The 70525-nt window shown below is 39.6% G+C and overlaps 14 protein-coding genes across 14 annotated transcripts; 4 read left to right on the top strand and 10 right to left on the bottom strand.

Moving 5' to 3' along the window:
* Nucleotides 1–1758: 1758 nt before the first annotated feature.
* On the top strand, nucleotides 1759–2850 carry MELLADRAFT_91810 (uncharacterized protein; the record flags this gene model as incomplete). Its single annotated transcript, XM_007414728.1, has 6 exons — nucleotides 1759–1803; nucleotides 1867–1897; nucleotides 1962–2159; nucleotides 2221–2327; nucleotides 2485–2627; nucleotides 2736–2850. The coding sequence occupies 6 exons, from the start codon at nucleotides 1759–1761 to the stop codon at nucleotides 2848–2850; spliced, it is 639 nt and encodes a 212-aa protein (XP_007414790.1).
* Nucleotides 2851–3276: 426 nt separating this feature from the next.
* MELLADRAFT_110617 (uncharacterized protein) lies at nucleotides 3277–4359 on the bottom strand (the record flags this gene model as incomplete). Its single annotated transcript, XM_007414721.1, has 4 exons — nucleotides 3277–3645; nucleotides 3726–3905; nucleotides 4001–4026; nucleotides 4311–4359. 4 exons carry the CDS (start codon nucleotides 4357–4359, stop codon nucleotides 3277–3279), a joined length of 624 nt encoding a protein of 207 aa, XP_007414783.1.
* A 775-nt stretch (nucleotides 4360–5134) lies between these two features.
* Nucleotides 5135–5935, top strand: MELLADRAFT_110616 (uncharacterized protein; the record flags this gene model as incomplete). Its single annotated transcript, XM_007414729.1, has 5 exons — nucleotides 5135–5149; nucleotides 5225–5390; nucleotides 5466–5603; nucleotides 5707–5799; nucleotides 5883–5935. 5 exons carry the CDS (start codon nucleotides 5135–5137, stop codon nucleotides 5933–5935), a joined length of 465 nt encoding a protein of 154 aa, XP_007414791.1.
* A 750-nt stretch (nucleotides 5936–6685) lies between these two features.
* Nucleotides 6686–9625, bottom strand: MELLADRAFT_78910 (uncharacterized protein; the record flags this gene model as incomplete). Its single annotated transcript, XM_007414720.1, has 8 exons — nucleotides 6686–7044; nucleotides 7142–7737; nucleotides 7814–8350; nucleotides 8449–8769; nucleotides 9013–9092; nucleotides 9161–9248; nucleotides 9333–9440; nucleotides 9529–9625. The coding sequence occupies 8 exons, from the start codon at nucleotides 9616–9618 to the stop codon at nucleotides 6786–6788; spliced, it is 2079 nt and encodes a 692-aa protein (XP_007414782.1).
* A 198-nt stretch (nucleotides 9626–9823) lies between these two features.
* Nucleotides 9824–10649, top strand: MELLADRAFT_110614 (uncharacterized protein; the record flags this gene model as incomplete). Its single annotated transcript, XM_007414730.1, has 4 exons — nucleotides 9824–10070; nucleotides 10153–10330; nucleotides 10428–10487; nucleotides 10583–10649. 4 exons carry the CDS (start codon nucleotides 9824–9826, stop codon nucleotides 10647–10649), a joined length of 552 nt encoding a protein of 183 aa, XP_007414792.1.
* Nucleotides 10650–11595: 946 nt separating this feature from the next.
* On the bottom strand, nucleotides 11596–14493 carry MELLADRAFT_45004 (aspartic peptidase A1; the record flags this gene model as incomplete). The annotated part of the gene is made up of 4 exons (XM_007414719.1): nucleotides 11596–12532; nucleotides 12603–12992; nucleotides 13068–13481; nucleotides 13762–14493. 4 exons carry the CDS (start codon nucleotides 14018–14020, stop codon nucleotides 12084–12086), a joined length of 1512 nt encoding a protein of 503 aa, XP_007414781.1.
* A 9419-nt stretch (nucleotides 14494–23912) lies between these two features.
* On the bottom strand, nucleotides 23913–24227 carry MELLADRAFT_38822 (uncharacterized protein; the record flags this gene model as incomplete). The annotated part of the gene is made up of 1 exon (XM_007414718.1): nucleotides 23913–24227. A coding segment is annotated over one exon (315 nt), but the record flags the coding sequence as incomplete, so codon positions are not given.
* An 18-nt stretch (nucleotides 24228–24245) lies between these two features.
* MELLADRAFT_110612 (uncharacterized protein) lies at nucleotides 24246–25003 on the bottom strand (the record flags this gene model as incomplete). The annotated part of the gene is made up of 3 exons (XM_007414717.1): nucleotides 24246–24380; nucleotides 24685–24876; nucleotides 24956–25003. 3 exons carry the CDS (start codon nucleotides 25001–25003, stop codon nucleotides 24246–24248), a joined length of 375 nt encoding a protein of 124 aa, XP_007414779.1.
* Nucleotides 25004–38980: 13977 nt separating this feature from the next.
* MELLADRAFT_123380 (aspartic peptidase A1) lies at nucleotides 38981–40804 on the bottom strand (the record flags this gene model as incomplete). Its single annotated transcript, XM_007414716.1, has 5 exons — nucleotides 38981–39423; nucleotides 39502–39891; nucleotides 39963–40373; nucleotides 40467–40475; nucleotides 40549–40804. The coding sequence occupies 5 exons, from the start codon at nucleotides 40802–40804 to the stop codon at nucleotides 38981–38983; spliced, it is 1509 nt and encodes a 502-aa protein (XP_007414778.1).
* A 1371-nt stretch (nucleotides 40805–42175) lies between these two features.
* On the bottom strand, nucleotides 42176–45235 carry MELLADRAFT_123605 (carboxypeptidase S1; the record flags this gene model as incomplete). The annotated part of the gene is made up of 15 exons (XM_007414715.1): nucleotides 42176–42596; nucleotides 42681–42735; nucleotides 42809–42927; nucleotides 42996–43018; nucleotides 43079–43181; nucleotides 43291–43367; nucleotides 43465–43502; nucleotides 43618–43846; nucleotides 43902–43931; nucleotides 44011–44088; nucleotides 44149–44165; nucleotides 44249–44414; nucleotides 44486–44506; nucleotides 44694–44807; nucleotides 44930–45235. 15 exons carry the CDS (start codon nucleotides 45233–45235, stop codon nucleotides 42530–42532), a joined length of 1443 nt encoding a protein of 480 aa, XP_007414777.1.
* Nucleotides 45236–47208: 1973 nt separating this feature from the next.
* On the bottom strand, nucleotides 47209–48566 carry MELLADRAFT_38825 (uncharacterized protein; the record flags this gene model as incomplete). The annotated part of the gene is made up of 8 exons (XM_007414714.1): nucleotides 47209–47368; nucleotides 47444–47617; nucleotides 47681–47772; nucleotides 47858–47903; nucleotides 47969–48045; nucleotides 48104–48256; nucleotides 48335–48377; nucleotides 48463–48566. Coding segments are annotated over 8 exons (849 nt in total), but the record flags the coding sequence as incomplete, so codon positions are not given.
* A 287-nt stretch (nucleotides 48567–48853) lies between these two features.
* Nucleotides 48854–49833, top strand: MELLADRAFT_78907 (uncharacterized protein; the record flags this gene model as incomplete). The annotated part of the gene is made up of 3 exons (XM_007414731.1): nucleotides 48854–49547; nucleotides 49576–49709; nucleotides 49781–49833. Coding segments are annotated over 3 exons (881 nt in total), but the record flags the coding sequence as incomplete, so codon positions are not given.
* A 924-nt stretch (nucleotides 49834–50757) lies between these two features.
* On the bottom strand, nucleotides 50758–51593 carry MELLADRAFT_91801 (uncharacterized protein; the record flags this gene model as incomplete). Its single annotated transcript, XM_007414713.1, has 4 exons — nucleotides 50758–51075; nucleotides 51143–51278; nucleotides 51343–51429; nucleotides 51493–51593. The coding sequence occupies 4 exons, from the start codon at nucleotides 51591–51593 to the stop codon at nucleotides 50758–50760; spliced, it is 642 nt and encodes a 213-aa protein (XP_007414775.1).
* Nucleotides 51594–63056: 11463 nt separating this feature from the next.
* MELLADRAFT_91800 (uncharacterized protein) lies at nucleotides 63057–64940 on the bottom strand (the record flags this gene model as incomplete). Its single annotated transcript, XM_007414712.1, has 7 exons — nucleotides 63057–63587; nucleotides 63686–63757; nucleotides 63938–64310; nucleotides 64372–64386; nucleotides 64456–64687; nucleotides 64747–64801; nucleotides 64872–64940. 7 exons carry the CDS (start codon nucleotides 64938–64940, stop codon nucleotides 63057–63059), a joined length of 1347 nt encoding a protein of 448 aa, XP_007414774.1.
* Nucleotides 64941–70525: the final 5585 nt, after the last annotated feature.

Genomic DNA, 70525 nt, shown 5'->3' with positions numbered 1-70525 from the left:
ATCAAGATCACCTACAGTTCAAGACCAGATTGAGGTTGGTTCAGAAAGATTTGTGGGTTACAGAGAGTGTTGCAATTTGGAATTGAGGGCAAACTTCACAAAGTTCACTCATTCTTGAGCTGTACTGGTCACTTCCAATCAGGGACTTACTTATAAAGTCCCTAATTGGGTGCGAGATTGTTTTGAGTGATTCTTCAAATCTAAGATCCTCTCTCTGTCTGCATCTCATCAATCATCTCAACTTGAGCTGATAATGAAAAATATATCTCAGATAATGTATTTGAGGCCAAGCCTGGGGCAAAAGCCCAGCAGACAACTGTGGCATCAAAATCTGGCAATTTAGGGGCAAAAACCAGTATTCATAGACAGTACTACCAATCCGCACAAGGCAAACTTTGCAAACAAAGATTATGGTATCACCACCATCCAAGTCCTTGATTTTAAGCACTGCCTTGCAAAACTGTGACATAGCATTATGCAGTCATGGAAGGAGTCTGTAAGGGTCAGCGGTAGTGCAGATGGATGGGTTTAGAATTATTACACGAATTACACATTATGGGTTATTACAAGTATAGTAGATTAGTTAGAGTGATTTCACTTGCCCCTATATACTCCTTTTCTTTCCTCATGGTTCCTACTTCTTATCAGTTCTTTGATTTTTTTCTCTTGGTATTGGTTTTCTGATCCTCAAGTACTGGACTTAGGCAATTGAACAAGGGGTTGAGATAAAACCCAGCTCCTTGTTATGATCTTGTCTTAAATCATTCTATGAGGCTATGCTTATAGTTGTTAGAACTGTTCTCATATACTTGTTCTACGTTGTCATGATTGTACTCTTTCTCTCCATGGTACAATTAAATCATACTTCATCATAAAGATACAAGTAGCTCAAGTTCCCATCACATCACTCATTGATACAAACAGACTAGTCTCTGTATGTAAGCCATCTGCTCATATCACTCCTTGAGAGCACAAGCAGAGACCTCAATATTCAGTGAAGGTGGAGAGTACACTCCACTTGACAGATACAAAACACAAATGGGGAATCCTTGCTAGCTCGGCTTGTGGTAAGAGAATTGATGATTCTAATTGTGACTATTGAAAGATTAACATGGGTATGTGATGACATGAAAAAGGTGCAAGTGGAGCACTTTCATTGCATGCCCAAGCTGCTAGTATGACCCACATGATTCACCCCCAAAATGAAGTCAAACCCAAGTACAAAAGATCAGTGAGATGACTTCTGGCTAGAGCACCCTCTGGCGGATGACCTAGGATCAAGTCGACTGTTGACACGGACAAAAAATGTCTCTCTGTCGGGGACTCGAACCCCGGTTGCCCGCGTGACAAGCGGGAGTACTGACCACTATACTAACAAAGATACTGAAGACTGTGGGATTCGAACCCACGCCCGAAGACCGCCGGATTACCCGAAGTATCCTTAAGACGGCGCCTTAGACCACTCGGCCAAATCTCCATACAGCTCTTTCTGTATTGCAATACTCGAGCTACCCGGTTCCCTACACTACCTCACAACATCCTCCGCATACATTCACATCAACTCGCCACTTCCTTTCCTTGCCCTCACTTCACCAACAAGGAACTCAGCATTCTCATCCTTCCTATTCGACACCTTCATCGTTCTTTCCTGACATTCTCATCAGTCCGACTCCCAGGAGTGCAACTTTCATCAAGAATATTCAGTAACACTACATACAACTGCTCGACTTCCGTGCTCGATCAACTTTGCAACTCTCGATGAACCTCATGTCTTTCCAGCTCGCTCTCCTAGCCACAATCTTGGTGCGCGCCCTTCGATCGAGCCCAAAAAACCTAGATCTCATATACTAAAACTGGTTCCATCAGCTCATCTCTCCCATCATCGCAGACATCTCTTGTATGTATCCTCTCAATAACCATCTCCCTCGCTGCTCTTATACATCCTGACTACCCTCATCAAGTTTGTAAATGCATGTGTTTCTCAAACTACACCATCGTCCCACTTTATCGCCCAAAGGATATAGCAAAACCTTGCTTGACTTGTACAAAACAATTCTGTCTCGATCAGAAACTCGCCATCTGTCAGAATGCTCAACTCGGTAACACAAATCCTGATACAGGAACTGGGGATGAGGGCGATGTCAGAACAAAGTGCTTTCGTTAGTGGTCTCTCTCTTGACTTTCATTTCATCCTTTGCTGAATCTTCCTTCATCCTCCAGAAAGGGATTCTGCAAAAGACGCCACCATCGTCATTGGATTTATCATCATCACCACCGCTCTTCTCTTGGGCGCCTTTCTAAAAGAGTACGCCGCCGGGGCTTACGAGGTCAGCATTTCTCATCACTATTCATCACTCTCCTCTATTAATAATACTCTCTTTCCAACAGCTTTTGCGCAAACTGCAAAGGACAAACACCAATCCTTATCTCGGCCTCTGACTCACTCCCTTCTCTCTCTCCGTCAAGCCTAATGTACCTCTATAGAAATTCTCCTTCAGGGCCTCTCTCACCCTTAGGCTGCAGCCATTTGCCATTTTCAACCCTAGCACACCGCGACCCATGTGTTTTCCTTGTGTGCCTATGTGGGCACATCAACCAAGATTAGATTTCTCACTGGCAATGCCAGAGTGAGTCGTAGTTCGACAGGTGCTTTGCTAGTTCGCCGCACTTCATGTCCCATGCGCGCATCCCTCCTCACAGCTGTATTTATGCCACCATACGCTGTTCCCCATCAGATACTCTGCTAAAACACGCGATAGCTGGGATTCATTTCAATTAACTCGTCTCGATCCTGCTCAAACGCACAAGATCTGTGATTGCAGATGGCAATTAAATTACTCTCACGACTAAATTGTATGAAACTCTATTCAACTTCAGGTCTATCAGTCCTCCAATTTGATATACCTTTCAGGGATATCGGCTACTCGCACAGGAAGCATATTTTCGATATCCCTCCAGGCAAGTTAGACACACCATGACTGAAATCAAAAATAACGGTCAGCTGATCTAGGAGCAAGAAGGAACACCAAATTCGTGCCAGACTATACACAGCAATTTGGATCAGATAACTCAGTAAACCAATATCAGACATCCACATCTAGGATGAAAGGAAACTGAAGACATTGTGGTATCTTTAACCTTCAGATTACATAACATAGACGTAAACCCAGGTACGTCGGTAAGAAGCAATGTGACATGATGGGTTTCTAATCAACTAAAATATTCATATATAGCCATTACACTCAATCCAAAACTCGACCAGTTTTCAATATCATCTCAATCTTGCAAAAGTCTAGACTCAAATGAAACATGTTTCTTGATATTTGAAGAAAGAAGTGATTTGCGTAAAGGAACTTCAGAATGAGCCAGATGACTATGACGTTTGTGTGCTAATCTTTCTGAATAACGTCGGGATTGAGCGTGAGGCTGAGCAGATCTACGACGTTTAGCGTCCGTGATAGGTTCGGTCAGAAGGATTGTGGGTGATTCAATTGAATCTCGTCGTTTTCTTCCTCCCTGTTGAGTGCGGAAATCATAAGTTGCGATCATTTTCTTAGGTGTGTTACATCCCAACATCTGATCCTGGACAGGTCCGATTGGCGTGCTGAGTGGGCCGATAGAACCAGGCGAAGGTAAAGTTGTCGTCTGCGTAGATTAGTCAAAATCAAAGCTTAGTTGACTCTTTCCATGGATTCAACTTTGATCAGATCTTTTTGTCAACTCACCTGAGAGTTTTTATGCGCTCTTCTAGTTAAAATCACTCTTCGAAGTTGAAGGTTCTGAGCATCCCGCGTGGTATTTTCTCGCGAAGAGGTATTGATGATATTTATTCCGAGTGTTTTGAGCTCATTGTATAGCTTTCCACGACCTGGAGTTGTGCTACAATGAAAGCGTCGACTCATCTTCTAAAATTTTTGAAAGAGAAATCAAGTCAGATGGGGTAGATGACAATCAAAAGTAGCAGTATAAACAATAGAAGCTCCTACAATAATCAGATAACTTGCGGGTTGATGCGCCGGGCAAATACTGCAAAATCGATGAGGTAAAGTTGGTATGAATAGAAGCGAGTATGTTGTTATTGGGGATGGGAAGAGCGCACTGGATCATCAACTTAAAGGCTCGAGGGGAGGTGAATAGAGACTCAAAGGCTCAGACGACCTGAAAGGCACCCATCTCCCTTTGAGGTCACTGAAGTCTTCCTCATCAACAACGGACCTCAGTTAGCGCTCAACGAGAATTCCATTGTCGATGCAAATCCCCCCACGACTCTGCTCTGTAATCGGCGTCCTGAAAACCCTTCATTCACTTACCTAGCTGAGTCGGATAAGGCTTCTCAGCTTGGACTGGGTGTACCAGCATAAGGTGAGCGGGGCTTTCACTCTTTTAACATACATCCTCGCTTTTGATACCTAATGGATTCCACCAGTTCGTCTATACACAATTTGGCACGTGGAATTTTGAAGACTTGTGTTCAACTTCAGATGTAAGCCTAACTAAGCCACTCTTCCTTTCAGCTGAGTTCAGATGAGACATTCATAGAATATTCAACTAGATCTCTTTTATGAATGATGATCTAATTTAGTTATCCAAAACAACCTTTGAAGTTTTATGGTGGCAATCAAGACAAAGAAATTGACAGATCTGGTGATTTCCTCTCCCTGTGTCCATTGCCTTTGTGTTGGATCACACCCTTAGCAATTCTCATGCACGGAAGGCCATGGGGGTTTTTATATAGCTGAATTAGCTCTGAGCTGACATTTTGAAGAGCTGAGCCAAGTAGGCAGTCAGAACTGAAGATTCTATCTGAATTTTAGTTGTACTTTTCAGAATACTAAAACCTAGTCAAAACTCAAGTGTGTGTCTAAATACTTTGAGATCTTTCCTTTTTTGATTGATGCAATTGACAAGGTCTGGTTTGGTGTTGGCTCTTGAGGGTTTGCAGGAACTTCACTTTTTGGAACTTGCGACTCCGACTTTCCGAGTGAAACGGACAACTGTAAAGCAAAAAGAGGTGTGCACTGTGACATCTGTACTGAGACTGTGACACTCCATGAACAGATGTTGGTGACATTCTTGAATTGAATTTATCCAAGAGAACCCTTAGAGTTTCCAATAAGATGAGAGTCAATCCAAGATGGTGAGATTCAAAGTAAGTAACAAATCAATAAAGAAAGAAAGAAAGACGATACCATGAAACTAATGAATGGTTCTTTTTTGAATATAGAATCGATATGTTTTAATCAATTTAATGTTCAATCCTAATCTGATTAATCTTCAAACCGATGAACTTATCAATTTAAATTCAAAAGAAATCTTAGAATCTATTAGACATTCAATTCTTCAACACTTTGGTGAGCTTAACTTGGGTCAATCTACTGCTTCTTTAAATAGTATGTCATCCAAACTCACATCTGCTTATCAATCTGAACTTTGTATACTAATGCTTCGGGTTTTTTCTGCAATAGTCAAATATTATTCTCCTATCACTTCTTTACTTATCTTACGTTGTTCAAGAGATTCGATTTCGATTGTTAGAGTAGCTTTAATGTTAATTCGTCAAATCAAAGGTCATGATGTGATTTTTCAATCTATCAATGTATCAGGTATGTCAAATCCATCACTCCGATCTTCAAACGTTTCTTATCAATGAATTTTACTTGATCGGAATTGAATTAATCCCATGTAATCTTCATAAAACAAAAAAAGGTACGATGCGGAAAACTCAAGAAGCTGCTATTCGATTTGATAGAGAATTAGTTCTTCAACATTCAACTAATATTTCTTCATCAACTTTAACTGGTAAATGTTTATTTAACATTTTATTAAAACTTATATAAAAGAACTGATTTTTACCATTTTTTTCTTGAATTATTTTAAATTAGATCCAAAAGAAATTCAAACTCGTCATGAAACAATCCTGAACATTGAAATTTGAACTTTTTCAAAAAATAAAATCAATCAATCAAAACTTGAATGAAAAACTTTGATTCTAATTCAAACCAATTCAAAAATATCTACTTCAACACGTCTTGATACCTTCATACTAGATCAAGTTTTGATATACCAAAAAATTGTACTCAAAAACCGGATCAGTGCATCTCTTCATTTTGTAAATTCAAGATTCTCATTGTAATCATAATGCATCAACACAAAGAAAGCAATCTTTTGCGGATAGAATCTTTTCACAGTCTTCAAAATCAAACCTGCAATCATTTCATTTTGAGAATGTGGTGGATACATTTGAAGTGATGTGATCTTTAGCTCATTTATAGCTCAAAAGGTTTTACTTTGACCTGCACATGAACAAACATCATGGTCCATATGTATCCTATCATCATATCATATCACCTTTTTCATTGGATTGGTTTTGAGCAAGAGATGTCGTTGTTTGAAGTTGGGTCTGGATCCTGATTGCAATCATATAGAAGAAACCTGAAGCGAATCATTTTTTGTACATATCTCATGGTGGACAGATGATCTTCTGATTAATTTGTGATCGATCAGTAAAGAATCCATTCAGGATTTTAAAACTTTGACTTGTCAAATAAACCCGAACCGTGTGACTGACTGACTGTCTAGGATACTGTTCATATTCAAAAATAATTTACTCGATGCCCACTTGACTTGTTCAAGCCGGAATAGATTCACAAAACAACCCATCTCACTTTTTTATCCAACCTTTCAAAAAAACCCAATCAAAACCTCAAAACTTCATACAAACTTCATACAAACATTAAAAGGAAGAATTCAATCGGATGTACAACTTTAAAAAACCAATCAATTCATCAAATCCCACCCACTACACCTTTCCTAACCCTACCAATCAAATTCATCACTCCATCCACCGCTGCATCACCAATCTCTTCTAATGCATTAGTACTGATCGGTAATGAATTCGATGGATTTCCTACTCCTGCTCCTACTCCTGATAATAAACTTGAATTTCCTGTGATTGGATGATTTGAATTTAAATTGATTAATTGATGATTAGGTTCATTAAAGTTAGGATATCGATTTGATAAATCTCTTAAAAGATTTAAAAATCTAAACCCATGAATAAACAAATGCGACGGGAAAAAAAACACCACCTTAGATTTCCTCTATCCAAACAAGTTTTTTGAAAAAGAAAAGATAAACATACGATTTTGAATTATGAACAAACGTTCCACCCAAGATGACTCTAGCTCCTAATTGAGGTTGTAGACCAGGTCCAGTGAAACCTTGACCACTCGTCAACCTTTCATTCAAAAGTGCAATACTTCTAGCTTCTTCATAAGTCGTTCCACCAATCACAAAGACAATCACTTCAGTAGGTCTCATCAATTGAACCGATCCGTTCCCCGCGGTTTGAATTGAAGATTGTTGTCCTTCCAAGAAAGGATATCCATTCTCTTTCAAGCGTCCTTTAAGTAATTGTTCAATCGTTTCTACTAATGGTGGTGTATGTTGTGTATAAACATTTTCGACTCCTTTGAGTCCTTTTAGTGCTGATTTCCCTCTACTAAAGAAATTCGAATTCGCAAACAAATCGTCTTGTCTTTCATCCGATCCTGCAAAATGTAAGATCACATAAACTAATCTAGCATCTTTTTCAGGTATTCCGTTTTGTTGTAATAAATCTACGATTCCTACAATCGCATTCCCACTAAACTTTTGATACCGTAAGGCATAAAGCACTGCTAAACGGATCTTCGCCTCTGCTTCAATCTCTGGTGAAGAAATCATTTCTCTAACATTCTATATCATGAGAGTCTCGTGGTTAGTTTAAGATCTCATCCCTCATCTTGACTTGAGGTAAACAAAACTGACTTACTTTTAAATCTGAACCATGACTTTCATTAGCCGCCAAACTTTGTTCAAGTTCACTAACTTCCAAAAGTTTTCGTTCACCCACCAATCTACTCAATTCACCTACCAAACTCACATGTTTAGTGACATTCCCACTCAACTTTCGATGTTCAGGATACTCTTCTAAGAACCTTTTCATATCTTGAACCGTATCAATCTTACCAGCCACTAATTTAGAACTAACTGTCTTGGTTTGATATTCTGAAACATATGATTTAACAGATGCACCTAAATCTCCAAAATTCGCATAAATGTTTTTGGAAAAGAATGGATCTTGTTCTGAACTTAAAACGATTTCTTTTAATTCCGGTCGGATCTCGGGTGTGGATGAAAGATCTACTCTTCCGTTCTTGATACCTAAAACTTCGTGCACCATGGCTTGATAGGTCCATTGAGTTAGTAAAGGGGTTATTGGATCGTTCTTTCGATCTAGGATTAACAGGACTGGTGATGGGTACGTTAATCTGAAGTCAAACAGTTGATTTTCGGTTTGGATTTGATACTGTTTTTGTTTTGGTACACGAAAGAGTGATCCGATCAAGTAAGTTTTCATCTGTCACTTGAACCAAAAGGCAAATGATCTACATCAAATAATCTTACCATCAATTCTTGTCCCAACTTTTTAGCCATCTGACTCGTACGTGGGTATCGAATCAAAGGTTTTTTCTTAAGACTCAGTAAGAGTGCACTAAGACATTCCACATGACGTTCTAAAGCTCTCGTCGACGAATTCCACATAGAAGTCGTCTCACCATAAATCGGTAACGATCTCGTACTCGTCTTCTTAGATGTAGATGAAACAAGAGCTGATAATGAGGTGACGGTTGGGATTGATGATGATGAGGATGTGTTCAAGTCGAAAGGTTGGACGTTTAATGAAAAATGAGATGTTGTAATTGGAGCGTAATCAGCGAAGAATTCCTAGAAGAACGGTGTTAATCACGAATCACTCTCTCATAATTTAGTCAGAGAGGAAAATCGTCCAAGTTGAGTATAGATCTTCATGAGATACATATACCAAAAAAGATTTAGAGGTGATAGAGTGAGATGAGTTTGTTTTGATGGTTATATATTAATGATCATATACCCAACTCTGAAGACTTTGGTGTACGTAGAGAAATTGAAAATCACGAGAAATGATAATACATAGAATGCGAAACTGACCTGAATTTCCCTAACTACCTCATGTTCATCTGCCTCCGCCAACATTTCGATATCCGATTTCTTCAAAATATTGCTAAAATCTAAACAACAAAACACATAATGATAAGTACACGAATATATTGATGATAAAACATTCAATCAGATTCACACAACCAATATTCTTTATATCGAGGATTCCTTAATTCTTCTTCCATTGCTGCAAGACTTTCTGGCGTAGGACGTAAGAAACAAATACACTATAGAATTTTATCAAAGGTTTCGTTAGTTAGTTTCCCAAAATCTTAGAAGAGGATTTAGATTTAGATTTAAAGGAACTCAACTTTTAAATGAGACATTCGATCTCGAGTTGGATTGGTAATCGAATCAGTTAAATAAATTTCATGTTCTAATAAATTAGATTGAGTAGCAGCAAGTGAGATGATAGCTGTCTAAGTAAATAAAGAAAGATTTCAAGTGATTAGTTTTTTTTCTGTTTTGGATTTCAGATTATTAGTTTAGAATTGATGAAGCCATTACTGTATCTGGATCTAGTAAGAGAACTTTGATACCAGTTGATTCGGTGATCATCTTGTTGATGTAGTTTTGAATGGCTTTGAGGAGATCCATGTTGTGCTGTTGTGGTTTGGATTGATGAAGTTGATATTGTGGTGGATTGGCTGAGACTTGAATGTGATGGCATCGATCGTCACTGGAAATACCCGAGTCTGATCGGATCAAAGACACCTCAGTACCGGCTCTATCCGACTGTCGAGTTTTATCCAAGTGTTCTTTCTGCCATAAGCTTCATCAAACTGCAACCAATCAAAACAAGATGATCAATCAAATCAAAAAACTAAATCCATTCATCAAATCAATCTCTCATTCATCAAACCAATTCAAAAATCAATTTCATAGTTCTATTCCTTCATCTCAACTTACTTCAACTTCAACTTCAATTCCAAATCAAATCTCCATCAAGAATCATATATCAAACCAACCACAATCACAATCACAAAGTTTAATTAAATTTAAACCATTCATCAATAAACCAGCACCAGAAAGGATCCCAAACCCACATCGTTTGTTTTAAAAGTTTTTCAAAACCCATCATCAAAACCCGATTCTAATTGATTTTTTGATCTTTTTTTGTTTCGGTGATAGATTCAATTGAAACGGTTGAAAAGTTTTTATCTTCTTTAAAACGTCCGAACCTTTTAGATCTTAAAAGTAAATTTGATTCATGGAATCAGTTCTTTGAATCTAATGGAACTTTATTGAAATCAAAATCAATCAATCCAAAAGAAAGAAGATATTTACTTTGGGCTATGGAATTATTCAGGTGAATTTTATTACTTGATTTAATTTTATTTCAAATTTCAAAGTTGATCTTGTTTTGATGTTTTGGATGTTTTGGATGACCGTTGGGTATTTTTTAGACATGGTAAAGATCCAAAGGAATTTGCAGTGAAACTTAAGAAAAAGAAAGTTATTAGAGGGTAAATTGGTTTAAATTTGCTTAAATCCAGTACGATTTGTTCGTCCAACATACTGATTGATTACTTTTTTTTGGGGTGGTTTGGGGGTGGTTTAGTTGGGGTCCTAGGGTACAGAATGGAAAAAGACTTCGTGGTAAACCAGGTGGTAGGATTACACTTTAAGTTTGATTTATAAGAAGAAAAAAAATATCACTTGTTGAAATCATACAGTATAATCGTTTTTGAAGTTATGTTTGATTCAATAGGATATAGAATGATTTGTGTGTAATTCTTGTCATTTTATTTTTTTGGAATTTATCAAATTCATACCCTTCTATCAATGAATCAAACCTAAAGAAATTTCAATCATGATCATTTTTATCGATAAAGAAAAATTATCAACAAGTTAAAAGATCCAAACAAATTGCAATTCAAAAAGATTGAGTCTCTTTGATCATACCTTCCATCTAAAAAAACAGAAAATAGTGTTCAATCACCACCACAAGAAATAAGTACTTTTACAGTAGTATATCAAAGCTTACAGTTTTTCACAAAGAGTCATAAGCAGGCATATTTTACCTTTTGAAGAAATCATCGTGAATGCTTTCCGTTTTTCCTCAATTTCTTTATCTTCATACTTAGCCTCTTGATCAAGTGTTTCTAGTATCTTGTCAAATATCTCAATAGGTAAATCTATAAGACCTAAAGGAGATGTTTGAGGTCGTGATTCGGTTGTGAGAATAGAGGATGTCATCTTGAAATGTATATCTTCAAGAGACTCGACGAAGAAGACAGCTGATCGGATTCCGAGCACCAGATGAGGTGTAAATCCTTAACAGGCTGGGACTTTGTTACGCTTGGTGAATTGCCACACAAAGATAGATCCTGATCGGAAGTTTGATACGAGGTGGAACTGTGGTGAGCTTGATTGGGCAGTTCCAACAACCATTTCTTATCATGATTCATATATGCATGTGTACATAGTGTGATTAAGATCTTCACAATCATGACCGAGTACGATTGAGATGACTGATGACACCTATTTGGTTTGATGACAATCAAAAACATTCACTAGAATGAAGCAACACCTTGAATGAACAAATCGAGTCTGACGGTAAATTGTTAGGTAAAAGTATCACTTTTCAATGATCAACTCATGAAATCCATTCAATAAATTCATAATCTTTCTCAAAATCAAAACCGTTTTCTTGCTTATAAAATAAAAAAATCTAACTAATATCATACACCAATTAATAAAGAAGAAAAAAATAAAAATAAGCTACAAACAAAAAAATCTTTTATGATCTTCAATCACCCTTTCCTTGAGATAAAAAAAATACAAAAAAATGATGAAGGAAAAAGATAAATGTCAATTTCTTGTTTTTTTGTGTTTGATAGTAAAAAAAAATAATGTAATAAGAATCAAGATTTTCTTTCAATTGAAAGCACAATATACATGTAACATGATCATAAAGAAGAAGAAGAAAAAAGAAGAACGATATTAAAATGTAATCATCAAAAATAAAAATTCATTGAAATAAGAAAAAAAAGTTTCTCGAAAAATAAAACCACAAATGATCATGAAATTCCAATTGTCCTTGATCCTCTTCAACTTCTTCACACCAAGTTAATGAATAAGATCACCAACATCAATCCACCTAAACCTAACCAACTAGATTGACCAGCTCTAAGGATATGACCACTAGATTTAGCATTAGTCACAGTTCCAGATCCACTTCCAAGATTCGCACCACTAGCTTCACCCGAACTTCTAAGTAAAGATTGATAGCCAGCTGCAGGTGTAGCAAATCCAACGGCTGCAGGTTCAGGTGATGCTCTAAAGACTGTATACACATTCTTTAAGAAACTATCACCAATGATCCAAGCTGGTGTATTGGTAGTAGATCCGGTTGTAGCTGGTTCGACTGCAAAGATCGCTCCTAAACACATCTTACCATTCTCATCAACTGTGCCTACGTTGAAATCATCGGGTGCAATGGGATATGCGATACCACCAAAGGTTAATGATAAGGAAGGAGCTGCCGAGCATGGAAATTGATAGTAACCTATCATGAAGTGAAAAGCAGCAAAGTTAGCGAAACGGTAAGATCCACAAACGAAGAAAAGCCAACTCACCCTGGTATGATCCAGTAGCCGGCGTTGAACCCGAGATATTAGCGTAAATACTCTGTACAACAGCTGTAGGAGCACCAATAAGAGAGGTACCGGTATCAATCGCCACTGCATTAGATTGAGAATTCGAAACGGTGATGCCATTGATAGCAACCGAATCCAGAGCGATTAACCAATAAGTTTGAGCTTTGAGTGGTACATAATTGATCGATCCAGTAAAAAGTGTAGTGTTGGGACCACCGAGAGTCATGATTCCACCTGGTTCGGTATCTTCTGTAGACGAGATGTTCACAAATCTAGAAAGTCCAAATCCGAATGAAGGAATATTGGCTGATTTCCAAAACGGAGCTTGACCAGTAGATGCCAGAGGTGTGAAACCCATTCCCATGATACCTATCAAACGTAGATGCCACCATGAGTGTTTTGTTCTTTATCTGAGGGGAAGAAAAAAAAGATGAAATGACTGACCAGAAACGTCACCCGATAAAAGTCCAGAAGAAGCTTTGCTAACGATGGCAAAGGCTTGATTTGTGACTGTATAAGATCCTTGAGAAATGGTTTCAGTAGCGACTGAACCAGCAGCAGAACCAGAACCATATGTGATTTGAAAGGATTGTGAGGTTGTTTTGAATGTATTAGAGGCAGATGAAGTGTAAGTTGCACCGCTCGTAGTTGACGTCATTCCAGGAGTTCCAATACCACCCATGTTACGAGCAGATGAAGATGATGAAGATGATGATGAAGATGAGGAAGAAGATGAAGCTGAGCCAGTGATCCATAGATCGGATGAACCGGTATCGAGGATGACATTGAATTTTTGAGGTGGATTACCGATTTGAACCACACCGTAATATTCAGAATCAGCGTATCCGTTGGTGAGAACTAAATTCAGAATGATAGTGTTGATTTGATTTTGATTTTGATTGTGATTTTGATTTTGATTCGGATTGAGATTGTGTACATAAATGAGAAGGTGAGAGAAGAAAGTGAGATGAAAGAAGAAGTGTGGAGTGAAGATCAGTTTTGGTTATTGATAAGTTTGAATTGAGTTTATTTTTGGGATCCAATTAGAGTTTTGAATTGAAATCCCAAAGAAAAAAGACAAAACTGATCTACACAGAAGAAATCCAATCGAGAACCAAAAATAAATAAATGTACGTACCGATTGCTGAATCACGTTTGCGATTTGAAGCAGTAGGATGAGTTTCACCAGGACTCATATGATATTTATTACACAAAACATCAGCTTGACGGATTGCATAAAGTTCAACAGCTTGATGATCTCTTTTTGAATATTGATGTGAACGTTTTCTGACGACTTGAATTGAAGAATGAGGTTCAAGATTGGTGGATGGTTGATTTGGAAATGCATCAGATGAAGAGAAAGAGATTAAAGTGAAGAAGATTAAGAATGAGTTCATCTTCAATGGAAATACAAATGAAGATGAAGATGATTAGATAGATAGGATTAAAGGTTGATTGTGTTTGTAATTGTGTTTCAAAGTGATTTGAATGATAAATATAACGAAATTACAAACTGAATTGGTTAATAGCAAAAGTGTAAAAACCTTAAATAGTATCTTGATGATGTTTTTTTTTTGATTTCAATGTTTTTAATTTTTTTCAAACTTGATTAGCTGAACATCCAATTTGAATCTGATCTGTGTAAAGAAAATCAAGCCCTTTGATGGATTGGTTTAATATTTTAGTTTGAGTTAACAATCAGATCGATTATCTTTAGACTAACTTTCCTTCTTGAATTTTTATGGATGGAAAGATGGTGAATTTCTAATCACAAACTACAATCTAAGCTAACAATCGGTTTTGATGAATATCTTGATCTTTAAGCTGAGCTGAACTAGACTAAACTGGATTTCAAGAGAATCGGTCGATTCATAAATGGAAACAGAAACAGAAATAGAAATAGAAAAACCAAAAAAAAAAAACAAGATGAATGGTCTAAGAGAACCATTACCAATCAAACCCAATCAAATCGGTAAACTATCAAGAAGAGCGTTCTGTTTACCATTTTAAGATCTTTCTTCACTTCCTTAATCATCAACTTCATCAAGATGACTCATTCGATTCTCTTCTTTGGCTTAGCTTATTGATCTTCTTTGGATTTCATTCAACTTATGCAGCTCAGTGCTGTGTGCTTCCTTAACCATCCTTGTCTTTAAGAAATCAAATCCTTGGCTGAAGTCTGACCAAATCACTTCACGCAGCTAAGATTGCCGAGTGATTTGGGATGTGTTATCAATTCAATTGGATTCTTTGGAAAAGTTGAACTGTAGCTTACCAAAGATCCAAGCTCGTCATCATCATAACCGAAAGATTGCACAGCTTTCCAAACCTACTTTCGAGCTCAGCCGACATGCTTTTTGATTTGACTGATTTACTTATTTTCTATCAACATCTCAAACCAAGAAACCGTCACTACTCACACAAATAACAAAACATAAAATGTACAGCCCTCTTCATGATTGATGAACATTTGAAAGAAAAACTTTTGGAATAATCACAGCAAATTGTGATCACAGGAACAGCAAAGATCATTATCACCACAGTTTTTTGCTGGGATTATTCAAATAGTTTTGTCGAAACATTTGAAAAGTTTTTTCATGTGTTCATCAATCAATCATGAATACGGCTGTAGCCTTTTCATAAAGTGAATGACTTTTGCCACGTGACTGAACAATCAAGACCAATGTGAATTACAGTCGACTCTCAAACAGGGCTATGATCCGGCCCTGCGGGGCAGTAGCCGGCCCTGGGAGGCTGTGTTGCCATTTAGAAATTGAGGAGGGCCGAGCAAGGCACACCTTTTCTGATCTAAAGACAAGTATTATTTGTTGTAGCTGATTAGATGACCGTTTCTTAAGTAGACTAGTCCAATCCTATCAACTGTTCAGATAGTTTAAAATGCAATAAAGCAAAAATGCACTTTAAAAAAATAAAAATAAAAAAGGCACACCCTGACTCAAGAGGGTCAGGGAGGCTCAGTTTTGGGCACAGAATGAGGCAAAGAAATTGGAGTGGCATATATTTCAGATTCACCTGTATCTACTTATCAAGTATAAAGTTGTAATGTAACTTGTACCTCAAAAATAATGAGAAAAGCCTACAACTTTTGAGAACATGTGTCTTAATCTACTACTTGATCAAGCATTGAGTCATAATTTTAATTACTTTAACTTGAGAAGGACAAGAAAAAGCATATATATCTTCTGGTATTCATATAAGTATATAAAGTCTTGATATATCTAATTGAAAAGAAAAAGTTAAAAATTAAGAGAAATGTTTGGTACAACTTTTGACACACACTTGAGCCTTAAGATTTTCCAAAGTCAAAGACACACAATAGTTGCTCATGTTTCTTAAAGCGGCAGAGAAACATCTTTCAGATGAACCACTAGTGGCAGGCACAGCAAGCATGGCTAATTTTCCCATATGTGCTAGATTGGGACAGTGATGGTGATTCAAACTCCAGTAATGAAGGATATTGCTTTGCTCAGCTTCTTGAGAAGCAGTGAGATACCTTTTGGCCTTGTGCTTGATGGGAATCATTTTGCCGCACTTGATGAAGTGTTGAGGTTGATCAAGGTTGAGAGTTTCTTTTTGAGGTTGACAATTTCAACATCAGGAACACAAGCAGGCATGAACTTTCTGGCTTGGTTTGTGAAATAATTGACTATATCTTTGTGCCTTCAACTGAGAGACTTCATGGTAGAACCTTTGACTGCATAGGTGTTGAGGCAAGGATCAAGTATAGTAGCACATATATACACTGCTTTCTTCTGAGCAGTTTCTTGATACTGTACAATTTTCTTCATCATGGGCATGATACAAACTTTCAACTCCTTATAGCTGGAGTTGTGCCAAGCCTATGATTCAAGCCATCACATATATGTAAGTTGATGATGAAAACTAGAAAGAAGTTATGAAAGACAAAAAAGACTCATTGGTAGTCAGGCATCACAGCCAAGAAAGTTGGATACTTGTGAGCATTGATCTCTTTTATGACATGAGCAAGAGGAGCTAAAAATTGCACAAGTATGTCAACAAGGAGCCACTTGTCATCATTGAGTACAAAAGATTCAAGAGTGGGATCTCCCTTGCAGACGTAATGGGTCACTGGCTGAAGTTTGACATATTGTTTGAGGCAAGCATAAGTTGAAGACCAACAAGTGGACACCTCATGGACCAAACTAACTTGGTGTTTGAGCTTAGTGTAACCCTGGATGGTGTTTTCAAGGGAGGATTTGAGCTGGGCATGGTTCTTGACTTACTTGTGGAAAGAGTGGATATGATTTAGGATGCTACTGATTCTATGATGGGGAATGACTTGATGAAAAGAGGAACATGAGGTTGATTAGGAATCTGGGGATCAATGGTGTTGACTACAGGAGGATCAGTCTTGCAATCAAAGACTGCCATGCCAGATGTTTCTGCAAGATTAATGATGTGAACAACACATTCATGGAGATTCTTGGAGGCATCAGAACTGGGAATGATGTTCCGCAGGTTTTGACCCATAGTTGTGTTGTTTGAGGTGTTATCAGCAGTGTAGTGTTATTCCAGTCTGATAACTCAGAGCAATAGGTGCAATATCCTTTTGATATTACTCCCAAAAACTCTATAAGTCACAAAGCTTCAATAATAACATAAGTTTCTCTTTATAGCTATAATGAAGTGCATATTTTAGTGACCAGGTACTATTAAAATGAGTTTATAATGATGAACAAAATGACAATGATGTAAATCATAAAGAAACAGGGTAGCAACAACCAAAATCCGCCTTCTGGTACTATATAGCATCTATTACCATATTTGAATAAAGGTCAATAGCCTCAAAAACCAACAAAAACCGTCAAAAATACCTCAAAATCCCTGTGATTCCATCCTATGATGTGACTATTACTAATGAATGAGGGTGATTTTGGCTGTGTGATTGATCAATTTATGTTTATAAATGATGGACAGATCTTCTTATGATTCGATGTTGGTAACTTGTTATTAACAAAGTGGAATGGGAGAAAGTTGGATACATGTAATTATAACTAACGGGTCGGACTTTTGTCTAATCTCATCTTGCTCTACACAGATATGACATCATATCTGTTGACCATTATATTCAACTTTCCTCCAATTCCATTCTTATCGATCTCATCACCAACTCGAGTCTTTTTTCCTAGTTATCTTTCAAAGTATTACAAAATCGAACCCACCCTCCCAAGTCCCAGATGTTTAGGTAAGAACTTATTATTACAAAGTTTATTAGTCTCAAAGGTATTATTATTCGTATATTTTATTTCTTTATTTATCTCGTTATTTTTAGTTGTGTTCTAGTTTCACTTATCATTACAGTTTTTTATTACTGGTTATCCTGTTGTGTTGGTTCTCTTGTGCGAGTTTATCCAAGTTTCTCTCTACAAAGTTTCTTTTGTTTAAAAAAAAAAAAAAATTGTCTAGTTATTTTTGGTCTAGTTATTATTAGTTGTTAGGTCCGCTAGCCACCCCGTAGGGCGTGCTTACATTATGTCATCAATTTTATTCCCTTGGCTTAGGCCTTGGGCTTTGCACCAAATTCCATAGTCTCCTTGGTATTATCATACCAAAAAGATAGTGAGTTTAACTAGTCCCATTTCGGATACAGGTGATTTGTTTCTTAATACTCATAGCTGAAGATCAATTTTATTTTGTAAAGTTCTTCAATCTTTGATTACTGAAGCTCATCTTTTGTATCTCATGATACTGATCATCAATTGGCCTAATATGACCCTCTTCTGATGTGTAACACATGAGTTATTGAGCTGTGAAGATTGATAAAATAAGCTTCTTGTTATGTAAATGTTGCTGCATGTGTGTATGTAAGGGCAAAAGTCAAAATTCACACCATTCTCTTTGATTCCTCATGAATTTTTCACAAATTGTCTGTTGGAAGTGGCTTGAATGCTGTACATCATGTAATGCAAAATTCTGTGTTGATTGAGCTATTGCCCATCCTGATCTGACAAGTTTTGACATATGTAATTAGCTGAAGCCTTCATTTACAACAATTTTCACCTCTTTTCACCTCTTTTCACCTCTTATTTTCATATCTTCTTCATCATAAGATCATTTTCAATCAATCCATCCTTCAGAATAACTATAAAAATCATTCTAAAACTCTTGGCAACCATTAAATTCCTCAATCCAATCATTACATCCGGCTCTCACTTGTGGGATAGCTCTAATTCAGGTCTTTGGCTCAGGTTTCATGTTGTCAAGCAACTGTTTACTCAAGGCACACGATTTGGTCAATCACATTTCAGCGAAGATTTCAGGACATCTTTTTCAACTGTAAACAGGCACACTGATTCAACAAAACCACAATCCTGTGGATTTACACATATCACATCCGCAAATTTCATTGCATCCCCTAATTTCATTGCATCCCCTAATTTAATTGCATCCCCTAATTTCATTGCATCCCCTAATTTCATCACATTTGCCGAATCCAAATCCCATTCCACCATTCCATATTTTTCAAGTTTCCATAATCATTGCATTGGTCAGTTTGTGTTCCACTTGTCACTAACTGGACTAGACTGGTTTACCAATCTGCCTGGTTCTTCCCTTTTGTTTCTTTCTTTCCAGTTGTTCCTGAGCATGATGCTACATTGCTTGCATGATGTTGGCCTCTAAATACCCAATCCTTGCCTGCAACTTGATGTTGCCTTCTGTCATCCAGGGAATAAATACAGATGTACCTATCTCCTGGCTAACATAACTGTAAGATAACTACACAAATAGGTACCTTCCTATACAATATAAACATTCCTATTACTTTAATAATATATCATCTTTTAGCAGTCTGTTTCAAATTACTATCTTTCTTTCTTCTTTTCTAATTCATTTATAATTTCAAAGTTAGTTGCTTTTCTCATTAAACATTACCAAAGTACCAACCACAATGTAAAAGTTTACACTTGAGTTAGTAATGTTATGATCTCAAGAAGTGAAGAGAAATCCCAGTTTAGACAGAAGGTTGGAGTGATGACCCAACACTATGTTGATGAACTCAAAACCATAACGGAATTGGCGCTTGGGAAACACTCATCCAAAGGTCTGAGACTATCTAAACCAAATGAAGGATTAATAGAACTACATTTGTTGTAAAACTTGTGTGCACAGAATAATATCTCAAAGGGATTGGAAATTAGTTACTTGATAGTAGAGCAGAATGCTCGGAATTCCGCTCTACTATCAAGTAAGATTTGAATATTTCTGTAATGATTGCTTATGCGCTCTTCTGTTAGATTCAGGGTATAAAAACCCTCTTGTTTTCTATTTTGTTTTATCTTTTCCTTCATCATATCATCAATAAAATTCTTTGTTATTCAACTCAGATTTTAAATCCTACTGTGTCCCAATCAACCAACTTTTGCTCTTTAAATCTGTCTTTAAATCCCTTAGGTTAGTATTGCTAAACTTTGATTCAGAAACTCACTTGATATCATAGCCTTGTTATTTGTTTATTAAGAACTATTAGTGTCAGTTAGCAGTTCAATAAGCAAGCTTATTGTCACCTTTGGACCTGGTTATTTGGCTGGGTTGTGTACAATGTGTAGCTTGTGGAAGGCTTCACATAATCCAAGGGGTATCCCCTGTTTGCACCTCTTTGTTTTTTCTTCTGCTTCTAGCTACCCCACTTCTCCCCTTCCCCTACTGAATCATCTGATTAGGTCTCCTTATATTTTGCTGTGCTTGTAGATTTTTTTTCCTGTCATGTTATGAAATCAAAGCCAAATTTTGGTTGTCCAGGTGCACAAGGGTTGCCTTTGTACTTAAGGTTGTGTGCTGTTTGAGCATCCCACTTGGCATTGTTTTCTGCTTCTTCCAGGATGCAGTGCGGTAAGATTACAACATCTGTTCTCTTCTTCCTTTCATTTACGCCTTTCAATTTCTTGTGAGGACTGACTGTCCTGATTCACAACATCACTGCTCTAACTCAAAGGGGGTTTGTAGAGCTACCATCTAACACTTGTGTTTCATTGCTAGCTTACCGACCAATTATTTATGTTTCTCTACATATTTTGCATAGTCAACATATTTGTACCTTTCCATGGCATACCTATATTCCAGGTTGCATGCCATTATGAATTCACCATATGTCATTTGCCTTTCTAACTCCTCTCTTGTTTGAAGTTGACTGTCCCCACTTGTTTTTCCAGCTTTTGTTTCACATGTTCACTGGTATAAATCAATGTATGAGGTTTAGAATACTGTCCAAGCACATGTCATTTTACTACTCACTGGCAGGCCAGTGAGTACAACCACCTCAATCCAATCTCAAATCAATGTCATTTCAATCTCAATCTAATATCAATGTTTGGCCTAGAGTAGCAGACAAACAACCTTCCAGAATTAACTGAAATAAAGTTTGGTTGCATGCTCACACATGAAGATGTCAGAATGCCAGGAAGGTTTGAGTGATTATGCAATATTTGCCACTCAAACAGAATTGGAAGTCAAACTGATATTGAACTGACATTGGATTGACATTGGATTGAGGTGAATGGAACCCACTGGCCTGCCAGTGACTAGTAAAATGACACTGTGAAGGGACACAGTATTTCATTTGATAGAAGTTTTTCTCCCACTGGATGGGGAGGTCTGGTAAATTAAAACAGACACAGATATGACAAAGAAGTTCAATGTGGAGAAAATTGAAATTAAATTGCATGAAATAGTAGATCACCCATCCCAAAAGTAGAATTCCAAAAGGGAAGAGATTTTGACCAAACAATCAAACTCAAACTCCTTGACAGACAGATTGGTGGAGGCAGTCAAATCAGGAGACACTGACCATGTTAGAATTATAAGGCAATAAATCCACTATCATGAGAAGGAGTCAGTGAAGTTTAAAAAGACAAAGTAAGGAAAAGAAAAAGGAATGCAGAGGAAAGGAGTGCAGGAAAGAAGAGGAAAACAAAAGAAAGGAAGAAATCAAAAAGCCAAACAAGGAGAAGAAACACTCAACTTCTTCATGAGGCAAAAACAACTTATCCTCCTCATCCTCATCTAATAACTCAAAACCACACAAGAGTTCATCACACACCTCCCCCAGCTCTTATAACCCACCATCCAATAAATCAGAGACAGAAACATCTTCATCAGACAAAGGCAACAAGTATCATTACAAACCCATCAATTTTGCTTTCAAATCTGGAATGAGATTATTTGTCAGTTGATTTATCGAGGAATTTCCTAGATAGGAAAAAATAACAAAAGCTTGAAAAAGGACTGGTTTAAGAGAGAAAGCTGTTAATAGGTTGGTCCTTGGTTGTTTTTGTTTTCTTTTTAAAAGCTGAGGTCTGTAATTAGAGATTATGAGATCTTCACAGTTGCCACTGCATCCACCACCTCCCTTCTTGACGTCGAGAAGGGTAGAATGTCTTCATTTGATTTGACTTTGTTTCAACTTTATTTCGAGTCAGTTCCACTACTGAGTATCCCACTCAGCCTAGACTGAGAGATCCATGAGTGATTGATCAGAAGCCATTGAGCCTCAGGATATTCCTCAGACCTTGGATTCTCTGCCTCAGGATATTCCTCAGACCTTAGATTCACTGCCTCAGAATAATGTCAGACCTTCAGACTTGCTTTGTTTTACATCTATATGATTCCTTCATTTTGTTTCACTATAATCCAACCCTTTTGATCGACGCACGAACTCAAGTTCAAGTCCATCAACTCTATTTCATCACACTAAAATGCAACTACATACATATGGACTTTAGAAGATATCTGTAATTCTCTTGTTTAAAGGAAGTTCATGATGAGAACAGACCCAGTTGACCCAGTTGAATTTTTGGCGGTAATCGAGCGTAAGTGGGTCTACTGGGTCAGGGGTTCAGGTTTTAGACCCAAATACCCACCTTGGTTGACCCAACTACGCACATCACTGTCTACCCATCTTCAAATGCCAACCTGCACCCGCTGTCGCGACGCGCTGGCCTACTCGAAGGCTTTTTTCGCACTTCAGGTTGACTCACTGGCAAACCACAACCATCAATCACGCACAACTCATGGTGACCTCGCGGCAATATCAATCAATCCTCGGTCTCACAAAGCACTCCTAACCCCAGAATCAATTCAAAACTCCCCATTAGTTTGAATCCCAATCTCACTGCTGGTGTCAAACTCGGTCAACTTCAATCAAGTCAGAGGCTCAGAGTCGATTTCACTTCCTTTGTTTTCCTTCTCATTTTTACCTTCACCAACACTTTTGAGTGAGTGCTCTAAATTTAATATAATCAGGCATTGAAGAAGTTGATAGACTGATATAATGATGTCTTACCAGTAAGCTGTTTCATACAATCAATTCTTGTTTCCCTAGTCTCAGTACTCCTGTATTTGTACTAGGTCTGTGCATATGTTCCGAAGTACTTGTGACAACTTTGTCCTAGCAGTCAGCTGATGAATCGATCTTTTCTGCTCTAATAGAATGGTTGATCTTACTCTTACTCTTTGGTAACACCCTTGAAGCCTATTATAAACTCAAGACACGAGTGCTTATCACCCATGTGGAGATCCCATCAACCCCTCAACAAAGTCATGATAACATTTCTACTCCGCAATCCCTTAGGAATTCCTTCCCAAATGTGAGTGACAGTCAAATTTCAAATATATTGATATCTTGTTGTGATGTCTTACTTTTATCCTATGCTCTAGGTCACCAGTTGCGCCTCCAATCAAGCATCATAGCTCTCCAGTGTTCTAACATCAAGAGCATAACAAAAAGAACCTTACTATTACTACCAGAACCATCCTCTTACAAAAAAAATGGTCCACATTCATTCTGACCCAGGACCCTCTAGCCAATCCGTTATCTGAAACTACTGGTTGAGTCTACAAACAACATAATCTCGAACCCAATAGCAATAACCTACCTTCATTACCCAACGCAAGTCAAAACCTTCATTCCTCTTCTCATTCGCCGAATGTTCGTCAACCACACAAGCTTCAACTAAGTCAGTCCGTTCGCAAGGTTTTTAACCCAAACACACTTCATTGTTTGCTCGAAGAGACCCTTGGATAAAAGTTCATATCGTTCATTACTAGACTCTAACTTACCGTACTCTATCTCTTGTCTTCAAGTGGTGTTGATATAATTGACGTGCACTTTACTGTTTATTCAGATTTGTAGATTTTAGCTACCAGATCAAAAACTCAAATGTCAGCATGGATTCATGGAAAATGAAAGAAACAGATGTGACAAACCTTTTCAAGTTTATTGTTCACCAATCTGTGTAATGCAATCACTGCTCAAATTAAACTGGAAAGATACAACACCAAGAGTTGGTCCTTAGTGACAATTGTCAAGGGTCTTGAGCGATCGAGAACTAGGCTTGTCAGATCCTTGGCTCCTGCTGCAATATATGTTAGACTGCTCATCGAGTCGTCACCATTGAGAGATTTCTCGACAGGATCAGATTGTAAGGTGGTGATTGGGCTTAGATCAGTAATTGGGAGTAGGTCGAAGATATCTTGAAGGTTGTAAATGATCTGATGGTCTACAGGCAACTCATTGTTGATCACGCCTTGCAGATAATCACTGATCTCAGATAGTCTAGCTTGGAGTCCTCAAAGCGAGTTGAGTCAATCGGTGACTCGAATAGAGAGCGTGCCGGTAGAAATATCTCTGATATTCCTTAAAAGATGTTCCACACCGATTGAAGGGACATGCAGTAGGAACTCGCGTATGACTGACGCCCCAGCTAGCTCTGCCAGTCTCTATCAGAGACCGTAAATATGGTGCAGGGGTCATTAGATGAGGTTGGGAGCGTTCATGAGTTGGAATAAGTTTGGTTCTGGCAAATCGGGAACTGGTAAAACTGGGTCAAAAGGCGGATTGGGAAATAAAGAAAACAGTTTGTCGGCCCATAATCCATCACCTGTTTGCCGCAGAGAAAAGTCGGTGTGAAAAAACATGACGAGCTTGTTAGTTCCTGTTGTCTTGTATGTCCTTTGGAAAAGTAGCTGAGAACGAAGACTCTGTAAGGATATCATTACTAACCAACAATTAAAACCACTCGACTGGCAAGAGGCAGCACATCATCTCGGGAAGCGGCAGGTTCTCCTTCGATCGGGTCCAATATACATTGGCAATGTTGAGGGATGTCACAAGGTCTTGGCCTGATAGTACACCTACCACTCGCTTTCTTCCGCCTTTGGCTACACGAGCTGCATGGTCTTTTACAGAGAGGAGGACAAGAGGATGGATGATGACCTAAGTTTGTTGTTTGAACAAAGAATTAATGAGTTTGATTGATCAAATGATGAATAGTTTCAAAATGACATTGACTTACTTGAGTGGTACTCAAAGCTACCATTTCTTCACTTGTAGCAGCTACCATTTTGAAGTATGAAGTGATTGATTGAAAGTGTGAGGTGAACTGATAAGATGATGAAGTTGTTTAAGTGGTGATGAGATTGTTGATCGATCGACTGGATGAGTCTATTTGATTTGGTGACCACTGTATGTTTGATTTGAAAGAGATTGGCTCAGTTGCTGATCAAGTTCATGTCGCAATTTCATACTGGAAACCGAACCACGTAAAGATCGATCTGGGAAGCAGGAAGCAGACTGATTATGATTTGATGGAGATTGAGAATGTTTTAGGAGATAAATAGAATCCCATCTGATCAGGTGAGATGGTGACTGGTGTGAATGCTGTTATGAAGTGAAGGTTGAGATATGAATCAGTTTTAAAAACAGGAGAAAGGGGAGATTTGAAAAAAGAGACTAAACTTGGATGATTGATTGGAATGGATACGGGTAAAGAGAAAGTGATCATGAAAGTGATGATTGAGGAGTACTGTTATAAGATTGAATGACTTTAGGAGTTGGACTAGAACAAGGAGTTGAATGATGATGACTCGTAGTAGTAGTAGGTGTTTGTTCAGCTTCAGGAGATGCTAATGAGATGATGTTCACATCATAATTGTTACTATCAATGAAAGTTAAGGCAGGTGAAGTACTTATAGGATTGTTCTTCTAATTATTGGTTGAACTGAGATTACTAGGATGGTTATTGATTGATGTTAGATTTGGTAAATTCGTTGGATTCGGTCTGTAAGAAATCATGGAATTTCATGGTGAGCTTTATTAATCAATCACTATGACTGATTGAGTACCAGTTCATGTACTACGTGTTTATCATTTTGTCAAGATGGAGAAATTCAAATCAATCTCACTGTGATAGTTAGACAGGGTTCCCATTCTAATCTCTTTCACTTGATTGTAAAATTGATCCTGATTCTGAAAGTTATTGATATTCTATTAACTCAATTTGTGATTGATTGATTTCATAAAATTCATGTCTGAGTTGTTGCATAGCTAATGCTCTTGCTGCACTGATAGAGGTAGTCTCAAATAGTTGATTGTTTGAACTGAGTAAAAGCCAGATACGTCGTAAGTAAGTTCATCTCGTTTGGAATGCACCCTTTGGAGGAATATTCGGTTGAAGGAGGTCCAAGGGGGGAATCGTTCAGTTGAATAAAATCAGACGGCACGTTGATGCGCAGGTCTGAGCTGTCCAGGTTTTCAAATACTTAGGCTGCTTAGGGCTGCTTAGGGTTGCTGAGGTTTGGATTAGTGGAAGAAACGATTTTTTTGAAAAGACCTTTCTCGCACCAAACCCCAACCATTCTACCCTTCTCGACGTCGAGAAGGGAGGTGGTGGACGCAGTGTGCAGCTAAATCTTAAGATGAAGTGGTGGAATCTACATAGGGGGGAGGAAACTCTGTTCTTCTCTTCCTTCCACCCTTTATACAGTACTCTTGTGATATGTTAGTGTTATATGTCACAACCTTGAAGTACTGTGCTTTCCCGCACCCAGGGCTTTTCTTGCTTTTGGGTAATGGACTTTTGAGTACCACCACAAGCTTTGGGAACACTATCAATTTCTGTTTTTGAAAAGAATTATTTCATCTTCCAACATTTTTGTACTCAAAGGGTGCGCCCCCCGCCCCCGCTGGTTGGGAGCGCCTCAGATGACAGCAGCCTGAGCCCCGGACCCAACACCAGGGTGACCGGTCCCCACTTCTGCCAAGCGCGGGTTCAGTCAGCTTTTTTTGGCTCAAAAAAGTTGGGGACCCCAACAAGTAGGGGCGTGGGGGCATATGTAACAAGCCACCCAAGCCGCAGGTTGCCCATGAGGTCTAGATACCAACAGATTTACATCAAAAATTTTTAAGGGACTGACAAAGTTTGAGATTTCAGAGTAAAAAGAAATCAGAAATATCACAAGTTAAAGAGTGAGAAAAACACCTTCTTCAATCTTTTTCTTCCTCATCAATCTGTATAACGTAGCTGCCTTGTTTATGTTTGTTACCCTCAACTACAACTGATGATTCATTGTCACTTGTGTTGATCTGGGAAAAAGGGGGTGGAGTTGAAGCTGGAGCGGATATAATTGAATCCATGCAATTGACATTTGATGATGAAACAATTTGAATTAATGGAAGTTTGAAACAATGATTTAGTTGGTATTACAGCCGTTGAAGGGTTAAACGGCAGAAAATACAAATTTGTGTCGCGCCCAGATTTAATACAAAGGTCCAAAACCTGTTAAATCCGATTGAAAGTGACAGGTCTCCCGCGGAACATTGTTGAATTGTGTCCAAAACCAGGTTTAATCTAGTTTTGAGCGCTCAGATTTTACTTTGGGTGCATCACACAGAAAAAAATTTCTGCTGTTTAACCCTTTAATGGCTGTAGGTAACATTCAATAATGATCAATGATTTATTGATTTGATGATAGTTGTTGATACTAGGAATTTTTATTTTTATTGTTATTTATATTTATTTCTTGATTGGGGGGACACGTAAGCATTTTGAGCGGGCCCGTGGGGAGCCCCGTATATTTTGGTTTATCCTTGGTCAATTGGGCTTGGGGGCGGGGGGCTTCAGGAACCTCGGGATTGATTGGGTTAGGGTTGGTTTTGGGCGCGGGTCGGGTCTTGAGCCATTGGTTTGGGGTGTGGTTAGGCCACTACCCGTGTTTTTCGGGTCGGGGCTCAGCCTGAGACGACAGTTTTTGGGCCTGGGCCCTGGGCGCGCCCGTCCTTCTAGAAACCGCGCCCACCACCTGAGCGCTAAATAGTGGCATCCTTTGTTTAAATCTTCAAAGCTTTTCTTTTTATCTTTTGAGATTGAGTTGGGTTGGGGTGAGAGTTGATCAAATTCAGATTGCATTATTTGATGAGCTTCTATTATTGAACATCTTCTATAATTATATACAGAGTTCTAATCGAGTAAAATCCTTTAAAAAGTCTTCAAGTCGACATTCAGGCTGAATGTAGAGCAATAAGGTTGTTACATGAATCAGATTACGGATTCACAAGCGTAAGTAAAAGTTGATAAAGGATTTTTACAAGGTACACACTGAGGACGCCATTGCCACGATTTCAGATAGCGACCGGAAGCGATCGGAATCAAACTTACCGCAGGGATCCCGTGTCAGAGACGCAGCTCAACCGGTCTTTGACAGCCGCAAGGTCCCTAGGACAGGTCGAGATGAGGTTCGAAACGCTGCGAGAATGGCACGTGGAAGGCTCAGAGCGGCTCCAGTCACCGTTCACATAAAAAACGGGACTGAGACCGTTCCGACCAAGTTCTTGATATTCTCTCATCTGGGAACGTCCCCGGCACCATTTGGTGTAGATGTAGTATTTTATTCTTTCAGGAGATTCTTGTTCTCTTTTTCCCCATCTGAAAATTTCTACTATTTCCATCTCGGTCCTCGATACTAGGTACATATTCAGCATTTTTGGCATCTTCAAAATTGATTAATGCTGTATCTTTTTAGAATCGTGGGGTAAAGTCAATCGGTCCTATACCCACCTTGTGATACACAGAAGATGTGCGGATCATTCATAAGTCGCAATAACGCGGGATTGCCCCCTACATTTTAATTTGATCACTCAGATTTATGCCTCTTGTCTGTTGAATCCTTGGTACTTTTCTCTTTGCTATGTCTCGGGCTCAAGCCATAGAGAAACAGGTCTTGAATTTTGTTCTTCACCTACCTTCGAACGTTGACCCGTATCATGTGACAGCCGAGTACATTGCGGCTCTCTTTAAGTTTCGGGTACGCTGCCAGCTCTCAAAGTTATTGTTCATTCCTTGGTTATCTTTTTAACATTTATACAAGATAATCAATCCTAATCCACTTCTTATTTCTGATTGTCGGTGGATTGTCAAGCCACGTTCTCTTCCGACATGGCCGGTCTATATTCAGCATTTGTTCGGAGTAGGCTTTGTGATGTGAGAATAATGAATTCCCTCAAAGTATACATTTGAAGTTCTAAGATAGGCTTATCTTATGGGTGATTTTAATCAAATCATTCTGAAGAATGTTATTTCAATCCTGCTATGTTATATATCTTCGATCCCAAACCAAGAAGTTCTATCAAATTGGTCTCAATAACTGTAAGTTTTGATAACCTGTTGATAAGCCTGGTATACATGAACACTATAGCTGATCCTCTTCCTTAGTGGGTTTGATACACCTCGATCGTGCTAACCACTGTGGCTTGTGTTACTTATTCTATAGTCTCAGTGAGTCTCCATAATATTTGGTCTGCTCCGATTAAAATGACTGACGTGTTGTCTTCTTGCCCCCACAAGCTGCAATTGCTGATGTAATTTGTGATGATCTAGTAGGAATCGGTGACCTAGACCAAGCTTGGCCAAACTTCTTGATCCCTATCAGGTGTACGATAAACGTCGTTTGTGCTAGGTGTGCATATATCAAAAATTCTCTTTCTTCATATAAAAAATTAACACGTTATGCATCTTTTGAAGTGGTGGGTACTTTGGTGCCATATAACCCTTTCCTTCGTCGACAGCTGAATCGATCCCCTTTATGTACTGACCCACACTGGATCAGTCATTTTATGGCTATGTATAAGTCACATTGCACTCACCAAATACTCGGACATCACACCAGGTGAGGCCGGGAACACCATACCAAATGCTGTGATCCGATTAATGAATGGGTTCTTAGTGGTGATGCTTACCGTACCAACTGGTCAGCCTATATGTCTCGCACTGTGGCAAATTCATAGAAACTCACAGAGACTCCAATTTCAGTACCCATCTGTATCTCCTTCTATCAGCTTACCATGGAATACATCCAAATCAGAAACACCGTAAAACCGATCCTCCACATCCTCCGGAATGCTTCCTGCTCCCGAGAAACGTGCAGCGTGACCAAAATGTTACTTGTCATCCTGCCACTTTGGGAATCGCTAGGCCACGTTGTTTGTTATTCCTTGATAATAAGTAAAATGATTTAAAACATAAACTTAAAGTTACATTCTCTTCACTTCAAACTTTACCTTATCATCTTAGGATCTAGTAGTGCATCACTTTCAGAGGGGACTCACGTACTACCTAGCGTTTAGCTGCTTCATCTTACTGGTAAGCTCTCAATTTCATATAAAATATTTATGTCTAAAGACTTATCATATTCGTGTTGATTAGCTGTATCCTCCATTTCTATTCTTAATATATCAAGGCTTGGCAAGAGGTATTACCTTGAGTGACTCACTAAGAAGAAAGAAGAAAGCAGTCTTGATGAACACTTTTCTAGAATTCACCATGATGTCCTTCCTTGTGATCATCACGAGTCATGAGGTAAGTGTTGGAATGTAAATTATATGTGTATATCTATGGTTTTGAACTGATTCTCAAGAATTTTCTTTCATATTGTTATGTATATCTCAGTTGAGTGTTAGTGGACATGAGACTTTCTTGTATAATCACAAATATTGGCTAGTCATTCGATTCGTAAGTCATCACTTTTTCAAAATCAGATTCCTAAGTGGTTTTAATTCTCATTTATCAATTCTTGTAAAATAATAGGGTTTGAATAGTGTACTTGCAATTTTGGGAAACCTGTGCGTAGATTCTTCATTCTGCTTCATTCATATCAGATAGAAGGCTGATCAGAACTATGACCAAAGTGCCATATTTTGTATTTTACATGGTCTTCTTTCAAATCAAAACAAATCAAAACATTCCCAAATTCCCCTCTTACTCTGTAATTCTAAAATAAATATAAACAAATGATACCATCCAAACACCTGTCCATCTTGTTTTACTGAGCAGCATCGTCAATACCAATGTTTTCTGAGTTCTATACCAATCCATGTCTGGACCTGGGTGTGTCAATGAAGTTTAAATGAACCCAGTCCTTCCATCAACTATGGGTTGATTGGTTTGATCTGTATGTTCCACTGTTGTTCATCATGTCTGGGCCCCTCTCATTTTCTTGTACAGTGAAATACCTACTTTTTTCTCATGAAAGAAAACTCCAGCAATGATATTCATCAGTATGTATCACACTATATCAAAAACACACCACAGGGAGAGTTGATTTGTCTTATTTGAGCCCACAGACAGGGCATGCTTTTGTGTGTGGACTACCTGTCTTCCATTGGCCTGTGAGTGAAACTGGCTGCATACCATGTCTTACTGGATCATGACGCCTGTTGGTAGGTCAAGAGCATTTCCGGGTTTGAAAAAGTTTGATGTGGATCAAGTATCAACACAAATCAGAGTAAAGGTAAGTACCTGGACAGACAGGTGAATATGTGAGCTCTAATGGAATTTCACAGTACAAGGCCGGCAGAGATGACTTACCTGAAGAAGTGCAGGAGGAAAAAGATGTCAGCCCTGAGTACATATGTATGTACCCAAAGACTGACTTGTAATATATAACCAGCACTTACAAAACCTAATTACATGTACATACAGCTTGAAAAACATATGTAACATGTCATAAAACATATAAAACACCTAATTACATATACACATGCACTCAATACAACATTTTTTATTATTTTATTATTTTATTTTGAGTGCTTTTGATTTCACATATTTCACCAACTAACTATGTATGTGTACTATAAAAATGAAAATATTACAACTATTTCTGGGTCTACTACTATATTGGACTACTAAGCCTCTACAATAGAACAATGTGACTAGCAGGCCAAAAACACTCTCAAAAAAACACATATAAATTTAATAGCATAGAAGTAGAAAACAAGAGAAGAGGAAAAGAGGAATAATAAATTGATCTTGGTTGTCTAGACGTCCAAGTATGATTTCAAATGTAAAAACCTGCCTGTTGACTGGATTTATTGCGCTATGTATGGATAAGCCTTAGGCGTATCTAGTATTGTGGCGGCTGAGTTGATGTTGATTTTTATTTTCTCTGTGTTCAATTTTTTTCTGAAAGCTTTTTTTTGGTGTATTTCTTGCAATATATCAGAAAATGAGCTGGTGTCTCCGTTGCAGAACATCCATCACATTTGTTGTCCCCTTTGGCACCCATCCAATATAGGACTTTTTTCAGTGGGAAATGGCTGCATCAGAGTTAAAATATTGCTGCTGCTTTGCCTTTTTACAATAAGTCCAGTGCATCAGCTACCCATCTTCCTTTTGTTTTTTACAGTTTAATAGGACTCAGGAACAGCTCCCCTCTGGTGAAATAATTTTCTTGTATGCCGTAGAAGTCCCCCTAGGCTCATGGGAAGAAGCATGGGTGCAGACTCTCCTTCTGCCGCTGGTTTTGCTGCCTGATCTGCTTGCTCATTCAATTCAATGCCTTTGTGGCCAGGCTTCTAATAGCTTTGAATTGGGGTATTTGGTGGTATGGCCTTGTAGGACCTGAGTAAAAATTGTGTTAGGTATTGCAGTGACTTGGGTTGTAGTGGTTTTGCAAATAATTCAAGTGCTGCCTGACTATCACACTAAGGACAGAAAATTATTTGGTGTTGTATCAGTTATCTGTTTGAATTGGACCAATGCTATTGTTAATGCCATAGTCTTCATTTTGCATTTGAAGATCCCCTCAAACGGTCCATACGCATGACTGGCTGTCCTCCCTTCTGTTTCAATTGCTGATCCGCCTCCTACATCTGGTATGAATGAACCATCTTTGAACATCACACAAGCACATTGATCTTTTTCTTCCTTGATTTGTGTTGGGACATGCTCTTCAACTTTGTCTTGTTTGCATCTGATTCCTACATTCTCCACTGTCCAACTCAAAACCACATGTAATATGTAATAAAACATCAATTACACCTCATAACTTAGTGTCAAGATTTAAGATGCTCATACTACATTACATAAAATGTTAGTGATATTCATAACAATCATTAATATTAAATCCTGAACCAAAGTAGTGATACAAACACATATCACTACAGTTAGGTTTAAAGAGAAGATTACATAAACTCCTTTTCTCTCAGCCTTCAGAGATTCCCCCCCAAGCATTTTATTACACACCCCTTTTAAAGAACCCTTTAAAGTTCTATTGAAGTATATAATAAAAATTTCTTATAATTATAAGACCAGTGATTCACTTCATATCTTTAAAGTAGCTTCCTGACTGAAAGAGAAAGTAATCTTATTCTTCATCCTTTGGATCCTCTACTTTCCCTAAGTGTAATTCTTTTCAGATTAGTCACCTTCAGAACAACTACGGCTTGGTGACCTATATCAACTTCAGGTGAGTAACCTTCAGAACAACTACATATTAGTAACCTATATCAACTCCAGGTGAGTGAACTCTTGAACAAGTGCAAGTTGGTGAATTCATGCCAACTAGATTGGTGAAATTCAAATCACTCTTCAATCAGTCAACTTGAAGATTGAAGGAAAGCCTTGGATCCAGCTTTCAATAATTGTAATCTTTCATAATTATATAACTCAAACCTCCTCTTCAGGAGTCATTTAACTGTAGCCTGTCTGAATTTGTCCAAACAGACCAGTTCCTTCCTCTGTCTTTTCTTCTTTATAATTTTATTTGTGATTACAGTCAATTTCCTAAAGGTCAAAATTGCACCGTTTTGAAAATCAAGAGGTGGACTGTGCGCCACCTGTGACAGTTATCAAACATGCATATAGAAATGATAATATCAACAGCACAGTCACAAAGGACTCAAAAAGACTTCTGGAGCAGTTGGATGAACACCCTCTATATGGGTGCAAACATGCTGCAAAAGGTGTACATTTTTGGGTTCAAGCCTCAGTGGCTTTCTTTCAAATCATCACACTTTGTGACAAATTTTTCCTTTTTGATTTGCTCGTTGTCATAATCTAAATGCAGGGAGAAACCACACTGTTTTTGTTTGCTTGCATTTACTTCCATTGTTGATTCTAGACAAAAACAATGGGAAAAAAAGCGCAACTGCGAGTCAAACACAATAATCAACAACAACAACCAATCACGGCTTCTGACCGCCATGCACCACCAGAGAATGAAAAGCCTGGGGTTGTTGAAGGCTTTGATACTGTATGTTGTTCAATCTGGCAGGTAATTTTGACAGCTGTCACAGGTGGCGCACGGTCCACCTCTTGATTTTTACAACACCTTGATTTCAACCTTTATGAAATTGACTGTACATTATATTTGAAATATATATATAGGATCCCAGTATATCTACCCTAACTTTTCTAACCCCAACTTTCCTAACCCTAACTTACCTATATAACCTCACTTCCTACCCTCACTTCCTCTCACATCATTCTTACTCACATCATTTTCATTTTCTATCCCCCCTTTACCCAATCCTAACTGCCCCTCACATCTCAATTTACATCCCTAACCCATTATTTGTTTTCCAAATTCAAGTTCCACATCAACTTCTACAACCCATAACCCTACACACATCCACTTTTTTCCACCCTTATACATTTCTCCTTATCTCCACCTTTCCTCAACCTCCCACACACACTTTCATAGCAATCATATATATATATTTAAAATTATAAAACTCAACTAGCCATTGTTAGTGAGCATTGAGTACTCCTTCAAGTACCCAACCCTCAGAAAAGAAGTGTACTACATGTATGAGTGAGCTAGGTCCAGGATCACAAAGGAGATGAGGATGAATGAGATATACTCTGAGCTTTCACATTCCCAATGGTTGGGAAAAAACCCAGAGCTTGAGAGGGGACAATTATATAAGAAAAAACACTGAAAAGATAAAACAGTGAAAAATTCTGACAGCAATTCTAACTAGACAAAATAGACAAGTGAACAGGTAACAGGAAACAGAACTTCAATCAATCCCAACAGAGAAATTTATGAACATAAGCCTTTCCCTTATCAGTCTTGATTCCATTCCTTCTGTCTGTCATGATTCACAGAAATCAGCAAACTATGGTTTAATTGTTCCTGCGTTGTTATGTGTTACTTGATGCTGTGCTATCCTGAATTTGTGTGATGCTGACCATGTTACGTTATGATGTCATAGATAAGTTTCAATTTTATAGTCAACTGAACAAAAATATAATAAATCATCTTACAATCTTTTTATTGTGTTCACTTATTGTTCTCTTTTTCTAACTCGTTCAAGTTTTCTGTGATAACTTATTGATTTGGTCTACATAAAGCTCAATACTACACGACAACCTTCTTCAACTATAAAGCTGAATCTCAATCAAACTCAAGTCTTTATCTAAAAGGAAGGAGGGAAAAAAGGCAATTTCTAACTTTGATCCTTCTGTTATAAATTGTTATCACTTGGGATTCCTATCTAATTCTAAATCATTTATTTCAATGTAGACTCCTTTTTGATTGCATTGTTTGATTTAAAATTTGTGATACAAAGTTGAATCCTATTAGTGTAGTTGTTGTTAAGGTATTACTTTTTCTCTTTATTATTTCTCAATCTCTTTGTTAAGTGATGACTTACATTAGAATGTTGTTATTGTTAAGGCCCCGTTTGGGAGTGGTTATTTTACCGTGGTATTTTTGTAATCACATCAATACCACAGTGGTATCATTTTACCACGTTTGGTACCTTATTTTGCTGCAGTATTGTACCACAGTATTTAGACAATAATCTCTCAATACTGTGGTATTGCAATAATCGACAAAAAGCTGTTTATTCAAAATAAATCCGCACAGTGAAAGGGGACTTCGTCAAATTTTCACCTGCTTTTTCCATCCGATCAATTTCAAAACTCACCTGCCATTTTGATCAACCCATCTTCAACACATTCACATCTCAAATTGACAACAACCACAGATTTATTAGTTCGTTGATTGACCTCACCACACTGCAGCTTCATTGTTATTTGCTCCAATCAACTGGTTCCTCACTCAACCTTGTTGGTTCTCAAATTTTGTCACTCGCTTTGATAACCTTGTTTCTCCTTCAATCAATCTCATGGATAAGCTTCATTGTTATTTCCTCCAATCAACTGGTTCCTCACTCAACCTTGTTGCTTCTCAAATTTTGTCACTTGCTTTGATAACCTTGTTTCTCCTTCAAGCAATCTCATGGATATCAAGGGTTTTGGATTTTTTTAAACTCGCCAACAATATGAAAAGGATGAATAAGACGATTCCTTGGAGAGAGAAAAGTTCAACTTGATTGTTAATGAGAATCACAAATTATGATGAGTTACAAGAACTGAGCAATATTGGTAAGTTTGCTTGAGCATGGATCAAGGACAAATGATGGTGAGGTTTTGTGAGCATATACCACAGTCTGGAGGAAGTCAGGGCAAGTGGTTTTTTTTTGGTGTTGAAATGCCAAATGATTATGATCAAAAACAGAGATTATAACTGTATTGCACATCAAGTGCCAGTTTTCCATCTCTACTGCATCATTTGGGCCAAAAATGCAGTACACTTTGTCACTGCTCCCAAACGGGGCCTAAGAAATCAAAAATATAAATTTGTTCAAAATAAAGAGAGGTCCTACCTGTTCCCTACACTGTCTGGTCCTGGATACAGAACAACTATTATACCAATCAAAATAAAACTAAATAAATTTCTCCAACACCTAATTGAAACTGTTACCTTCCATTGCAAAACTTGAGACTGAGGTATGACAACATGAATTTGTGGTGGAATTGAGAATCAATACCTTTTTACCATAACGGGTTTTTCTGGTTCTGATTATCTTGCTGCTGATCTAAGGGTCATACATAGCTCCCAGTAACTACCAATGGAGATTATCTACAGTGATGATATAGCCTTAGGTAGGGAGCATCAGAACATGATCATGTTAACAGAAAGAAGCTTTGCTGAACTTCATTCAAATGTGTGAACAATTCACCACACATCAGATTTGCAACCATTGGGGTTGACCAGTACCAAAACATTCTACCACATTGCTTTCCATGTTCATTTTCAACTATAGATAAATCACTTCAACTGCTTTCCTCTTAGTTCCAATTTGTCCAATCAGAAAATAATCAGGAATATCTGCATGAAGTGTTTTGATTTACTGAAAGATATGAATTGATTCATCCTAAAGATTCAAAATGGTCAATCAAAGGCAAAAGCAGTTTTGTCTTGGTACCACTCAAGCAATCTTTTGATTACATAAACCACTTGGAGGGGACTGTACATTACTAGGCAATGAGATAAAGACAGGCAAGTATGTACAAATCCATGAGTAATTTTTGGTGTATGTACACTGTAATAATAAGAGATGTGGTGTGCTTCAAGGCCTTAGGAAGACCTGTGAGTTGGCATGTAAAATAAACTTTCTCTGACTCCACATGTGTTCTACTTTGACACCATCTAGATTCTAGAGGAATTTGATGAGGGTGATAAGTAGGGGTATTACTCCAGTGGTTGTTGACAAAGCTCTTAATTAACTGGCCCCCATTGGTCCCACTGATAGAGGTACCTGTGGAGTACAAAGTTTGACCTGACTTAACACAAGTACCTTTCAGGGGCTTTTTTACCTTTTTGAGCTTGGTGCCCTGGAGAGGGACTTGCAAATTATCCACTGTTTTTGGTGTGTCTACAAGGATCCAAAATGCTCTGCTCTTCTACAGTCTTGCATCTTTTGTAGCTGGTGCAATACACAATTTCTGAGGAGAACAAAGCCTACAGGTCATCAAGATGAACAACTTTGGTTTTTGAACAAAGTTCACCAATTAACTATTGATCCTCCTGGAAGAGAAAGAATGCATTACTCAGATCCTTTGTAAATTTTGTTTCAAAGATACAGTCACCAAATTTCAAATTCCAATTTTTTTCTTTCTTTCTTGAGAGAGCTCAGAGTGAGATACAAGAATTATGAATAGACAGATCTGAAGGCAGTGGTCACAAGTATGTCAGTCCTTCAAAATCAAAGCCAAAAGGTTCTTCACAAGAAATATTCATTACATAAATTATAACATCTTTTTTGTGTCTAGTTTAGCGCACTATCCTAGCAATATTGCAGCCAAAAAACCACTGAAATATCTAGTGAGTTTTTTTTGAGAAATAGCGCACCCAAAGCGCTCCAGCTCATAACGCAGGCTCCAATACATCATGGAAATTGGTCAGATGACATTGCATAGCACAGTTAATTGTGTGTTACCATTCCTGCAAACACACCAAACCCAAAGTTGTACAACTCACAATGGTGGTGTCAAAATTGGACATGACCATGCACAGCCACCAATCACAAGTCACTGGCAGGCCAGTGTGCCCTGTCAACATGAGAATGTTCTGAATATGATTTGATTTGGATATCACATGAATATCACCGATATATTGAGAGGTTACTGTTCTACACAGCTTGATTTATGAAATTAGATTCCTTAAAAAGAGTTCTAATCCAGTTCAAAAAGGTCTGACTATGTTTCACAGAAAGTACAAATGGTGGACAAAGACTACTGAGGTTATTCTTTCTGTTCAAGTGTTGTGATTTCTTGTAGCATATATTGAAATCAATCAATCTCTTATTTGAAAGTAAGCCTTTATAGATCATCTTTAAGGCTTCCTTCCACAGCTAGTCAAAACCTCATTCACTAGTGGCAGTAGGGGTGAGAGTGATGATGGCCAGGCTAGTTACCAATATTTTCACAAGCAATACCAGAAGGCACTTTTTTTGGGCAACACCGACACATGCACCTATATACATACTTTCTGGACCAAATGGCTTACACTGCCCTCACTTCCTCAAGCAGCTCATTTTGCCTTTAGGAAAGTTACCTTCAACACACTTTGACTCTCTTTCGCATCTTGATTGAGTATCAATTTTGGATATGAAATATTTGGAAAACAAGACCCAGTGTTATTGATGATATTCAAATGCAATAATTATTGAGTTTATGTGAAGAATTGTCAAGACAGAAATTATTAGATATAAAAAGCATTTGTTAAAATTATTAGTGTACAACCTCACACGAGATAAAAAAGATTATTAGATGAGAAAGACTGAAAAAAAAATCGAATTTATCTATTTGAAAGAAATCTGGGTTTCTGGTACGAAGAATATGTTTGAAAAGAACGAAGATTATGAATTGATACAAATCTCTTCCAAGTCCGTTTTAAGTATCTTCCCATCAAATCTACCACACTATCAAAATGAAACCAAACAAGCTACTAAAAGTTATCAAAAGAAGACCAAGAACTTGAACATTAACCCGATTTCCATTTGATTTTGCTCTACCGTTTACATTAATCCCAGGATTAGCACCCACAGCTTTTCCAACACTATTCAATAAGTTTTGATAGTCATTCACGGGTAAAGCAAAACCAATAAAACCAGGTAGAGGTTCGATTTGAAAAACTGAATAAACGTTTTTCAAAAAACTATCACCAATGATCCAAGAAGGAGCAATAAGATTGGACTGAATTGTAGGCGAATTTACTGCAAAAATAGCTCCCAAACAATTTTCACCTGATTGATCTATTTTACCTATATTAAAATCATCTGGTGAGATTGAATACGATATACCACCGAAGGTTAAACTTAAGGTGGGTAAAGAAGAACATGGAAATTGATAGTAACCTGTTTGAGTTGAATGCAAATTTCTCATTGGTCAGATTTAATTCAAGAACAAGAGATCATACGAATATATAAGCTTACCACGATAAATTCCCTTAGCAGGTTGAGATCCAGGAATATGACTATAAATGGCCTCAACAGCAGAAGTAGGAGCACCGATTAAAGAAGTACCAGTATCGATTGCAACCGATTTGGAACCCAAATTTGGAATCACTCCTCCATTAATTGAGACTTCATCCATTGCAATTTGCCAATAAGATTGACTTTCTAATGGGATATAGTTTATTTTTCCAGTATAAAGTGATTGATTTACACCACCTAAAGTTAAAATCCCACCAGGTTCTGATTCTTTACTACTTGTGATATTAATAAATCTCGTGATACCCAATGCAAAAGTTGAGATCTTGGCTGATTGCCAAAAAGGTGTCACACCAGTTGATGCTTGTAACTTGAATCCCATTCCCATGATACCTATTCAATTATCAAGCATGATTAGAAAACTAGATATAGTCCTTATGAATATAATTAGAAAAGAGGTTCACCTGATACATCACCCGACAAAAGTCCACCAGTAGCCTGATTAGCTACACCAAAAAGTTTATCTGCAACAGTATAACCAGCAAAACTAATAATCTCAGTTCCAATAGATCCAATCACTTTTCCCGACCCATAAGTCACTTGAAATTGATTTAGAGTAGATTTAAAAGTTTTAGATTTTTCTGGTGAATATGATGCACCAGTTATAGAATTAGATGCGAATTCTGGATTTAAAAAGTTGCTTGAAACTCCTTTGTTATTGGCTGATGTAGTTGGGGTTCTAGGTCGTGGAAAGGTACTGCCTATTACCCAGAAATCTGATGATCCTGTATCGATGATTACGTTGAATCTTTGTGGTGGTTTTCCTATTTCTACTACACCGTAGTAATCTGAATCTACACAACCATTTGTGAGGGCTATTCAAATATTCAAATGGAGAGGATAAAAACAATGAGGTTAGTAAAATATGAGACAATCACATCTTGATAGTCGAGATTGATAAGCTATACGATGATGTTCTTTTATTTCAATTCCAATGAACAGAAAGTCTCTTTGTGGGGTTCATGGAAGGAATCAAGTTACAATACCCACGAATACTTGATCCACGTCGTTGAAGGGATGGATCATCATCTTGTGAACCTGGTTGACCTCTCGAAAGACGATATTTGTTAAGCAGTAACTCCGCCTGCCAAATTGCTCTTTGATTAACCGCCTGATCTGAATCATCCCTTTTTTCAAAAGTGGGCTTTCTTCGAATGATAGGGATTGAAGTTAAAGGTTCACAATGTGTATCAATCGATTGGATCAAGATCAACAATTGAAGAAAAAAGAATTTAAATCGATTCATCTCGAGAAGAATGGGATCATCATCTTCTTAATCCCGCATTGCTTTATCATTTCAAAGGTTTCCCTTCAACCACAAGTTTAAAGAGTTCTTCACGACCGAGCATCTCATGCTCATGGTAGCTTAGTAACTTTTGCAATATTTTTTTGATTTTCTTCAATGGTTGTATTTTTCCGTTGGTAGATAGGGATCAACATCGAGGCGTAGAGAAATCTGATTCGAAATTGAACAGCCGGATCCCGGTTTCAGTATTCACGAAAAATAACGTGATAAATACGTCAAATAAAACTGATCGCTTTCCTTGATTGCCGTCATCTCTTCAACATTTTGGGATGTAGGTGATCTGAGGTGGGCTTGAGTATTGAGACTTGCATCCAACAAATCGCAAGAACGAGCGAACGAGATTTTGCATAGCGGTCCTCAAAGTTCGATCGATCAGTGTACGAATAATACGTACCCGTGCTGCGATCGCTCACTTGTGCTTAACATGGTTCTCGTTGCTATTGGCCTTATTGGCCACACGATGTGTGCCTCCCTAGACCATGAGAGCACCTGTGAAACCTCCATGATGAATTTTTTCACATAGGTTCACTCGTTCGCCCATTGTTGGGAACAGTTTCTTGCCAGTAGTGTGAACCAGTATTTTTTTCGGTAGCTTCGTCGTTGGCGATTACTGCAAGGGTACTTAGGTATCGTATGATTTGTGCGCGTTCAGAGGTTCGAGGCATGATTTGAAAATTTTCGAGGTGATGGAAGTATCAATGAGATTACAGTAGGTAAAGTAGCTAGGACCCCGGAGAGCTCTTATCGAGGTCCATGCTGTAAAACATTTTCCAACACTACACACACTTCACCACACTTCACATTCATAAAAACTTGACCAAATCCCTTGCTCCTCCCTTACCAGGAGCAAAGGACTTTGTCAACTGTGAAATCCATACATACACATCAAACTTTAACCAAGTCCCTCGCTGGCTCTGTGCGACCGCTTAAGACGCAATCCTTGCGTGAGAAGTGAGCTGTATTTGCTCAAAAATCTCTACATCTGTTTATTTTTTGGCCACTGGTGACACACAAACGGAGCGGAAGACTGCAGACATTTAAAAGAAGGTTGATGATTTATATGCATCAAAACACTTACCAACACCTTGACAGAGGACAGTAAAATCTGATATTTTTACAAAATAAAAGAAAATAAAAACTTAACTTTGGAACACTGTTTACCCAGCGATAGCTTTAGGTATGTGCATCGTGCAATCAATTAACCAAACAGTTGAATTTTCTTTGGTTCAGTACAAGATTTGTATGGTATTGGTTCTGATGAGATTGTGTTCAACAGATTTCAGAGGTTATGCGATAACATGATCTCATTGAGAGTGGGGGCCACCCCTGGAACATTTAGTTGCTTTTAAGTACTAAAATCACTTATCAAATTCCTCTGCAGACTAGAATCATATCAAGGAAAACTCGTCTTCTACAATCATGACTTCATAGGGTATATCGTTACAAAAAATAGTTGATCTACAAATCATCACGAATTAAGGGATAAAAGCTTAGAATAAAACCTGATGGTAAGACTCGGAAAACTCTAAAAAATAAGTTTAATGTAAACGCCAGAGGAAAAGCAAAAAGTGAAATTTATAATATGATCAGCATAACATCTTTGTTGACGAAAAGCTTCTTTCTGTCCGTATTGCTTGATAGGATATCATCGATGAGCCAATTTACTCAAGGTATATCATGAATCGACTCTTGACGCATTGTTTGTCTGAACAACTCGAGAGAAACCAAAGGCCTTCAAAGAGCAAAAAGAGTTGACAAGGTTGCAATTGTGTAAGATTGAAGTCTTCAATCAAAGGTGGATGAAAGATTATCTTACTTGTATGAGGCAACCTCATGTCCCGCTCCAAATACTCGAACGAAAGTAAGCGGGCCTGATGATTTACAAAACAAGGAAGTAAGAAACCCCTTTTTTCCTATTATCAAGGAGTAAGAAAAGACACAGACCTGCAGTTTTATAGATTCCTACTACACTTCCTTGTATTTCAAGGTTTTTCCACTGAGCATCTCGAAATTCTTTTTTGAACTTCCATGACATAGCTTCAATCGAGTTGTAAACTCCAATCCTGAGAGGAAGAAGCATGTTCAGCTCCTCTATTTGATCTAGTCAATCTGTTTCTAGCAAAAAGCTCACCAATTACAAATGAAGTCGAGGTCCTGGTCAAATCAAGAGAGTTAGCGATGCGATGAACCAGTATTTCATGATCAAAGACTTACCCCTGCCCAAATCAAAGTCCTCAATCCCTGATTCAAAAGTTTGGCTAATGCAGGTATAGTTGTACGCGTACCATCACCTGTAGATCTAAATTTATCAAAAGCTCTATTGAATTGTACCAATATATCATATTTAGATCTCAGTGTGAGTGACCTTGACACAAGATAGAAAGATGTGTCATTTGAAAGGTTATTGTCAAGATGATTAGACTTACGCATCAGGACAAACATCGTATCTTGAGACCGCGCCAATTGCATTCTTCACTTCACGGCGAGCAAGATATTCCATGAACTGAACGTCCACAATTAATACATTACAGAGATCTATTTATCAGCTCATTCACTCTATGGGTGGAACTGCTAGAACTCTTTGCTACGGTTGTACTTACAGATATGGATGGGAAAGTATCTGATGCATTGTTAGGGACTGAATAGGTTGTTGAGACAAAGCAATTAGCATGATCGTCAAAACCACTCGATAAGAAACCTAGTGAGAAGAATGAATAATTTGAAAAGGTGATAAAAAAGGAAAGGAACTCAACAGAAATACTGATTTCGATTTCCTATTGATGGATTCGTGATTTGAGTTTCACAAAATTGATCAGCAGCACGACAATCTTCAACTTTCCCAGTTTTATAACAATTCTTGACAAGATCTAAACAACCATTCTCTTTGGTTAATGCAGTCTTCATCTCTTTTAATGTTTTTTGATCCACTAGATCAAATAATCCATTGTATTTAGCTTGCGAGAAATCGTAGTAGGATTGGTACTGTTGGAATATCTATCAGTCGTAGTTTCGGTTAGATCTGAAGGTGTTCACTTACTTGAATAAGAGGATCGAACCAGCCATTGTTCTGAGGCGAGAAAAAGAAAAGAAAGTATATTGAGATCCGGTGATTTCAATGATTTCAATTCAGGTGAAAGAGGACTTACAATTCCGAGGGCCTTTAGACGTATAAGATGACCCTGGAGCTTTCCTGATTTGATCAGTTTGTTTTTGGCGACAAAGTACTGTGATAAAAATCATAAGTTGATATGTCCATGGAGAGGCTGTAGAATGCAAAGCCTTACTTCAGAAAAGACCGGACCTAAACAAAGAGAAAATACCAAAAGTGTATATTGAGGCTCGCGTGATCCAACAACACATATAGAAAGATGAATGGGTGATTACCATAATGACCTCCATAACTTTCAGTGAAAAGTCCAAAATCAGCCTTTTTGTATTTAGAAAAGGTTGGATTTTCGAACAAAAGTTGTAAAAATTTCCAAATCTTTGGGGCGGCTTGTGCGGTTGAATGAACATCATTTTTCCCATAAGAGAATCCGGATGAGATGGGCTGAATTGAAAAAGAGGTGGAGAAGATTTCAGTATAGGAATATTTAACAAACTGACTCATCAATCACTCACTTGGTCAACATAGATCATATGCTACAGGTATCGCCAGACATAAATGGTGAAGTTGATCGTGAAGTCCATGGATTCGAAGGTGGTAGGAAGAAAAGAAACAGAGGGCATCAGTGCTTTATTCACACGAGAGTTCTGCTCCTCATCAGAAATGTGTCGTCAAAAGACGTAAGACAATAGACGCATCAGCGATAGTAATTGATATGCTCACCGAGTATTCGTTCCACGAATAAGGGTTCAGAGTCGAGGATGAACCATCAGGCGAGATTGTACATGGTCCATTTTCCTGGAACAGTCCAATCATGCTGCTACAGCCGGGACCACCCTACAAACAAGGTCGTTGAAAACAAGTCAATTCGTCATATTCCACGTCACTCTTTTCCATCGACTGCCATGAGACCAAAAGAACGCTCAAGGAAGATAACGGTATGAGATGGAGAGACTTACACTTAGCCATAGAGTAAGAGGCGCTGTTTTAGGATTATTCCTAGCCTCGAAGAACCAAAAGAACATGTTTTGATTTCTACCAACTTCAATGTAACCAGAGTAAGTCTTCACTCCAGGAGTCGTCTCGCAAATTCCACTATCTTTCAGAACACGATAAGCGCCAGTTCCATTTTTTGATGTTGTAGAGTTATTGATGATTGAAGGCGTCACATCTTGAAGGATGGAGGCCGAAGAGACAGATTTAAATATATTAGATAGGCATAAGATCGTCCAAGTCAGCCAGTGGGAATAAGATTTGCTAATCATGTTGCTCTAAAGTTCGATGCGTCAAGAGGTCAGAAGTAATGATAAGCTACGAGGATAAATATGTAGGTGAGACGCGACTGAGTTCTGTGATCTCGAAAGTCAGAAAGAGGTTCAGCTTGAGAATATACTGTGCTTGTGGTCGATATTTACGCGGAAAGAAAATGCCAAGACTGAGATCGACTTTTCTTAAGCAACGAGAACTTGATCAATGATTTCAAGAAGACGAGAGCACCCCTGGAGGAGTAGCTGTACAAAGAGGAATGCAGGTTTGAAGAATTCCCCTAAACAGCAGTATCCTCGAACCACCACCAGGTCGCTGGACATTGTTCATCAGAATCTACACTGGAATCGAACATCCTTTCACTGGGATGGATGGTTGTGAGAGGTTCGGTGCCGGTGGGACCAAGATGGCTGAATGAAGATCGCACATAGTTGGATGACCGCTTGAATGTGGCATCTGGACACAGAGCAAACTGCATCATGCGACGTCGATTCCGTTGGAAGTTGGAAAGGCAGTATATAGGCCTCAACTCTGATAGTTAAGCGATTGAAGATAGATTTCGTTTTTATCAAGATCAATGGGAGTCGAACAGCTTTTGAAAACCGCACTGTCGACCGGCCGATGGCAAATGGCCAGGAAGTTCATACTTCATACCAACTTGTGCAACCCGACTTTGATCCTCCAAAACCACGAGGGCACAGGTGGCACCGGTGCGAGGTGGTCCAATCTCAACTTAAAGCAAATCAAAAAAAACCAACGCTGAAGTCAAGGCCAGCAAGAAGACGCTCAAAGTAAACCGACCCGAACCTTGCCGTCACTGGATCTTCTAGAGCCACGCTTACCAAGCTTTTTCTCGAGTTGTTGGACGCTTGTAGATTCTCTTCCAGTAAGTGCCGATGATGCACAAAAGATAGAGCATGATAAATTCCACATCATAATTCCTTTGTCTAACAATCATTCGCTCAATGACTCAATCTCAGGATTTTGAAGTATGTAAGGGGTGGGTTGGAAGTCCAATCCGAAAGATACTGATCGAACGACTGGGTCTAGTAGACGCTGGCGTGTGCACCACGCACCACGCATCCCTTCACTTTTATCCTGTGTGCAGGAAAGAGAGCCTATCAACTTCTACATGTGATATGAATACATACTCGCGTAGTTTGTACGGTGTTTTCATCCGTCATCATGGTCCCACTTCAACTTGTATGATCCCATGCCCTCATCCTAAATCACAACTTGGTTTGAATCACAAAGCAACGAACAAACTTTTCGCCAATTTATAAATCTTGTTTTGTTCGCGTGAAAATGTGTGAAGATGTTTCAACCGCTTCGAATTTCATGGTCACTCAAAGGATATTCTGGAACAGCCATCGGCATGTTCGAGGTTTGTTTGGAAACTGTTTTGTGATGTCTGTCATGATCTATACCAAATCAAAAGTTGGCGGCAGAAAGACACATTGTAATCGAAAGGGAAGTTTGGACGGCCTCACAACCATCCCTTCTAGCTCTTTATGTGGGCGAGGATGACGGCTGAAGCAGACAGTGGGAAACTGATGCCTTGTCACGCAGGGCATTTATCAGAGAAGCCATCATCCAAAGTGAAACAAGCCCACGCATTCCATGAAATACCATAGGGAATAGAAATGCCTGGGCCTCAGGTAGATCTAGGGAATGAACAGTAGTCCTATTGAGGGCAGATCCAGTGAAATGGACACTCATTTCAAAGGAGGAATTGTGTGCAAAGTGCCATTGATTCGGCATTGCACACAGTTTTTCTGATGTGAGACAACTAAATACATACAAGTGACAGTAAAAAATATTGAGAACGCATACACCTTATTTTTGTAGGAAGTTTGATTCATGTTTGTTTTAACCCGAATTGATTCAGAGGAAGAAATCTCTTGGTCCGATTTTTTGGAAGGAGATCGTTGATGTATAGGAATATGAAAGACCTTCTATCACTTGGTTAGAATCACCAAAGTCGGGGCCAAAAGACAGGCACCTTGGCCTTGTAGGCCTGATAAGCCGGATCGTCACCCCACGACTTGTCCGCCTTGGACTCTAGGGGAGGAAGTCCAGAGAGTTTGGTGATCAAGAGGTACTCCATGATCGGACTCAAACTTGCCACCACTCTCATCCAAGCTGTCCCAGTTGCCCGATCAAGGATGGGTCAGCTGCTCTGATTGCGATGAAAAAATTCAAAAAACGACAAACGGGTTAAAGTGCGCCAGGCCAAAAGAAACTGCGCAGTCCACATCATCACTTCTCCCACGTAGTTAGGATGACGGCTGATAGACCATAAGCCTCGAGTGATGAACTTCTCATCATGGACCTTTTGTGCTCTCTCTTCTCTCCAGGCAGACTTTTGTCGATCAGCAACTCTATGGTTGATAGAATGTGAAGTCAGCACACTGATGCGGTATAAAGTAGCCGGATTCACTCACACCTCAAAGAGGAAAGAACTGGCCCACAAGCTGGCACCAAAGACTCCACTCGCACCGAGAGGTGCATTACGAGACGATGGAATTGAATTGACCTACAGAATACCAGATCGCAAATCCGGTCAGCGCACATTTCTGTTCACTACCGAGAAAAGGAAATAGTGATGCCTTCAACTCAACTGCATAGACTGGAAAAGCCGTGAGCGCGATCCACGTAGCCTGGGCCCTGGATCAATTTGAAAGTTAGCTCGATGTGAAAACGGACATGAAGCAAGAGATAATTGGACTAACATCCAAGCACCAAAGAACTTAACAGGGTCGCGCTTGATTTCATCGAATCTTGAATCTGACCCGCTGCGGCGGATACGCTACAGACGCCAATACTTTATCAACGTGTTGCTAGAACATATGAAGAGCTTAGCTGACCTGGAACAGAAATGTGCCAAGCCGGGTGGCCCATAGGCATGTGAATCCACTCATGAGCAATTGTCGCGTATGAAAACTCGAGATCCGAGGAAGAGGCTTGGATGATTTATAGATATATCGATCTTTCAGGGATGGGTAGTAAAGCGAAAGCGCCTGATCAAAATCAAACAAATAATATTCATCAGCCATTGAAGTGATCTGCGAAGTATCTAATGACAAAATCTGCCTTACAGTGCATGATATGAATGTCAAAGAACCTGACAGATCATAGAATCTAGGTGAGATCCAAGTCCGAATCAACTCTCAGTTATCATAAAATGTACCAAAATCGAGAGATGAGCTCAAAAGAACTATACTACGTTTCAGTCTGAAGTGGGATTGCCACTGAAGCACAGGCAACTTGGATAGCATAAGCTGCGCCGGTAGTTACCAACAAATTTCGAACCGTATGACTTGACATGGCGAACAGAAATATGGAAAATCGATCAGATTGGATGATGGGTTGTGCTGTTGACCGCCACCCGGAGCTGTGATTCGATCAACAGACTCTATATGCATGCACAATCTCTGACGTCATACGCTTTAGGGTTGTGCACTCAGCAAGGTTGAGCACGTGCAGAGAGTCGAGACCTACATACAGGCTACATACATGCAGGAAGTCATGTGACAGTCACAGCTTCACATGCAAACGACCACTGAGTTCAAGCTTCCTGATTGTGATCCAACATTTCTCGTTTTCCGAAAACCGATCGATGCCGAACCGTGACGAACGAGCGCCTTCCTCTCGCCGTGGTGCCGAAGAACACGGATACTCTAGAAGTGGTAGAACAGGATCAAGGCAAGAGTATCAAAATCGTGACAGAGAAGAACGTGACTCAGACAGACGTACCTCAAGACGATCTTTATCACCGGCGCGCCATCGATCATCCAAAGGTGATCGTCGTAGCCGCTCCCCTGAGAGGCGAGATGGTCGGAGCCGCGTAGATCGACCACGAGAGCTTGAACCTCATCGATCCTCTCCGCCACGCCATCTTCGCTCACGACCTCGCTCTCAAAGTCCACCAGCTCAATCCGTTTCTTTATCAGCACCGCAAGCAGCATTAGGAGACGAAGAACCTGAACCTGAACCTTCCGAAGCACCAAACTTTGCACCCTCAGGAAAACTTGCGGCTGAGACGAAAACAGTGAACGGTGTAGTTCTCAAGTATCATGAACCCCCAGAAGCTCGTAAACCAAGCAAAAATTGGCGATTGTACGTTTTTAAGGGGAAAGAGCAATTGGATGTATTACATGTACATCGACAATCGGCGTATCTGTTCGGACGTGATCGACTCGTAGTTGACATACCCATCGATCATCCATCAAGCTCAAAACAGCATGCCGTTTTACAATTCCGACTAGTGCAGACCCGCAATGAATTCGGAGATACGAAGAGTTTAGTAAAGTGGGTGAAGCTTACAACTCGCGTGCAGCCTGATCTTGGTCATTAACGTGTTTGCCCATAATTCTAGACCGTTCATCATCGACCTCGAGTCAGCCAATGCGACGTTTGTCAATGGGGAGAAAATTCCACAAGCCAGATATTTCGGGCTGGAATCGGGTGACGGTGAGTACACTATCATCACATCTCATTGAATACTCACTACTAATCTTGATATTATGTCTTCATCGTTTTAGTGATCAAATTTGGGCTCAGCACCCGTGAATACGTCCTCATTCCTGAGACCTAGTTATCATAATATCTACAACTGCCGGATGTATTGATCTACGTCTTCATTTTAGAGTGTATAGTAGGGTGTGAAAAATTTGCAATTATTCAAGGTTTTATCCTGCTTGCCGTAGTGTACCTGCTCCGGATGGGACAAACATAATTCGAGACACCAGCGGATATTGAAGTGCATCCTTTCTGAACATTTCTTTGGCGATGTGATATTTTCTAGGGCTGCAGTAAATCATATTCACACCGAGCGCTTACTAGTATTATCCACTTACGGCGGGGGCAGACTTTGGATTGTCCGACAATTCCAGCACCTTCAATCATAAGCAAGGTATCAATTTCACAGTACCCTGATTATGAGATAGCTTTTTCAACCGCATTATAGACTACAGAAAGTATTGTTCTTAATTTGTGCAAATGAACGCCGGGGCTCTCAATTCCAGCATGTGGGATGTGAGCTCTTTACATGGAGTTGTTTATTTGGCCTCTCAATTCTTGATGCCCACTTCATCAAATTCCCCTGTGAGTTGGATAACTCACCTCTGCATCTGGTACCTTTCGATCAATGTAAAGTTGACTTATGGTATAGTCTTTTCCGTCAATGGTATGACTCAATCCTAGTGCCCCACTACTGAGCAAAAACGTTCGGGAATTTTCTCAAGATTTCAGAAATTGAAGTAGCACTAACTCAGCCAGTACCTCACTCAGTTGTTCTACTTGTCTCCAAAATAGTCAATGCCCGCCTGTGCTCTCAGATTCTTGGAATTCGCTTCACTATACATTGTAAATATTTCGCTACTACTTTGAACAAACGACAGTAAATCTACAACCCCGCCACCAACTTTCTTTACAAAATTCTTATCTACAAACATGCTCTATGTACACCAAAAAAACAAATGAACTCGAGAAAGGACCAAGAAGCTTATGACAAGAGTGGTTATATGACAAGCACACTGATCAAAAGAGACACAATTAGTACCCATGACAATTTCAAGATTGAAAATGAAGGTCGGAGGTTTCCACCAGAATTATGAGCTGAATCTTTTGCATCAGAGCGAACATCAGTGGAGTTGAAAACCGGACTAGAAGCACCAGTGTGAGGATAATTCATGGGACTAGAGTAATGCGAGTCAACTGTTTTGTTGGTGTCTGAATTGTTATCATTTTTGGTATTGGAGGTATCTGAGACGCTCTTCGAGTTGGACGGATCATTAGTGAGACTGAAAGGGTGTGACTGTGCCAAGATCTCATCGGACTTGTAGAATGTTTGAAAATGTGAGTTCATGGGATGAAACGGCTGGAGAAAAAAGAAATGACTCAACTTGACTTTTGATGAAATTGATGGTATAACCTGTGCCAGATTTAAGATGATTATCACCCGACAAGTCCAGTGTCACCTTCCCATCGCCAGAATTTAAATCTTGCTTTACAACTTCTGTGATGCCTTCAGGATAAAGACTTTTGAGGAGAACCACATACAAATCAATTTGGGATAGGCATGCGAGGAGCCAGGTGAACTCACTTTGGATCCCGGTTTGTGATTTGGAGATCAAATTTTTCTGGGTCGGTTGAAGCGGTAGACCATTCGATCTTAATTGGAGCAGATATACTAAATAAAATCGAGTTAGTTCGTGGCTAAGAGATTCACAGGGAAGATGTAAAATAACTCAACTCCCAGGTGGTAGTTTCGGTAGGTGACGTGATGTCAAATGCCTTGCTTCCCGCAAAACACAACAATAAGAGATGAAGCACAGAAGGCATTGTCGAAAGCATTCTAAAAAAGATGTGGTGTCAAATGTGATGGTGTGGTGGTCCTTGAAGGGCGATTGGTTGAGTATATATTTACTATTATGATACACGAGGAAAAATGGAAGAGTTGATTGTATGAGAGTCAGACAGCCTATGTATATAGTTTGATGGAAAAGAAAGACAAAAGACAAACAGAGAGGTCCATTTTATCGTCCATCTCAACACCTCATGACCATTTCTTCAAGCAGCCCGCTCGCTGCTCAGCGTACCAAGTATTAGCAAATTCAATGCACATTTGAAATTGCTATGTACCCAGATGAGCTTTCAAATTGCTACAAGACCTTCGAACTTCGCACGCTTACTTCTCATGACGTAGACCCTTTGGGGCATAATCGTGGAAATCATCCCCAGAGCAGATTACTCAAAGGCTTGTGGAACACTGCTACATGCCCCTTTTTGGCACGCAGGCGTTGGAATTGCGAAACCGTGGACGTAGTGTACCGTGTGCGCAGACCCTTTGCCTTTGAGCAACCATCCACGGCCGAATGCCTGAGGTTATTCTACCTGAATGATCTGCTATGAGCCATCTCGGTTATTTCAGAGAGACCTTCCGAGTTTGAAATCTGGTGTTTAAAATTCCACTCTGAATGGGTGTTGTACATAATTTGAATAAATCAAAAAGCGATAGGACAAATCTACGGTGGCCTACAAATGGTCGCTCTAAGCGGCACTTAAGTCACGTCGGTCAAAATCATAAAATTGACATTAGGGGTTCTCAAAGTTGGCCCGGTTTCAAGAAAACCCAGTTGACCCGGTTGCTTTTTGGCAGTAACCTTGTGTATCGAGTTGACATTTTTTGACAGATCACAGCCAAAAAGTCAACTGGGTCAACCGGGTTTTTACAAACCGGGTCTACTTTGAGAACCCCTATTCTTGACCCCAAAAAAGCCCTGCTGAACAAGTGCCAACCCGGGATAATGTCTAGACCCGCGGCAATCTTCCATCTCTTGGTAGATTTTGAGAACGTTTTCTTTCTTTCATGAATCTTTTCAAAGAATTTTTGTATGTAAGAGAGGTAAAAGATAAAATAAAAGCTATGTTAATTATATGTGTATAAATGTGTGATAGAAAAAATGAGATCGAAATAAGCGTGCAATAATTGTTGATTCATATCTGAACATTTGGCGAAGTGAATCTTAGTTGGTGAATCTCAAGTACGCTTTGCTGAATCTCCAAATAGAAAAAGGCAAGGTACAGTCAAACCAGAAAAGCTTGTCACAAATTCCCCGCCAAATTGCTCGAGTTTTGCGGGCAAAATCGGTCAAGCTTTTCCAATTTGACTGTATATCAAAGTTCCGGGAAGAGAAAGACTCACCATGCAAAAGGCCAGAGAAAAAGAACACCTCCTGCAATAACATCATTCAAAAATACATCCACTTCCTATTGCACCGTCCATCCTAATCTGTCTGTTTTCATCAAAATTCTTTTATTTGTTATGGTCTCCTATCAGACTTTATTATCAGCTTGATTGTATCACTGTATCATTTCATGACAATCAAGCATTGCTCTCTTCTTATCTCATGACAATGATCTAGAGTCTCTGAGAATACAGCTAAGCAGGGCCCGTACTTGTGCAGCAGGGCTGTTCTCAAGGTCAGGAATGTCATGTTTCACAATTATGAAAATATTACTCAAGTAGCACTTCAGAGCCACCAATTTGTAACAAGATCCATATGCGCCAAGATCACACAATGTCAAATTGCCCCAATTTTACCCCAATTGGGGCCCGGTCCAGCCTGCTTGGTGTAGTAACTTTACCACCACAAATGGCAAACAGCACTTGAAATGGGAAAACTAGCTCCTAAGAAAAATAGCAATAGAGTGGCCCAAAGCAATTTTGGGCTGTTACACTGAATTATGTTACTCCAATGTTTTTGGATAACATAATGCTAAAAACTCACAGCCAAATGGCCAGGGTGATCACACAACACAGGAGTCACAAATTCAAATTTGAGTGCAACAATACAAATTTTAAAGGGTAGGAAACAAAACAAACGCAACAGATTTGGCTGACAAAAAGTGACAACACAACAGATTTTTTGGCCGTGCCACTACAAAATCAGCAAGAATAGAAAAAAAAATCAAGACACTTGCTCACAAGTTTTTTTTCAACAAAAAGTTCATCTCTTGGGAGGTGGTATGTACCTCACTGGGGGTTATGTAAGTCTTACTGCTTCTAGATATGTAGTGGTAAGACTTCTACTTAGTTTACTGAGTGTCATGTTACCTAGGACTACAATCCTGTTACAGGTCCTCTGTAACCACATCAGAAGGATGGTTTATTTTCCTACTGGGGTGGTGTGGGGGTAGGTCCTGGAGGGGCAGGTGTAACCCCGCCCCACCGGGCTGAGAACAAGGAACCTGTTGCAGGATTCTCTTCCTGGGCAGGTGGGTGGGAGACAAAATTTTTTCTATCACTTATCTGATGATGAAACCTAAAAGTGGCTGAGAGAGAGAATGGAAAATATTTTCCCAAGGCTTGGCAAGAAATTTTCTATTCCACAAAGTTAGGAATATTCCTCTCATGGGCAGCAGGGGTCCCATCTCTGAGACCCAGAGGCCCTGGTCCTTTTATTAGCTCTCCTACCACCTGCGCTGGAACTTAGATGTACTGTCGTGGGCTTAGGGTAATCTACCGATAAAGGTAACAATTTTTATCTTTTTATGATATTATGATAGAGTAGGAGATATTTTTTAGAATTTGTTATGTTTTTGTTTTTGAAGCTAAGAGAATAAAAAGAAAATAAAATGTAACAATTTCAGAAATTAGATGTTTATATTATTTATTATCAATTTAAATTAAGATAAGGCTAAGGAGGAGCTTCTCTTTCCCTTTAGATTGCTTCTTGACAGATTTCTCCCAAGCTTGTAGGACCAAACCAACAGTTTTGTAATTGTTGGTAATGGGAACTCTCTCACGTAGCCACAGGCAACTACCAACACACATCTCCGTAGTGCAAGGCTTCAAACAACCTTGCAAGGCAGTAGCCACATCAGCTGCTGCAAAAAAAAGTGCACTCAGCTTCAGCTGAAGCACCTGGGACCAATAGGTAGTCCTGTGCTAAAGAAGCCAGTACTGGATACTTGTGTTGATGTTCCTGAAGATGGTAAAATTGCAAAAAAACCAATATGACAAAGATGTTGCGATCAACTAGAGCGCACGAGTGAGAAATGGAAAGGGTGAGATGAATTTCATATAACACTAAACATGAACTGATGAGAAGAGAAAACATACCTAGAGCGCACAAGTGAGAAATGGAAAGGGTGAGGAGAAGAAACCCTTTCCTACTGTGGCTCTAGGTAGTTTATATACAAGCGTCTTATGTAACATTTATGTAAGAGTTATGTAAGCACTAAACAAGAGATGACGAGAGTTTGATTGATGATGAAATGATAGAAGGGAAGCATTGAATGGTGGGAAAGCACATCAATAGTGATTGTACAGTCAACTCCCTCTAAGTTGATATCCCTGTAAGTGCATGATTCTCTATTTGCATAGGATTTTTTGCCGCCAAAAAGGGTTTTGCCAGCCAAATTGAGGTCTGGAAGTGCATATTCCTATAAGTGCATGAAAAAACCACCCGCCAAGCTGTATGTAATTAGAGGGAGCTGACTGTATACGGGAATACACGGAGATTCTCATGACATAGTATATGTGTATTCCAACACCCCCCCTTGCGTCCAACTAGCTTCACTGAGAAAAAGAAAAAAAAGGAGAAAGAGAGAGAGAAAAAAAATAACAGCAGCACGAGACAAGAATAAGAGAAAGATAATCAGAGAGAGAGAGACAAAGTTAAGCAGAGGCAACAAAGAAGGAAATGTGTCAAGAAGTTAGACCAGACCAAACACAGCCCTATGACGTTGAAGCAGCACTCGTGGAAGAGGCTTGGTTAGCATATCCGCCAACATATCTTTGGTAGAGACATGCAATATCGTGATATCTTCATTTTTGACACATTCTCAAACGAAATGAAAACGGGTGTGTATATGTTTGGTCCTGGAGTGATGTTGAGGGTTGCGAGCCAGAGCTTCGGCTCCCTCGTTGTTGACGTGAAGAGGGATAGCTGAAGGAGGTCGTATGTTGAGTTCAGCAAGAAGATATTTAAGCCACATTCCTTCGCAACACAAATCAGACATCGCCTTGTATTCAGCTTCGGTGCTTGAGAGAGAGACCGTAGTCTGCTTGCAAGACTTCCAAGAAATTGGACCACTTCCAAAACGGTAAGTATAACCAGTGGTTGATTGGCGATCATGTCTGTCTTCTGCCCAGTCAGAGTCAGAGTATCCAGATAAAGTCGAGGAACCACCGAGAGTCAGACAAAGGTTGCACGTTGAGGAGAGATAACGAAGAACCCGAATAGCTGCAGAACAATGAGCAGAAGAGGGATCTCGGAGATATTGTGATAAGCGATTAACCGCAAAAGAGATATCGGGTCTGGTACATTGAGCGACCCATAACAAGGCGCCGACAAGACTCGAGTAATGACCAGGAGATGAGGTCTCTTGAGGAGAACGAGGCTTCAGATCCTTAAACGCGGAATCAGTCGGGGTCGAGACAGAGAAATTGTTTGAAGGAATAAACCGTTGAGTAAGTTCCTTGATGTGGTGGGATTGAGATAAGAAAACCTTTCTGGCTGGAATATCTCTCGTGATGTCGAGAGAGAGAAAGTGCGTGAGCTCTTTGTTAGAGGATATTTCAAATTTTGATGAGATGGAAGAGATAATTTCGTCGACAAATGAATCTTCACCAACAATTGCAATGTCATCAACATGAACCGCGAGTGCCCCAACAAGTTTATCGTCCTTCAGGCGATAATAAAGAGTAGGATCATATTTGGATTGAGTAAGGTTGAGAGTGATAAGAAGTTGGTGAAGCTCGGCATTCCAAAGGCGGGGTGATTGCTTAAGCCCGTACAGCGAACGCTGGAGCTCACACACCCAGTCGGGGTGTTCAGGATCTTTGTAGCCCTGAGGTTGAGTCATGTAGATAACTTCATCAAGTAAAGAATTCAGAAAGGCTGACTTAATGTCTATTTGTCGGCCCTTCCACTTTTTAACAGCAAGCAAGGAAAAAACTAGACAAAGAGTCTCTAGTCGAGTAGTTGGAGAGAACACGTCAGAGTAATCTATACCGTTAATTTGAGAATACCCCATGGCAACAAGTCGCGCTTTAAGCTTATCAAGAGTTCCATCAATATTCCTCTTGACTTTAAAAACCCATTTTGATTTGATAATGTTTCTTTTCGCAGGGCGTGGGACAAGCTTCCAGGTTTGCATTCCTATTAGTGTGGAGAATTCAAGATCTGCAGCCTGTAACCAACGAGATTTGTTCGGAGAACGCAGAAGCTGCTTCCAAGTACGGGGAGTGTCTAAGGAATCATCTGTAGCTAGACCCGCCCAATTGCCAAGACAATCAGGAGGTTGTGTATGACGAGTCGATTTTCTAGTCGGAAGAGACGGGGTCTTAGTTGACTTTTTGCTTGTTGACTTAGAATTTGAAGGAGCATTGTTAGAACCCGCAGGAGCAGGAGACGAAGACGGTGGAGAAGACAAGGAGGGAATCAAAGGATTTGAGACGGAAGAAGCAGGAGGAGAAAAAGTGTGAAGAGGTGAATCCTGACCAATGACATCATTCATGATCGACACATCAGACGGTCTGACAAGTGGGACTTCATCACTGATAGGGGAAGTAGGAGGTATGGTATCCGGAGCAGGCAACACAGGAACAATAAGACTGGAATTAGGCGAGGACTTAGAAGAATGAGGAAGAGGACAAGACAATAAGAGCATCTCCACCGCGGACCTGATCTGTAAACCGAATACAGAGCCAAAAAAAGCTTGCTGGAAAAACTTTGACAGCTGTATTTTATATCCAGCTTCGTTCCATCCAACGCGCAAATCGGTATAAATTTTTGAGTCGTTTTGAGCTGCCCAAGTTGCCAAACCCTCACCCAATCGAGCCACCAAATAGCCATCAATTGGTTGGACAACGAGAAAATAGGACTCATGTGGTGACTTTATCACCACATGTGCCAAATGTATGTCCAATACTGGGACAATACAGTTTGCTGCAAATATTCGGTTGGTACTTCATATTTCGAGTACTGACCGTGTGAAACAGGGTTTGCTGGATATTGAGGCTCACACGGATGGTGAGCTGTTACGTTTCCAGACCGCGCTGGATGGTCGATTTGTGACCTAGACCTGCAAACGTAAAATACACCTTACGTGTATGTCTGAAACGTTACGTTTGCAGGTCTGCGTTGGAGATGCTCTAAAGGATCATCTGGAGAGATGACGAGTGGTGAATCAAGAGCAGTGACAGGAGGCGTGGGCAGAGGTGTTTTTATGGGGCGACGTCGAGGAGCATGAATGGAGTTTGAAAGTCTTCGCTCATAAAGCGCACGGCGTTGACCCTCAGTAAGCGGCGGCAGGAGTGGTGTAACATGATCAGACGGCCATGGAATGTCGGCTTCAACAGTTGGAGGAGTTGGTCGAGATATGTTTGACGAGTACGGAAATACATCATGTCGAAATATGACATCTCTTGACTTGATAACTTTTTGATTACGCAAGTCCCACAACTTATAGCCGTTACCATCAGGTAGGTAAGAGAGTAAGACAGCAAGCTTAGCCTTAGGATCAAGTTTACGTCTGTCAGCTTCTGGAACCTTGAAATAAGCCTGACAACCAAACGGATACAAGTTCAAGATAGACGGATCAGGCAGAGAGAGGAGAGAATTGGGAGAATGAAAACCAGCAGGCGTGTGACACGGGATGGAATTCAGAGTGTGCATTAAATAACGCAATGCATCTGCCCAGAAATGCTTAGGCATATCTGCGGTGATAAGTGAACAACGAAGATGATTTCCAATGGTTCGATTTGAGCGTTCAGAAACCCCGTTAAGCTCAGGCAAGTGTGGTGGACCAGGATTGTGCAAAATGCCTTTGTCAAGAAGATAAGATTGCATTTCTTTACTCATATATTCACCACCGTTATCGGTACGTAGAGATTTAACATGAAAAGAGGTGAGATTGAAGAAACTAGCGCAGAAATTCTTGAAACAGATGAACACTTCAGATTTCAATTTGAGAGGGTAAATAGTTGTATGTTTAGAATAATCGTCAATGAACGTTACAAAGTATTTGAATCCTTCACGAGAGGTGGTTTCAAAACTGGCTACATCAGAATGAATGAGATAACCCGGTTTGGAAGAACGATAATTAGAACGGGAGTGAAAAGACATGCGTGGCATCTTGCTCTTAACACATATGGCACATTGTTGAACTTCTATTTCATTCATAATAAGTGGTTGAATGTCGTGAGATTTCAAAAGAGACTTCAAAGGTCGTAATCCAAGATGACCTAGACGCGAGTGCCAGTCAAATAAACTAACATCAGCTTTGCTTGCAAAGCAAGAAACAGAACGAGACATATCAACCTTTTCAGGAAGATAGTAGAGATTCCCTCGCCTAACACCATTCCCAACTGGAAGTGCCTTAGATACATCATCAGAGGAGTTGTAGATTTGACAGCCATCCTTGGTAAACATGACAACAAAACCATCATCACACAGAGCTGAGACTGAGAGGAGAGGTTCCTGGAGATTGGGAACCAGGAGTGACTTGTGAGTGGTAAGACCTGATATACCGAGTTCGGCTTTGCCGGAATGAGTAGCTTCAATTGTTGAGTTATTGGCCAAATGAATAGTTCGAGAGACAGGCGAGAGTTGAGCGAGCGAGGAGATGTATGGGGTCATAGTGGATGAACAACCTGAGTCAATATTCCATTCACGGAACCGAGATGATCTTGCCACATCAACAGAAGCAAATTTGGCCTGAGTACGTTCATCACGATCCGACTCAGAATCACTGAAGTCCAGAGGAACAACTGAGGTTTTTCCTGCCTTGGACGGTTGAGGACAAGAGCGAGTTTGACCAGAGGACTTAGACCCAGAAGGAGTTGACATCGACTTTCGTTCTTCTTTGATCTTTTCAAGAGCCCAACAATGGTCAATATCATGATTTGTCCGTTTACAAAAGGAACAAAACTTGTTGTTCTTTAGGCGACAATCGTTCGAAGCGAAGGGTTTACTGGCATTCATCGGAGTCGAGGTAGATTTGAGTGCCTTAGAGACAGACACATGACCAGATGAGTTTTGGCGATTCTGTTCGTTCTTAAGAGCTCGAATCACAGAGATAGAGTCGGTAGTCTTCTGCTGCATAAGAGGAGTGATTACATGTGCCCAATCATCCGGCAACGAGTTGATGATAGAAGTTGTGTAGATCTCATCCACAGTTAGAGGATAATCATCGGTGATCAGAGCAGAAAGCTTCTCAAAAAGGCGGTTCATCGACAGAAGATGGGAATCTAAGTCTACATCCATCATTTTTGAGGTAACGAGAGAATTAAGAAATATCATGCGACCACCAGAGGTAGAGTCCTCATGTGCCAGGCGTAATGCCTTCCACATGGCAGCGGCGTTATGTCGATGAGGTTTAAGATATTGATAGTTTATATCTTCAACAGCACGACTGATGAGGGTACAAACACAAGCATTATCATCTTCCCACGTAGATGGTCTTGCTTTAGGATCAACATCCTTGAGAACATAGGTGAGTTTAGCGTCCACAAAGTACAGTTCAAGAGCGAATTCCCAATCTAGATAATTAGAGTTTTCGCCAGGAGCTCTTAACGAGGTGATACCGGACAGCTTGTTCGAGCGATCATCCGGAGACGTTAGTCGAAGACATAGAGAGATCTGTAAAACGAGATATTGGAGGATACAGTGTAAAAGAGCTGGTTGGGTAAACTAGGGAGCGTAACCGTATCAGTCTTTTTCTGAGACTAACTCGCTCTGAGACTAGGGATTGGGCGAAAGTTCGACCAAGTTGTAGCCAGCGGTTCTGGTGCCACAGAACTTGTAGGAATCCAGCTGAATTCCGCTGAATCATATCAACAAGATGTCACAGATTCTCTTTGCTGAGCTACCCGGGGCCAAAATAATGATTTATGGTGTGTCGGGAATTGTTGGAACCAGGAATCCAACACCTCAGACCACCGTTCATCACCTTCAACAATCAAAACCCCCCAGATCACCCCAATTCACTCTCACCGCATAACTCCAACACCCTTCATATACAGTAAGTAATACGCTATGATTGATCATAATACAAACTGACATTTCAAGTGTTCCTGTTGTTGATCTAGGTGTCTAGCAGTGTTATCGAAGTGGTTCCACTTCATTGTATTTGAAGATCACATATGTATGTATTCAAAACCTATCACAAGCAAATGAATTGTGTGAACTGAAGTTTTGTTTTAAAAAATCTCAGGACCTTCCAGCGTTTATCCCGTAAAGGCATTTTTCAAACCACTGGAAACCCCGCCAACCCTCTCCCAAGGCTTTCCAAATGGCTTTCAATGTTGGTTACGGCTCAGGCATTACTGACCCATCAACTCGAGAAGGATGCCTTGCAACAACACATCTCCTATGATGGTTGTATCCCAATTGATGTTCACAATTGGTCGCCGCGTGTCTGTTACCTGACGACTAGATTCTGGCCAACCGAGATTGTCGAAATGCACCAGCTTCTAGGGTTCCCCGATAGAATTCGACTGGACAATGGATGTGTAGAAGTCGGCCTCACTGCACTTGCCATCCTCCTGGCACGTCTGGCTGTACCAAGTCGACATTTTGACTTAGCTGGGGTTTTTGGGCGCGATCGGAGCATCATCGGCCGTATTGTTAGGTTTACTCAACGTTGGATCAAATTACATTGGTGTCATCTACTCAAATGGAGCCCCCAGCGATTGACTGCTCTTCGTCTCGAGGAATACGCGGCTTCTTTAATGGACTCACGAGGGTGTCAGTTGAACAACTGTGTGGGCTATATCGATGGCGAGTTCAAATACATCTATCCAAAAAGATTGGAACTTACACACTTATGACTTTATTTATATTGTAGGGACTGTCTGGAAGATCTCACGGCCACAACACAATCAGAGACTATTTTACAATGGACATAAGCGCTGTCATGCTTTGAAATTTCAGGCAGTGACTACCCCCGAGTAAGTTCTTTATTTGCTTTCATTTGCAGTACATAGACCTGATATTTTGATTGTCTTCTGTTGTTTCAGTGGGATCACTGTGGACCTCAGTGAGGCTTATGTAGGCTCGCGTCATGACCAGGCAATTCTCAAAGATTCACAGCTTGAAGCGACACTCAGAATGCATGCCAAAGGTAATGGTGGTCGCCAAATGATCCTCTATGGTGATAAAGGATACTCAGCCAACGATGTAATTATGACACCATACCCTGGAAACAAAGACCGAATGCCAGAAGAACATGTTGAATTCAACAAAATTATGAGTCGCTGCCGAATAGGCGTTGAGCACGAGTTCGGTCGAGTGCGAAATGTATTTAGACTGACACAGTATGAGGGTAAGCTAGCCTTTTCTGCCTTTTCTGCCTTCTCACTGATCTCTGACTTTTTGATCTTACTGATTATAGACAACCTCATGTTCTATAAGAACGAACTCAATGAAACTTACCATGTAGCTGTATTTGTGAAGAATTGTTTGATATGTCTCGGTCGAGGCCCAGGAAATTCCCCCCTTCCTCCCCCCTCTTTAGCACAATATCTTGACCGAGCACATTTGTAATTAGATTTTTGGCTGAGAGATGTGATTATGCCTGCTTAGACTCAAGTTGTTGATTGGAAGCTTTGTGATAGGAGACTCAGTCTGATTCCACGGTCATACACTTGATGAAATCAAAGGCTCTAGAAAGTGTTGTTGGTTCATAAACAATCAAAAAATCGTAATTTACATTGAGTTAAAAGGATGGAAGATTTCACTAATCTTCACTCGTATCCGAAGCTTTCAAGCATCATTGATCTAATGGATCAATCATTAGATCGATGTTTCTCTTACTCTAGAGTCTCTACAAAACGCTGATAAGCTTCATTCATTCCAAAGCGTCAAACACCTCCAGTCTTTGATTTGCAACTGTTTCAATATCTCAAACGATTTGAACTTCTCAAGGTTTTTGTTACAAAGAGTCAAACACCTCCACAGTCTTCAATTTGGAATTGTTTGAAGATGAATTTTTCAAGGTTTTTGTTTTAAAAATGATCGATCGTTCCAAAGACTTGTGAGAATGGGAAGACTGTTATTCTCATCAAGCAATGAATCCTCAAGATTTGCGAAGATCTTTAAATTTGTGAAATGGTAAAAAAGAAAAGTTTTCATTTCTAATAAAGGATCAAAGATTGTAAATCAAAGTCGAGCCTGAGGATCAAAGATAGGGATGATTGTAAGATCAGGCAATTGTTTTGTATGTGTGTATGTCTTTTAAAGATTGACCAAAGATAGTTAAAAATAGACCAGGCAGGAATGAGAGAAATTACAAAAAAAGAGAACATCATTGCACACGCGAGGAAAGTTGAGTCATGATTGCTGCCAAGGCGTCATTGATTGAGGTCATTTTTGAGTCTACTTTAGCGTCAAGAGCTTCTAAGGTGAGGTTTGTGGTTTTTGATTGCTCAGATGCCAACTCGAATTTTTTTTGTTCAAGGGCCAGTTCTGCCTTGCGATGTGCTTCTAGAGATCTAGCCTCCGCGGCAGCTATGGTGAGCTCACGTTCGTAAAGGAGGTTTATTTTGTTGTTTTGCTCTGCTTGAGCGGTCAAAGCGGCTTCATTCATCTTACTCATTTCGCCACTAAAAGCACTCAGCTCCTCCATGACCGCGTTTGCATGGGATGCAGCTGAGTTGCGGGCCTTCTTGGGTTTCCTGCTAATCAATCTGCCATCGTCGTCGGTTTCTGAGGGGGTTTCTGAGCGCTTACGTACTTCCCCTCTTGCAGCCCGATCACGGTAATCCTCTGCCAGCATATATCGGTTCTTGAGTGTCTCACGTTCCTCCTTGGAAGCTAGTTTGAGAGCTAGGCCGTTCTGGGTTAAAGGAGTGTTCAGGGTATCAGCAAAAGATTACAGGGAAGAAAGAAGCCAGATTGAGTGATCTGGATTTGGGGAAAGGAAAAATCACATACCTCTTCCTCATGCTCGACTGTGTGGATCAATTCACGCAGCTCCTTGTCATCTTCGACGGTCCCACTGTCCATCTTACTCTACCCTTCAGCGGCTTTAAGCCAAGTCTTCAATTGGCAGTATCGTGTTGTAAGGACTTTGCTGTGGGTACTATCTGAAAGTTCTCAAAAATATCTTTGAGTTCCAGGTTCGGTCTGGAGAGAAGTGTATCAGTTAGTAAAAGCAGTGAAAAAAGTAGAAAATTATTTACAGACCTTCAACAACGTTGCACACTGTTTGAATACTTTCAACTTTTTACCCGGTGTACCAAAAGGACTGAGTTCTGCAAGGCATCGCATGAACAAGAGATCGAGTTGGCTGGGACAGGTGCTGTTGAATTTGAATTTCGCTGAGTCACTACCATCAAAGTCCGGCTCATCCAAGTCGTCTTCTGCTTTTTTCAACGCTTGATTGAAGTAATCCTGGACACTATGATCCTGAATATCTACCATCCTTTGCCATTCATACAAGTGACTAACCGGGAGGTTCCAAAAGTCTGGGCATTGATCGACACGAGTGATTACTTTCTTGTTGGTTGAAGAGACGGCTCCATTGGAAAGGGAAGATAGGCCAGGTGTACCAATATCCCTAATAATACAGATCATACAACTCAGGATCAAATCTCCAGATAAAGAAGAAAACTACATACCAGATTTGAGCCGACCTATTTGAGTGAACAAAAAAGATCAGACCCAACTGTATGTCATCAAAGAAACAAGGAGAGACTTCTCACGAATTTGGAATAAGGTTAGAACCTGAGTTCACCGCAGAACCAAGAATTGATCCAGACATTGGACCGGTTGATCTGACCTCGCATGTCTGAGTTGGTGGGAGACGTGGAAGACCGGTCGCTGGAAAGGACTGCTGAGGTGGCCATTGGGATTGCTGAACATTGTTAGTCATATCATAACCATTTTGTTGAATGTTTCCCACAGTGTAATAGGTTTCTGACCCAATCTGAACAACTACAAGCCATGAAAAGATTAGATCATAAAAAGGATAAAACATAAACTACTACACGTACTATTGTTTTCTGGATGACGCAAACCAGGAGTGAAGGATGATGATGAGTTTTCCAACTACAATCAAAAACAAATCTATATATCAGTGCTTATGGACCAAGTTTGGCTGATCAACTGATTGACTCACCCGACCTCCAGTTGGATTAAAGCTACCACTGTGATGTGCAAGAAGGTTATTGGCTTGATGTTGATTCATTGTAAGAGTTTGAAAATAAATCCAAGTGAGAGGATTTGACTGTTATCAGGGGAATCTAACTGCCGTAATCCGAGGAGAGAGACCCTTATAAGCAATTGAATCTGTCAGCCAAGATGGGCATAACAGACCAAAAAGTGAAAACTCAACTGCAAGCTGCCAATCCAAACACAGGTGTCCACGCGTGCTGTGCAGAGTACCATACCTGAATCCAATGGAGGCTAAAATTGATTGATGCCAAACAGGATATGACCGGTGAGGATCTTGTTCAGGATAAATGCACCATGAGAGCCAAACAAACTCACCCGGACACATCCTAGCATCTAACACCCGGAGAGGATGGAGGTCAAGGGCCAACGGATACCTGTGACAGGGATCAAGCCAGCCAAACAAAGAGGCTTTCGAAAAGCCTGTTTGTTTGGTCAGACAGGTGTTTTTGAGCTGGTAGGCGGGTACGTTCCAGAAAGATGCTGGCCTTAGTGTCACGCCACACGGTTTTTTTTTCTTCGATTTTTTTCTAAAAAAAAAATGCTGGCTTTGATACTGTTTGAACAGTGGCTGATATTCAGTCACTTTTGAATTGAATTACATTTGAACTGCGGCTTGGGTCACCATCAAGCAGAGTCCGCCCAAACTATCCTGAGACAAACAAAAAAGTAAACCGGATGGTGGCTTTTTGTACACTGTCTGTACAGGCTGGTGGCAACTGGTACATATGTATGAAGACTTGAACAAATTCATCATTAAGACTTCAAAGAAGCTGTTAACACTTCGATAACCTCATCAAGAATCAAGAACCTTTGTCGAGTCATCCATGTGCACCTTATATCTATACCTTCAGACTCACTCCAATCCCCCTGAAACATTGTCAAGGGGGTTCTATCGCTACAACCACTTACATATCAAAGTATTGATAATGAAGCAACTTACAAAACAACAAAATGTTATTGGAACAAGCTACTTTGAATGAAAGTATCAAGCAAAACCGATACAAGAAAAACAATGCATTGTCATCGGAGCGAGATACTTTGATGTAAGAGGTTTCTATCTGTTGCGTTGTCTTGATTTCTTCAAAAACGACTCAGTCGCCATCTTTTCAAACTGTCTCTTTGTATGTATAATCTTCACAAAAAGGACTCGATATCACTTCTTTTCAACCAACCTAAAATGCTTCCAACTTCTGCTTTTCAAGACATCTCATTTTGCATTTTATCAACTCGATCGTCTTTTGTATGTATTATTTTTGACCAATGAAATTGACCAATGGATGTCTAGATGTTCTGTAGTTGGTGGAAGGCTTATAAAGAGAAGGAAGCGCCATGCAAAAAAAAACGCGCCACACAGACCGGGATTGAACTATACCTGTATGTCTCACTGCTTCTCTCAGGTAGTCTCAGAGAAAGACTGATACCGCATCTCTCCCGTAAACTACGTAGGTGTATAAAACGGGGAAATCCAGTGTTAAGAGAAACAGCGGCCGAGATAGCTAGGATGAGAATTGGTGAGAAGATGTCAACAATGTGTGTGAATTCAGATTCAGAGAGGATTAAGATTTCACAAATGTAATGTGATGATTAGGAAGATAGGAGAAGGTATTCAAACTTTGAGTATGAAAGATATTCACTAGTACTATTTAGTAACTAGGGACCCTTATAAAGTGGCGCAAGATGATACGAGGTAAGATTACGAGAGATTTTAATAAGATACTCTAGCAGTTGGTAGAGATGGGCTCATAACCTGTTGCGATACCTAGAGCGCACAAGTGAGAAATGGAAAGGGTGAGATGAATTTCATATAACACTAAACATGAACTGATGAGAAGAGAAAACATACCTAGAGCGCACAAGTGAGAAATGGAAAGGGTGAGGAGAAGAAACCCTTTCCTACTGTGGCTCTAGGTAGTTTATATACAAGCGTCTTATGTAACATTTATGTAAGAGTTATGTAAGCACTAAACAAGAGATGACAAGAGTTTGATTGATGATGAAATGATAGAATGGAAGCATTGAATGGTGGGAAAGCACATCAATAGTGATTGTATACGGGAATACACAGAGATTCTCATGACATAGTATATGTGTATTCCAACAAAAGAAACTATACATACCTTCTACCATTGAAGAACAGGCTTAGGACTGTTCTCCACACCAGGTGAAACCAATGGGTCCTCACCCTTCAATTGAAGCTCCAACTCATTAGCTACAGAAGAGGTTTTTTCAGTCTGATAAAGTTGTTATATATTGAGCACACTAGTTTCTGGCGCTTTGGATTGAGGACAGTGCTTTGAATCAGAAGGAAGATCCAGTTTGGACTGGTGTTAGGTAAACATGTCTTCAAGATGTTTGGTGGTGTGGGTGGTCATTGCATGATTGGGTCCAAGGGCATGATCAAAGATTTGCAAGTAAAGAGCAGGGTGGCAACCTGCGGCCATGATAAGGGTGTTACAACCAAGGGCTGCTTCAAAGTAAACCCTTGTATGTTCAATGCAAGTTTGCAAAAAAGGTTGCATGTGATTGTCAGGTGTAAGAGCAGCAGATCAAGCTCTCAAAGAAGTCAGTAGTTATGGTATTCAGCCAGGACCATGCAGCCAGTTGGTTTGTTGGCCTCCATATGCTTAGTCAGAGTCTTGAAATGGACTTGTGTTAGTAGATCTTCAGGTGCATGATTTGGTTGTTTGGAAGGAAGGAACTTATTCACAGCTCATCTAGTAAATCTCTTACATCTCTCCAGTCTAAAATGGAGAAGAGCATTTCCTGAAAATACCCAGAGGGTTTCTTTGAAGTTTTCTTATAACTTCTGGAATTTTTCATGAAAGACTTTGAAGTGTCTTCTTTAAGCATATCATCATTGACCTTCTTGACAAATAGTGTTATCGGCTCCAGGAAATAAATTCATAATCAGCAGGTGGACTTACATCACAATTTTCGTCGGCTTGCTCCCATCTTTCAAGACAAATGTTCCATTGGATACTGTGACCTAAATCAAAGAGTGTCCAGGTCCTTTGCCATCTGGTTGCCTCCTCCTCAGATCCAATCAATGTGTGTTGATATCCTTGAGCCATGCACATGATTGAGTTATCTTATTCACAACAAAATCAAGCTAAAGTATCAACAAAGGTCAGTGTGAATCTAAGTGAAATGGAAAAACAAATGCACATCTTGAGTCAAAACTTTCAGTCTTTTCAGCTTAGTTCTGGTAAACTTAGGGATGAGATTAATGGCCTCCATATCCCAGTGGTTGTCCTCAGGTTCAGATTGCTTAATTCATCTGCATCATGTTCAACATCAGATTCCTTGTCAGACGGCAAGGACCCCACAAGGATGGCTGGCTCAATCGCTTCTCCTTTTTCTTGATCACCATCTTCAGGAATGGTTGGTAAGTCATCTGGTGAGGGGAAAAAACCAAGAACTGAGTGGTGTGTCTGATTGGTTGGAAGACCCAGGGCAGCTATTCCAGCATTGACAATAAGACTGATCTTGTGACACATACATTTGATGTGCATGGTCTCAGGATCCCAAGAGTATTCAGAGGAAGAATTGTTGTGTTCTTGCAGTTGTTGATGCATCTCAGCTGCCAATGTGACGTTGGCAGAAGCCAAGTCAGTTGTATGAGTTAGCATGTAATATTTTGTTTCTTCAGTATAGTAAAAAGCGGCCCTGCAAGACAAGCACCCTTATGGTGATGAGCAACTCATTTGAGGGTGAGATGGCAAGATACATAGTTCCAATATTCATTGATAAAGCTAGCCACACCACCAATGTAAGCTCATAAATTACCTTTTACTGTCCAAACATTGTGGGTCAGTGTAAAGTTTCCTGGAATTAACTGAGACATGAAAGATTGAGAGAGAACATCATTAGAAGAGGAAACATTATTAGATAGCTGAAAACAATCAAAGACAACTACAAAACAAAACTCACTTCCAGCTCACTTTAAACACCGTCTCTTACATTAAGGTGGAGTTGTTTTGCCTCTATAGCTGTTTTCAACCAGAGAGGTTTTGCAGAGCAAAACCTCCAAGATTGACAAAGTAAGTAAACACATAATTAACTTAACACACAAAAAAACATATTACAACTCTATCACTCAAGTTTCAAGAGTGTAAAAAGAATGAAAACAATACCTCAAGTTACCATCTCTACAACCAAGGGTATAATCTAATTAACCCTTGGTAAGAGAAGAGTAAACAACAAGAGAAGTGTGTAGCACTAACCTAGGCCAGGGTCTGAATAATGAAAGACCCTGACCAGGCCAAAAGACAACGAGAAAAGGCTTACATGGTTGCTAAAACTACAAAAAACCCTGACCAGACCAATATCAGAAGATAAGGGTTTTTTCATGACATCATACTATGTTAACCAAGGTTAGTATATAAAGAACCATGATTCTCACCAAAGAAAGAAAATCATCCTTTTATCACTTTACCATTTTATATAAAACCTTTTTTGTTTTACAACAAGAACTTTAAAACTTTTTTCTCTTTTGATTTTTGATACTCGTGGCTAGAAATCCTTAACTACAGAATTCCTATCACACTTCATCTTTTCTCAAAAGTGGAACCTCTTATCTTTTCATTTTCCTAAACTTCCAACTTAGAAAGTGTTAGAGCTTGTTTGGCGTAGCCAATCCAACTAAAGACTTTCATCCGGAGTAAAACCCTTTTGATTTACCAATAATCAACGAACACTGAAGTTTAGATAGCTATCTTTAGCTATTACTTTGGAAGATGTCTGAGAGATCCAGCATCTCATTCAGTACCTGGCAGTGGTAATCATCCCGCACCACAGAAATCTGTAGTCACCAGCTATAGATCTATTTCAACTTACTAAGAATCTAAAGCCCAGTTTTTAGGATAACTATCTGAATAATCCTTAAAAACCTACATTTAGTAAGTCTCATTCAAAGTACTTTACTACACAAGTAATACTCAGTCTGACAGCTGTCCACTTACAATGGTAAAGTCAGGCATCAGGTCAAGCGTAATAAAACACTGTCTGAAGAAGAGGTTATTCAATTGGATCACATGGCAAGGCTTGCCGTACCTGCCATAGTGTCAAGATATGGTTAAAAATCTTCATATCAAACTTTGGCAAGACTGTTACAAAGTGGTACATTGTTGAAACTTTGTGCAAGTCTGCTGCTTTCTTTGTGTTGACTATGGCAACACTTGGAGGAAGCCTGCAGACACAAGTGATGGCTTTCTTATGACAAGGGCAACCAGTCTTTGATCTTCCAGGTTGATTGGAACCATTGCAATGAATCTTGAGATTCAATCAAGTGGTTCCATGTCCTTGGCATACTTTTCCACACCAAAGACAAGTAAAGTCCAAAGGGCATTTGGGATCCTAAAGTCAAAGCACCATCAGTTAGCTGAATCTTTAGAAAGAAGATGAGAAAGAAAACCACAAAGTGAAAAATCAAGAAAGAAACCTGTTCAAATCTTACATAAACGTCACCAGGTGCTGGTTCATCATAGTATAAAGAGGCATCATCATACTCTTCCACCTTCTCCTTTGGGTCCCTGTTGGCTTGAGTTCTTTTGGGCTGTTTATGGATCCAAACATTGTCATTGTCAGAGTCTTGGCGTT

The sequence above is a fragment of the Melampsora larici-populina genome (genome assembly GCF_000204055.1).
Source record: "Melampsora larici-populina 98AG31 unplaced genomic scaffold MELLAscaffold_45, whole genome shotgun sequence".
Classification (NCBI taxonomy): Eukaryota; Fungi; Basidiomycota; class Pucciniomycetes; order Pucciniales; family Melampsoraceae; genus Melampsora; species Melampsora laricis-populina.
The sequence above is the reverse complement of the archived record's forward strand: the minus strand, read 5'-3'. Positions and strand labels throughout refer to the sequence as shown.